This window comes from Ahaetulla prasina, chromosome 7 (assembly GCF_028640845.1).
Source record: "Ahaetulla prasina isolate Xishuangbanna chromosome 7, ASM2864084v1, whole genome shotgun sequence".
NCBI lineage: Eukaryota > Metazoa > Chordata > Lepidosauria > Squamata > Colubridae > Ahaetulla > Ahaetulla prasina.
Genome location: NC_080545.1, coordinates 56,619,769 through 56,690,314, shown reverse-complemented (window position 1 = coordinate 56,690,314; position 70,546 = coordinate 56,619,769). Strand labels below are relative to the sequence as shown.

Sequence of the window (70,546 nt, the reverse complement as noted above, 5' to 3'; positions counted from 1 at the left end):
TAAGTGATACATGAGAAACATTCATGATTTAAACTTTAGGAAAAAAGATGACCAGAAAATATGATTTATTAAGATTAAACAGAATGATACTTTGTAATAGAATTTCCCTACCTCCCCACCTCAAAGCATCTGGAGATAGAACAGTGATTAAAGGTTTTTGAACTCAGTGGACTTTATCTCTGAATGGATTTGTAAGGATGGATTGTGTTGTAAAGGTATTATAGAGAATCACATTATGTTAAAGATTATCTTCAAGAAGATCCGGCTAATCTTAAAGCAGGAAAAGAATCTGATTATCCTTTGAAGATAATATTATTTCTATGAAAGACATAAAGAAAAGGGAGGGAGTGATACAGGATATCAAAACCAGTGCAGCTAACATCCATTGGATTAGGGCTTGCAATTTATCTTCTGTGAGCTGCAAGAAGCTTTCAGGGATGCTATATTGCCAAAAGGGATGGGGCTGAACCTGGCAAATGTTCCTTTGATTTTGAGTCTGGGATTAAAGGTGGGAATGGCAGCATGGAAGCCTTGAGTACCCATTACCATTCTTAAATCAGCTCTGAACACAATGCCCTGTATAAAACATGGTATTTTGTAATGAATGAAGACAAACGTGTCCCAGGATAATGTTGCAGGATCCAATCTGGGTCGGTGACTCAGACCAGAAGTTAAGTCTTCCAACTTCTGGACTCATACTGGAGTCCAACCTGAGGGAACCTCTCTCTACCAGAATGGTATTTTGTCACCACGTTTTGTTGGCATACTCTTAGGAATGTTTCAGAGGTGCAGTTGTGGTGCTGGGAGAAGGCATCTCTTGAACCGCAGGTTGCCATTCTGTGGTCTGTTTAGTTTTTCCTCTAAAAGGGTAGGATGGCATCTTCATATTCACATGAAAACGATTACATGCTTAAAAAGTTGCATGCATGTGAGAAGGCCAATGAGGAAAAAAAAGATAAGATTGCATCCATAAGGGGAGGCTCATGGTGTCACCCATCAATGGTCTATAAACTTCCCATCCTTGTTCTTGTCAAATAAAATAGATAAGGTGATTGCTGCATAAAAGCCTCAAGGAGAAATTCTATTGCTCTCATGACTCATTAAAGAGATAATAAGGGCTAAAAGTGCCCTTATTTGGGAGAAGAATAGCTAACAATCAAATGTAATTACAACAAATGGTGTCACACTACCTTAGCAAATCTGTAACTACTTATTGCTGTAGCTTTCATGAGCAGCTCCAAGTAAAAGGCACTGAAATAGTGCTGAGTGATGACCAAGAATGAAGTAGCTATAAAAAGGCCTCCTGGCCCAGAAAAAGACTTTTTTCAAAAGTCAGAAGATGGAGCTGCATAAAAGTCCCATGTCTCTAACTACAGCTGCTTGAGATTATGCATTGGTTCAGCATGATGGTTATTCATGACTTATCCCAAACAAAAAATGGAGAATACCTATTTCACTTGGTTTCTGAACCCACAAACATATGCTGAGAGAAAGAATCCCATGTACAGGTGGTAAAACTAATATTACCAAGGAACTTGCTGTAATACTATACAAGAATGACCTCAGGAGATGGGTGAAAAGCCACAGAGTCAAGAGAAACAGTCAGAGATGAGACAGCTCAGCTTGCAAAAGGAATATGATCATGGTAAATATATCAGAAGGGACCCTCCCTATGTTTCTTGGGCTGTAAAGGTGACTGGGGCCTTACAATAAAGTATAATAAAGTAGCTCATCAGTCATGCTTCCTGTCTGGACTACCTCATAAGGCTGACAGCAGTCTAGTTCCTCAGGATCAACAAAGATGAAAGTCATTCCATATAATTTCAAAATGTGTAGTCTCTCTTACTTCTATCAAACTTGTACAGCTGGCATCCAATTCTGAGTAAATGAATGATTTGATCCTCCAAATGCCAAACAAACATTTTACAGAACAAATTCTCTTCTGGCCCATCCCTACCTAAAAGAGTACTTTGAAAAGATGCATCAAACAGCGATTCACAAATGTAACATAAACAGAAAAATGCTGCTGTTTTGATGCTCCTACTGTCACTGAGCTCCTGCTTAAGTTAAATTGGATTTACTTATTATTATTATTTTTTTACTAGGATATCTCTTTTTTCAGCTTGCATAGCTCTTCAGTAAACTAAGGATCTTCCCTGAATTGAGGCAATTTAAAGAGAGATTGTATTCCAGTGACAGACCAAAGCCTTGGTCGAAGTGCCCACCAGGGCCTTAGATATCATATTATTAGATTTCTTGGGCACATTGACTAAATAGGTGCTCCTCCCTGTAAAGACTGCTGTGACTGCCAAGATCCATAGCAACCAGAGAATAATCTGAACATTAGAAGGGTAGATATTAATTCCCACCACTCTGAGACAATATCTCATCATGTTCTGAGACAAAATCCAGATTCTATAATCTTTGTCAAGTAAAGCTTTGTTTTGTTTGCTTGGGCTTCCTGTAATATTCATTTGACCGGGTGTCATGCAGTGTTTCCAGAATTGACCGAATGAATCCTTTACTTTTCAAAGAATCAGGTGGCACTGTAATATATGTTATATGTTAGATATTTTTTAAATTAAAGGAAGGTGGGAGTTCTGAAGTGTGACATGTTTATTTAAGAATTAAACCAGAATGAATGACAGAATTTATTTCAATAAAATAAACCAACCAAGGAATATTGTGGCAATTTGGTTAGATGGCTATTTTGTGAATCATTTTGTTTCTTTTTTTACTCAAAACATAAGATCCTATTTATAGCACACTAGTGATATTATGGATGGAAGCACGTGTATCAAAAGATGTAACTTACTGTGACACTTCATATCATTTGATAGTATAACTTACGCAGTTATAATGATACCATTTTAAAATCTTTTTTCTCTCTGCTCTGATACATGTTAGGGTAGTCACAGTTGTAGTTTAGTCAAAATACAAATATGCAACTTTCTTCAGTCCAAATAATATTACATTATGTTCCATTCCATCCTGTATTCTGGCATAGAGACCAAGAAACTGAGATTTATTAGAGTTATAACCACTTTTCCTCCAGAACTTCACGACAACCTAAGAAAACATTCCCTTCCCATATTCTCCTATCGTAGGTTGGGTTGTGGGACAGTAATCCAAATCTACTTTCAATGGGACTCTTGAAAGATCAATGCAAATTAATAAATTTAACACAAAATCAAGGCAATCGGTATGCTGCCTTGCAGTGCAAGGCATTGCCATTTTTGCTGTATAAAGCAATCACAGAGAAAACGCTATACATTAATGTTGAAATGTGATTAGTTATTTTTTCTGTAATATAAAATGGAATAATTTGCAACATCTAAAGATGCTTTACCTGAAAGCTGACCCAACTATTTAAAAATGCCCAATGTAAATTTTTGGAGAATAGGGTTGTAGAGGAAAAAAATAAATGATTAACAGTACAAGTCCAAACAGCAAATAAGCACCTCTGAAACCAATGAATGTATTTCCAAGTAAACATGCTAAAGAATAAAAATGAATCATCATTGTGAAGTTGTATATGGAGGAAAGCCAAGTCTTGGAACTATTTCTACACCCATTACTGATTCAATGTTATTTGAATAAAAACAGAGCAACCTGTAAGAACAAATGTATGGCACAACTATTAAAAGTACGAGCAACAATCCTGGAATCAAGTATCTGTGCATCTCACAGTTATTTGGTAGAAAGCATGAAATATATGAAATTAAGATTGGCATCTCAACCAGGGTCCAAAATACCTCACAAAGGTGATGAAACTGGAGCACCCAAACTATCTTTGCCTCGGGATCCAAAATACCTGGCACTGCCTACAATGAGTAAGATTTGCTTTGGCAGGACAGTTTGAAGATCAGAGTATTAATTTCATGAATTAATTTTTCAAACTTCATGCAAATCCCAGGTGAATCATCCAGTAATTGATAATACTTGTTTATAAGTTGCTGAAAATCAAGGCTTGTTCGTTCAGTAATGTTTTTACAAAATTGTGATTTATTATTTCATTACTTGCAGTCAGGAAGAGTGATTAGTCATAGAATCCACATGTCATTTCTTGAACGTTTTTGATTAGATCTATTAACTGTAATTTTTAGAATGTATAATGTAATGCTATGTTTATTTAGAAGGATGGCCCACTAGGTTCATTGAGACTTAGGACTAGATAAGTATGTATAGAATATTTGCCTTAAAATAAAATAATTATAGATAACTAAAATGTATCAGTATTATGGAACTTCTTGCATTGTACCCTAATGAAATAACCTATCTCAACCAGACTAGGAAAAATTTATATCCTTCAAATGCTGATTATGAATCACATAATATCAGATAGAGCTGAGCATCATTCCAGCCTGTTTTTAAAACAAAGATTGGATGGATTATTCATTACCATCTGTGATCACAGCTCATTACTGTTGGCCTGCAAGGTGGCTTATGAAATACTTATTTTTCTACAGATTTCACAAAAGAAATGATGGATAGACATATCAAAAATGTATGTATGCTTTAATAGCAAATTATAGAAATTATAAACCGTAACCATCACAAAACTAAATCTTTCCCTTTTAATTCAGGATATACTTTTCATTAAAAAATGTATGCATATGTTAAAACATATTACATTTTTTGCTGGTTATAAAATAATTACTATGGAACTGTAGAGCACAGAGCCAAGACCTCAACAGAATCCTTGTTGCATCATCTGTGCAAAACCAACTAGTCTTCAGGCAAAGATTTCATTTTTATTCATTCAAACATTAGATCTTTCAGACAAACAAAGCACTCTAAATTGTACACTTGCTAAGATTCATTCCCAGTTAATTTTGTCTCTTCACAGAATGACTTTGATTGATTTAGTGAATATAAAATTAATTAAATCAAAGTTATAGATGGGACAAGAGAAAGAGGTAAATAAAAATTGTCTTAAAATGGATCTTTCATATCCCTTGCCCCATTGCATACTTCATTAAAACTAGTAATGGACTACATTGAGGAATATTCATGTTTTCATGACCTACAAGGACATGAAAATGAGGAGTAAATAATAGGAAAGGGTAGATAAAACCAAAACTCCACTTTTAGTAGACAACATGTACAAAATTTATTGGCCAGCCATGATAAATACGCATACATACATTCATTTCCAACATAGACTTTCCCTTTGAAATTTAACTGAAAAGTTTATGTTGAGTGGGTAATATATATTTTAACATCCAGACTGCAAATGCCATAGACCTATATATTTCTGACAAGGATTTAAAGATGCTATGATCACAACTATTGACATAGTGAGCAGGTGTTGTGAGATTAGATATATTCTGTTTTGTGACTACCATCTTATTTGTGAAAGTAAAATCCTAATGAACTCACCTTACAAAACTCAACTCACATAAACCTAATATGCAGGGTTAAATAATCTGGTTAGAAATTACAGCTCTCAGCTCTCTCTCATTGCCATTAGCCAGGATGGTGTAGGCTCTGTTCCCTTCTTGTTAGAGGTGAAATAAAAAGCATCTTCAACTATGAACCCATTCTAATAGAGTTTCCATGGTACCAATGTCTAATTTTAGGCACCAGGCACAATTTCTCCCATTCCTCCCATGATTTAAGCATCTGGGAATGTGCTCTGGTTATCATTGCTGGCTATTAAATGCATATGACTATATTTTTATTTTAATTGTATTGTGGTTTTAATTTTGTAAACCACCTGGAATAAAACTTCATGTCCAGAAAATATTACATCTTTCAAAGGAAGGTCAATCATAATTGTTAGTTAGGACTGTTAACACCTGGCCTTGAACATTGCTCTATACCTTTAAAATTTTAATGAAAGCAACATGTTCAGCTGGTTTTAGATATGCACCTGGTGGACATTTTCCTGAAATATGCCTATTAGAAATACATAAACACTATTTAAGTCAGGAAATGACATGTGTAGCCAGTTAATAAACAAGTGGAATGCTTCTGTTTCACCCCAACTCAGTGATGACTGAATTACATTTTGCTTTGAATCAAAAATTGTTGCTGTTGTTTCATGAAGTACCATTCTAAATATTCATTTAAAAAGCAACATGGCTTGTATTTTTTTAAAAAAATCCCATTCCCCACCCCCCTAATCTGTTTAGTTGAGGTTTCATTCTGAGGAAGACTTCGTGTTTGTAGTGGAATGAATAGAAAAGTTATTTCAAAAACGTTTTGCAGCTAAACTTTTTTGAAGGTGATAATGAATATGGTCACTATAAAAATAGAAATAAGAAAAAAATAATTCTATTCATGTTTGAAAATTGATAAGTACCACTGACAATATTCCATGTTTTAAAAGTTACTGATATCTCATAAATGAAACAGACAATAAGCACTTGCACTGATACTTAAATGATATCAGTGATACCCAATCAGGGTTATGCAGGTTTCCTGTAGAATGGGCAGCAATATGAACACAGTATGAGCTCTTGTCAGGCTCAAACAGAAACCAGAAAAAGATGCATCCTCTTTAAAGAGATGCTGCGCTCACCACCCGACACATCTTCTCTTTGCTACCCAGATTCCATTTTTACCTCCTACAGTCAGCATTCTCTGTCCATTAATTATGCTAACTCCTAATCTTCTGTACTTGGGGTTTCTCTACCATATAATTATATATTATTTTCAAAAGATCTCTCAAAAATCTTAGGCTTAACTATCATATGCAGTGGGATGATCTATTTCATGTACAGAGTCCATACTTGTTTCTGAACACTAGAAATGTGTTCCTGCCTCTATCTATCTATCGATCGATCGATCGATCGATTGATCAATCGATCTATATATCATCTATCTAGCTCTTTCCTGAATCAAATAGCCCATGACATTCTTTCAGCCACATTATTCTGTCGCCTTTTCAAGCAATTCAGGTTAGCTGTATGACTATATTTTTTTTTTCCTGGCCTTTTTTTCCCTTTGCAACCAACAACTGAATTCTCCTTGGCTCATGCTGAATTAGAATGGCTACTTATCTAGGCTGCCCTATTACGAGAATGTGCAGGACAGACAATTTCACCCTCTGCCATGTCCCACTCATCTTAGAAATGAGGGCAAATCTCTCTGATCCACTTTTGACGTATCAGTTTGAAGTACCGGTACACTTTTTCCAGTTATATCATTTGGAATGCTTCAATTTGTTGCAGACAATGCCATTATAGCAGAGGTCTTCAAACTTGGCAGCTTTAATACTTGTGGACTTCAACACCCAGAATTCTCCAGCCAGCTATGCTGGTTTGAAGACCTCTGCATTACAGAAAGGTATAGTATCTGTCAGAATGCATTAGGGAAAGAATGGAGTTCTTTATGTCTGCATGTATTTGGACTTTGATTCTATATGTCTGTGCATACCATCAATTGCAGGATCTCTTGTCTCATCCATGTATGCTTTGAAGTCCACAAATCTTAAAGTTGCCAAGGTTGGAGACCCCTTTCTTAAAAAGCAAAGAAAGCATGGAGAAGAGAAAGCCTAAACTGGGCACACAACAAACTTGCACAATTTGAACCAATGCTTATCTGTTGTTAGAAAAAAATGCAGTAACTTTACATGTTGGTGCTAAAAAGGACAAAGCTGCAAATTTACCATTCCCATTCCCGTATAGTGGATAGCATTAAATCTTTCCATCTCTGTGCAAATCTTGCTCCTCTGACCATATATTGAGATAATTCTGATTTAGTTTGCTGTATATCATGGATTTTTTTTTCATCAGGTAATTTGGAGATCCATTGACAACTATATTGTTGATTTCATGTTGAATTCCTCTTGATAATTTTCAATATGTCCCATTTATCTGTATTTGCTATTTCTCTTCTATTGGCTTCCAACTGCAGTACACCGACCTCAATTCAGCCTAAGTGAAACCCAGCCATTTTCCTCTTGTTGGTGAACAGATCACTCTCCCCTCCCTCAGCAAAGAAAAGGGAAAAGCTACCATACTTCCAGTTTTCTGTTTGGATGTGGTGAGTTGTTAGAAAAAGAAGAACATTTCATGGTAAGAAATGTATTTCTTAAATTGGGATATCAGGAGAATGATTTGAGCTTAGCTAATGATACTTTGAAGCTTTATATTATTATTTATCTTTGTAATAAGAGAAAGTGTCATATTGTAAAACTGCCTGATGAAACAATCTGACCATAATATTTAAAGCCAGACAAAGAAAAAGGAAGGTTGGGTGGAGAAGAGTGGAGTTAATGTGTATTGGAAAAATTCCCAGCTGTGGAATGAAGTTTCCCTGCCAAGAAACACTGGCAAACATTTCAGGTGGTTAGGAAATATTTGTCGCTATTGAATAGTGAGGAAATTCCCCATGATTGAACTCAACTCCAGTGTAGCTGTATGAATAGAAAACTTTCTGTGGGTATATAAATTTGAACTACCTGCTCAATTGCCAAGTTTATAGGATTTAGTAGTTGCTGCTGCTTTTTCTCCTTGCTCTTTTTTCTGTTTCATTACCCAGCTCTGCTCCTTCTTCATATAGCTACAGCTCAAGTACTTTAGTGACATGACATTAATTTGAAATATGTTAACTTGAAATATGCAGGATTTGTCTGGTACTAATAGTGACCCATGGAGTAGATGTTAACATCATCCCATGCAGATTAATGGGTTAAAAATAAACAAACGAAAACCTATGATCAAATGGCTTAGAGACAACAACATCTACGTTCAACTGCCAAGTCCCCATTTTCTTTTTGCTTTTAGTGATCTTTTTATTTCTATTAAATTAATTTCAGCGGAAAAAGTAAGATGATATTATTCTACATATTCAGAACCTCAGAAAATAAAGAGATTCTTCTGTTTCCTTCTATTTTTCTGCTGTACTTCACATTTCTTTGCCCTGATTTTTTTTAAAATCCCTTTTAAGATTTTCATTGTTGAAAAAAAATCCTGCCAAATTTCCCCAGGGAGGTTTTCTATGACTGTGCTACTACAATAAAGAAAATCCTAAACTGACCATTATAAGAACATCATAAGAAGAATTAGGATACCAAGCTCCTGATGATTCAGATAAGAATCACTTAGCATTCTTAGCAAACTGAACCATTTTCATAAGAAGCAAAATAGTTAACTGAAAAGGGGGAAAGTATAAACCTTTTTTATTCTCAGTTCTCTCAGTTCAGAGAAATCACTGCATCACTCAGACAACAACAAGAACAACAACTTTATTCTGGTCATCAATCAGCAATAGACATACAATAAATTAAAAATAATGAATGAATGAATGAATGAATATTTTAATTTGTATACCGCCCTTCTCCCGAAGGACTCAGGGCGGTGAACAGGCAGATAAAATACAGATACACACAATAGTTAAAAACATCCCTTAAAAAACTAATTTAAATTTGCCCAAATGTTAAAATAACATACTCCCGCATAAAATTATAAAACTTTAAAAACCCATAAATTCAATTAAAATTTAGAGATAAAAATCAGGCTAGTCCAGCCATACGAAATAAATAAGTTTTAAATTCACGGCGAAAGGTCCTAAAGTCAGGTAATTGTCGAAGTCCGAGGGGAAGTTCGTTCCACAGGGTCGGAGCCCCCACAGAGAAGGCCCTCCCCCTGGGGGCCGCCAGTCGACACTGTTTGGCTGACGGCACCCTGAGGAGTCCTCTCTGTGGGAGCGTGCGGACGATGGGAGATAGAGGCCGGCAGTAGACGGTCCCGTAGATAGCCCGGTCCTAAGCCATGGAGCGCTTTAAAGGTGGTAACCAATACCTTGAAGCGCACCCGGAAAACAACAGGTAGCCAGTGCAGTCTGTGCAGGATAGATGTTATGTGGGAGCTCCGAACCGCTCCCTCAATAACCCGCGCAGCCACGTTCTGAACTAGCTGAAGTCTCCGGGTGCTCTTCAAGGGGAGCCCCATGTAGAGAGCATTGCAGTAGTCCAGGCGAGAGGTAACGAGAGCATGAGTGACTGTGCATAAGGCATCCCGGTCCAGGAAGGGACGCAACTGGTGGATCAGGCGAACCTGATAAAAACTCTCCTGGAGACAGTTGCCAAATGGTCTTCAAAGGACAACCGACCATCCAGGAGCATGCCCAAGTTGCGTACCTTCTCCATCGGGGCCAATGACTCACCCCCGACAGACAGCCGCATCTGCAGCTGACTGTACCGAGGTGCCGGCATCCACAGCCACTCCGTCTTGGAGGGATTAAGTTTGAGCCTGTTCCTCCCCATCCAGACCCATACGGCTTCCAAACACCGGGACAGCACTTCGACAGCTTCACTGGGGTGGCCCGGGGTGGAAAAGTACAGCTGAGTATCATCAGCGTACAGTTGATATCTCACCCTGAAGCCACTGATGATCTCACCCAGCGGCTTCATATAGATGTTGAACAGGAGGGGTGATAGAATCGACCCCTGTGGTACCCCACACATGAGTCGATCTCTGCCCCCCTGTCAACACCGTCTGCATCCGGTCAGAGAGGTAGGAGGAAAACCACCGATAAACAGGGCCTCCCACTCCCAACCCCTCCAACCGGCGCAGCAGGATACCATGGTCGATGGTATCAAAAGCCGCTGAGAGGTCTAATAGGACCAGGGCAGAGGAGTAACCCCTATCCCTGGCCCTCCAGAGATCATCCACCAGTGCGACCAAAGCTGTCTCCGTACTGTATCCGGGCCGGAAGCCGGACTGGAACGGGTCTAGATAGACAGCTTCATCCAGGTACTGGGGTAGCTGACATGCCACCACACTCTCTACAACCTTCGCCGTGAAGCGAAGATTGGAGACTGGCCGGTAATTCCCTAAAACAGCTGGGTCCAGGGAAGGCTTCTTAAGGAGGGGTCTCACCACCGCCTCTTTCAAGGTTGCGGGAAAGACCCCCTCCCGCAAGGAAGCATTTGTAATCCCCTGGAGCCAGCCTCGTGTCACCTCCTGAGTAGCCAGTACTAACCAGGAGGGGCACGGATCCAGTAAACATGTGGTGGCGTTCAGCCTACCCAGCAACCTGTCCATGTCCTCGGGAGTCACAGGATCAAAGTCATCCCAAACCACCTCAACAAGATGGGTCTCAAAACCCTCGCCTGGATCTACCCAATTTTGATCCAATCCATCCCGAAGCTGAACGATTTTGTCGTATAGATAACCATTAAACTCCTCAGCACGCCCTTGTAGGGGGTCCTCCCGCCCCTCCTGTTGAAGGAGCGAGCAGGTCACCCGAAACAGGGCGGCCAGGCGGTTATCTGCCGACGCAATGAGGGAGGAAGCGTGGGCAACGCAGCCCTCATTGCCACTAGGTAGGTCCTAGTATAGGACCTAACCAGTGTCCGGTCAGCCTCAGAGCGGCTGGATCTCCAGGCACTCTCTAGGCGTCTTCTCCGGCGCTTCATCTCCCTCAGCTCCTCGGAGAACCAAGGAGCTGGTTGAGACCGACGCCGGGTCAGAGGCCGCAAAGGCACGACACGGTCCAAAGCTCCAGCCGCAGCCCGTTCCCAAACCGCAACTAGTTCTTCAGTCGAGTCATGGGCCAGGTGCTCGGGAAACGGCCCAAGCTCCGTCAGGAACCTCTCCGGGTCCATCAGGCGCCTGGGACGGAAACAGCGCATTGGTTCTGTCTCCCTGCGGTGGTGGGTAGCGGTCAGAAAGTCTAGACGAAGGAGAAAATGATCTGACCATGACAAAGTTTCAACAACTAAATCATTTAAAACCAGATCATTAGACCACTGGCCAGAGATAAAAATCAAGTCTAGGGTGCCTCCCCCAACGTGGGTAGGGCCGTCAATTATTTGAATCAGGTCCATGGCCGTCATGGAAGCCATGAACTCCTGAGCTGCCGAAGATGCAAAGACGCCGGCTGATGGCAAATTGAAATCCCCCATGACCAACAGTCTAGGGGTTTCAACTGCCAACCCGGCCAGCAACTCCAACAGCTCAGGCAGGGCTGTTGTCATGCAGCAAGGAGCCAGGTACGTGACCAACAAGCCCACCTGAGTCCTATGACCCCACTTCACGTAGAGGGATTCACACCCAGCTATCTGAAGCACAGTGGTTTCCCTCGGCTCGAGACTCTCCTTAATGATAACCGCCACCCCGCCACCCCTACCCTAATACTAACACTAATGTTTTTTTTATTGAATTTTTTTTAACAAACTAAAACATTTTTCCCCCTTTTCCCACCCGCAAAACCCCCTTCCCCCCTCCCTTCCCCCCCCCCACCTGGCTTCCCGGGTCAATCACAATGTATTGTTATACATAAACCAAACATAGAATAAAATTTTCCCTTCTAATCCAATTAACCTCATCCAAATCTTTTCATTTCCTAACCCCCCCATTATATAAAATAATACATCCTAATTATTCAAAGGCAATCTGATATCTCTTAATCTGATATCTGTTTTGTAAATAATCAATCCATTTTTTCCATTCAATTAAATATCTTTCCTGCGTATTGTCTTTCAAAAAGGCTGAGATTTAGCCATCTCAGCCAAGTTAGTAACTTTCAATATCCATTCTTCTATTGTAGGTAACTCTTTTTTCTTCCAATATTGTCCAATCAACAGCCTTGCTGCTGTTATTAAGTTCAAAATCAATTTAATCTCAGTCACTGTACAATCCGTTATAATCCTCAAAAGGAAAAATTGTGGCAGGAACTTTATCTTCTTCTTCAGGACATTTTGAATAATCCACCAAATTCTTATCCAAAAAGCCTTGATTTCACCAAATATGAAAATATGTAGCATCATCACAGTCACATCTCCAACATTTTGCTTGGATATCAGGATACATACATGATAATTTTTTGGGATCTAAGTGCCATCTATAAAACATCTTATAAAAATTTCCCCTTAGATTCTGTGCTTGTGTAAACTTAACATTTCTAACCCAGATTTTCTCCCATGTTGCCAACGTTATTGGTTCCTGAATATTCTGTGCCCATTTTATCATACAGTCCTTTACCAAATCCTTTTCCGAATCTATTTCAAGCAACACATTGTACAATCTAATACTAACACTAATTGTGAATAATAACATCCCTGTTATAAAAATACATGATCTCAAACCGTTAGGATAATTCCCTAATTTACATGAGTGGAGAGCCGATAAGTATGTGAGTAAATGTATTGTTCCAAAAATTGTTATAGATAGCTCCAGAAAATTGGCACAAGTTGACATCTATAATTCTGTAACCAATTTTTTTCTTGTGGACATTGCAGTGACACAGAATTTTGCCACTGCACGCATAGTAGCCAGGTTTGAGTCTTGGAGGAGAAAGCCTACATAAAAGTTGTCTGTCCTCCCTGGCAATCTCTCAAGTAAGGGGAAAATATATGTTGACCTACATACTCTGTATAACTTATGGTACAATAAAACATGTGAGATATCTTCGACTTTTCCTTTACCACATATACATACCTGTTCTGCTATTGGTGTTCTCTTATACCTACCCTGGAAAAGTGCTGGTGGAAAAATATTAAATCTGGCTCTGAAGAAAGCTATTTTGTTGTGGTCTGCCAGCAGCCTGCGGAGCTGGCAATGGAGTTGGACAGCGATGAGGCTGGGGAAGGCCCGGATGAGGGCTCTGCGTCGGAGGCTGAGGTGGAGCCAAGGCCATCGGGGAGTGAGGTGCAGAGTCCAGAGCCTCCAGAGACTGATAGTAGTGATGAAGAGGAAGAGGAGGAGCCTGTTCCTAATGCACGCATGAGAAGAGCTGCCAGAAGGCAAGAGCAGCTCAAGCACAGAGGATGACTTGTGAGTAGGGCCAAGAAATGATTGGCCCCTTCCATAAGGCTTAAAACAGACCAGCAATGGTGTTTGGGCTTTGCTGGAAAACAATTCTGGTAGCTTCTTCTTCTTGCATTTATATTTGTATCGGTGTCTTCTGAACGTTTGCCAAGAAAGGCCTTTGACAGTTTGCCTAATTGGACCAAGGTTTGTGATAGGACTGAGGAATTTGTGTTGGGAGGAATTTGGTTTAATTTAGTTGAACTATGCTGAGAATAGTATGAAGTAATTCTCAGCTGCTCGAATAAAGTTTGTTTGTTTTTTCACTGACTGAGTTTCCTACTATCTACTTGGGCCTGGGTCACAACATATTCCTTGTTTTGGGAAGATCAGATCATTTAGCATCACTCAGAAGAAAATGGAAAGAAGGCCCACACAACTCTTCTCTTCTCTCCAGTGGCACTGCAAATTTCCTATATATTCAGCTGGGGTTCTGAATTTCCCATCCTGCTACCAATTCACCTAGAAATTATGTGGTATAAGGAGAACTGAGAGGTCTGTCTGCATTCTTTTCTGTAACTGGTGTGCCAAAACAGTATATTCGGTGATGGGATTCCTGGAATGGGAAGCAGCAGCAACAGTGGCATCCTAGGATAGAAACTGTGGTGGCACAGTGGTTAAGAAGTGCCTAATTGCTGGAAGTAATTGAGGGTTAGGTAGTGGTAGCACAGTGGTTAGAATGCAGTAATGCAGGCTAACTCTGCCCACTGCCAAGAGTTTGATCCTAACCAGTTAAAGATTAACTCAGCCTTCCATCCTTCCAAGGTCAGTAAAATGGGGACCTACATTTGTTGAGGGCAAGATGTTGACTCTGTAAAGTACTTAGAGAGTGTTGTAAAGCAGTGGTATATAAGTCTAAATGCTATTGCTATCCTACATGCAGGAAGGCTTGGAAATTTTGCTTCAAAGCATTGGACATACTCAATGTACTCAAGTTATTTGACAAATAATATATTAAAAAGTTCATATTTCAAGCTTGGGGATAGCATAATAATTTATAATGAGGATTAAAAGTTGAAATCCATGTACCCAAACTGGAAAATATATCAACATTTTAAAAAGAAGAAAAAATTATCTCAAGTACTACAGGAAGATAATAGGAGCCTGGATATGCTCCCATTTTAAGTATACCCCATTGGTGAAACAGAATGGTAAGACTCCAACTGAATTATGCTCTCATGGCAGTCCAGCAATGGAATGGGCCCTAAAAGCAGCTTTGTACTCTAATCATATGGGTAAATAAACACAGGAAGGGTAAATAACTTGTGATTGCTTGAGTCATGTATATAATTAACTTTCAAAGTAAAGACTTCTTCTACACCTTTCCCAGAGGGTCTACATAATATGTAACTTCTTAAACAACATGCACATGTTCCCTTTCATACTTCCTGCATTAAGTGTCCATGATCCTACTATGTCCATTGAGTCTTAAAGTGTATCTCTTAATTAGTGAGTATGCAAAGCATCACAGATGTTTTCCAAAATGCAAGATTTATATTGCTCAGGATGTGCTCTTTCTATCTGTCTCACAAAGTGCTAAAATATTTTAGTCACCATCTTGGGAGTGAACATTTGGGTCCTTCATTCCATTGCTCTCCTGATTCCAGGAATCCAAATTGTCTGTCTAGCTTGTTGTGTGTGAGCATATCCAATGAAGCCACTAGCTGTCTGGGTAAATGTTTCTACTGTCAAGCTGCTCTTAACTGTTACAGAATTTAACATTCAGTTGGAATTGACTTTCCAGTAGTTTAAATTAATTATTTGGAATCAAATATTCAAAGCAAGAGAGTCAGGTCTTGAAATTACTCTTATAGTTTCCTTTCCCCTGAGTTGTTTGGAGGGTCCTATCCTATCATACTTCATCATGTGTCTTTTCTTATCATGAACGTTCCCAGATCCTTCAGTATCTCTTTATAAAATTCAGCTTCTAGGTCCCTAATTATCTTGTTGTTGTTTAGTACTTCAGGTGAGCAAAGCAGGCAAAAATGGAACAACTGCTACCAATGACTTAAGAACTGTATTTCAGTTGTTACTATCTAAAAATCCTGCCTGCCTGCCCATCTGTCTGTCTGTCTGTCTGTCTATCTATCTATCTATCTATCTATCTATCTATCTATCTATCTATCTATCTATCTATCTATCTATCATCCTTCAGCCAGCCAGCGAGCTAGCTAGCTAGCTATCATCCATAACCTGTCTGTCTGTCTGTCTGTCTGTCTGTCTGTCTGTCTATCTATCTATCTATCTATCTATCTATCTATCTATCTATCTATCTATCTATCATAATTCATAACCAATGTCTCTCTCTCTCTCTCTCTCTCTCTGTAGATATATATATAGAGAGAGACTAACATCTATTATTTAATCCCGTGAAAACAGGATTAAAAGTACCCAACCCAAGAAAATAAATTATGAATAATCATACAACAATAACATGCTGACAGTCTTTTAGATGTTGTTTGCAAAATTATGGTCCATGAAACTGTCAGGAAGGCCCATCTACTTTTTCCTGCTCCTACAGCCTAGTCCCTGGAAAAAAAAATCTGCTGACATTAGCAATGGAAAACCTGTGATCTCATATCCTCCAGTTGGTTAATGGGAAAAATATGGTATTACATAAAAGTGCAAATCACTAGAGCTGGGAAAGATATTTCTTTGGTCACTAGTCCAACTTCTCATAGTCCCCTCAGGCATTCTTCCAAGGAACGAAAAGAGGAAATGTGGTTTAATGGGAAAGTATAATCTGCAATTTTACCTGGTATTGGAATAAAATTCATTCATAATTCTGCTAATTTAAGGACAAGCACATTTTTCTTTTTCTCTATTAGGACCTATTTGATTGATCTAGCATGCTGTGCTATGCCATGTATTGTTTCCCCATAGTTCTTTTTTTAAAAAAATATATCACAATGACTGTGTTCACATGCATACTAAGACATAAACCAGAATTTATACATCAGTGACTTGCTTTACCCAAACAAACCACAGTGAAGCCAGCCACTGTGGTATGTAAACTTAAACTATATTGCACACTAGCAACAGACTATAAGTAGGGGTCCCCATACTTGGCAGCTTTAAGACTTGTGGACTTCAACTTCCAGCTGCCAAGTTTGAAGACCTCTGGACTATAGGAATCATATCTGAGTCTGCTGCAATTTCACCTGAGCTTCCTCTTTTTCCTTTCTCCGTCTATTTTCCCGCTTTCCCTCTTTTTCTGATGGAGAATTCAATGAAGCTCAAAAGTTTGCTAATCAGGTTGGATTTTCAATAAGTTCATCTGGACAAGAGGAAGACCACCTGAACTACGAGAGACAAGGTCATCCTTGGCTCAGAAAGGATAAACCGTAGGGTAGGTTTGCCATGACTTCCCTGTACATTTTCAGGGAAGGTCTTTCCTGGCCAGTGCAAGTCTTGAGTTTTCGCCAAGCTATGGGTGTTTCATTAGTGAAGTCAGAAAGAGCATCTAATTAGAGTCCCCCCCCCCCACTCACTTTTTCCCTCCCCCTCCCTTTGTTCTTGCTTTCATTCCCTTCTCCCTGTCCTAAATGCCTCCTTCCAGCTCGCAACTGGGCAGGGCTCCAAAAGAGCAGCAGCAACAAGAGGCAGGAGTTCAAAGTTAGCAACGGATTGCACAACTTCTACGCCGGGTGACTATTAACAAGCTGGATCGGCGGCTGCGGGAGCAGCAGCAGCAACAGAAAGCGCGCAAGGAGACAGCTCATCCACTGCTCCCACTAGCCTAGTCCCCGAGTTTGATGTTCTCCTGCTGCCTTTGGGACTCACCATGTCTCCCTTTGGAAGGAATCTCTTAAAGACCCGCCACAAAAATAGGTAAGGCGAGGACTGAAACACTCAACTCTGGATCGTAGTGCGCGGGGTTTGTTTTCGTCGGAGGATCTACTCGTCTCTTTTCCAGCAAAATGTCCAGCCTGTCCCAGTTTTATCCCAGATCTCCGCGTATTCCAAAGATTAACATATGTTTTTTGGAAACAAATGCCTCTGAAGTGGTGGTGATGGGAGGGGTCGTATACCTTCCGCTACCCACTTTACCTCTGCTCCGCCATTGCCTGGTAGAAGTGAGTTTCTCCCAAAGGAATTTCAAAACTTTCCAAAGTTTCTCTCCTCCTACGCCTGCTCTTTTCAAAAGGGAAATAGAGAGGGTGGGGGAGCAGAGTATAAAATCGGCCTGTGTACCTAGCAGCGCAATCGCCTTATTCACCTGGCCTGCGAACTGAGCCTTGGAAGAGATGATTATTTCTAAAATGTCGTCCTGGATGAATGGATGATTGCAGAATATCCCAGGTTGGAACGAAAGTTCATGACAAACGTCAAAGCGCTGTTATTTTAAAATGAGGCGGGGAGCGGAATGGGGTGACTGTTGGTCCTGCTGCAAACGGCGAAGATTCGCAACATTAGGATTAAAACAACAACAACACTTGCTGGCTACCTAAACTATTTCCAAAGTTTTCCTGAGCGCTCCCAGGAGGAGGAGTTGTTTTCCAAGGAACATAAAGTTTAAGATGTCTAGGGGTGTATGACACTGAGGGCTTCTGTTAGTTTCTCTCTGCCCACCTCCCCTGTCTTCCCATTGTGCTTCTTTTTACCCGTCTTCTCTCCCCCCCCCCCCCGAAAATTGCATGCTTTGAAATTTTGTAATTATTTTTAACTGTTGGTGTGCTATACATTTTGAAGTGTGTTGGAAGGAATACCATCCTGTGCAATTGGTGTGAGAGTGATTCAACCCTAACCTCGGCAAAAGGGGAGGGCGAGGTTAATGTGGGGATCTCTGTGTTGCCTTAGTTCCTCTTCTTCTGGTTTTTGTAATCCCGATTAGAGTTTTGTTTCTATTTTGACTCTGTTGAAAAATATATCCTTCATAATGAAAACTTTCCTGTTTTCCCAATTAATGTATTCTGGTCTTTTGCAGTACCTGCCTGTACCTTGGCTTTTCTTCAGCATTGTGCTGGCATTCATAAATGATAAAATGATATTGCTAGAAGATAGATATATTCCAATGATATTAAGAGCTGTAGACCAAGCAATATTTTGAGAGCTGTTTTCTACTTTATGTTGAATCTTATACCGGCAATAATAATTGATTTAGATTATAATTATGTATAAATTTACACAAGCATGAATCCACATAACTGTTGCACACACTGGAAATTACTTCTGAGTAGTAACTACAGCAGGGTCCAAAGTTTTATACTTGGCTAGAATTATTCTGGGTTATTTGAAATGAGATGGGGATAACCCTAACCCTGGTTTCCCTGGAAAAGAAATTGTTATTAAAGCCTGAAGAATCTGGTCTGCGTTTATCTTATTCTCCCTGATCACTTTTACTCCTTTAAATCATCATAGTAATGAAGAACATGAAGTAGACAGAAGCATCCTTCAGTGAGCTACTATACTGTAACAAATTTGGCAAGAGTCTGCTCCTGCTACAAATCTATGTCTGGTCATTCAAGAGATGCCAAGAGAGATGGAAAATTGATATTTTAAAGCTGGAATGGTAATGAGATCATCATTATCTTGCTTTTGCTGCATCATAACTTAATTTGGCTATGAGTAGGATTTACTTACTATTCAAAATAACATATGTGAAACTGTCTTAAAAATAAATTTGAAATGCTATATCAATTATTGATGTATCAATACGTCAAATTTTTTAAAAAACGTATCTAGCAAGAAATGCATTAACCAAATCATTATCTATGATTCTTATTTAGAAATCATCCCACTGTGACAGATTGGTGTAGATATCCCTTTTTTCCAGATGCCTCCAGTGAGGCCAAAACATCTATACATTCTAATCAATTTCAATAAATATTGTGGTGTTTACTCTTCAACACACATCTGAGATTATACCAACATAAGCAGAAGCCTTCTAGATCAGTTCAGAAAGTTGTCTGCATCCATTCTGGGGGTTTCTGTACTGAATAGCCAAATGTTCCTGTGCAACATAGAGTGGGGGGGGGGCGCCTTTTCGTTGTCGTATATCAAACAGTGGGATTTATTGAATTATCATGAATATTAAATTTAATTATCAAGGATTATATAAATAGTTGTAACATTAAAAATGCTCACCCCTAGAGTCATGACATGCTCAGTTACAGAATCCCTTTTAATTTTTAGTGACATGTTTTAGAATTTGCATTATATAAATATGGCTAGACTGTTATGATTCTTTTATGTTAATAACCAGCACCTGAGGACATATGAGGAATGAAAACTAAATACTGATCCAGCTATTTTTATTTTAAATAGAGTGATTTTAGCAGTGGTTGTCAGTCTGGTTCTAAAACAATTGTGGTTTTTCACATTTTGACTACACAATTTATGGGATACATTAGCATTCTTTAGATAGTTGTGAGGATATGAAGGCATGAATGGAGATGTTTTTGGAAAGTAATATTACCACTTACTTTTTTTCTGGTAAGTGATAATGTTGCTTTCCAAAAAATCCCCAATCATACCTTCATATCACAAACTATCTAAAGAACATTAAGAGCTTGTTTCAACTTTTTCTGCAGTCAAAAAGTTGAAACAAGCTATCATGATCATTATCCATTGCATCAAACAGAATATTATGTTTTCACAGTTCACTTTCTCCAGAAGCATGTGGCATAGAACCAGCATGATCAATCCATCATGTCTTTTTCAAAGAATGGGATGCTTACTGCGCTCTCTCTATGGGATATGCTATAATATAGAGTTATTCATAAATTACAGTCTTCTTTTTACTGGACTGATTTATTAAGAAGGTTAGATTTTTGAGAAGGACGTCTTACTTGAGAGACTTAAAGTTGAAAATTATGCATATCTGACTCTCAGTGCTACAACAATAAAGCTTGCTTCAGATAAGGGCAGCAAATCATGTAGGAGATGAAATGTAATAAGAGCAATCAACTATAGTTAGTTGTGTTTGTTTTCAACAGCACTTGAGGAAAAAGAGATAAGTTGAAAACAAACATGAAATGTATGACTTGTCTTAGCATGAATGCCATATCACTCCCTCTATTAGCATGCTCAGCCACTGAATTCTGACATACATGTAAGTTATAGAAGGCCGGGATAAAAAAAAAATAGTTAAGTTTGAACATGTACATCATGGAAACACATGAGGTACAGAAATAAATCAACTTATTGTTTCCTGCTGAAACCTAAAGGAACAATCCTTCTGATGCTGCCAAATGAAGGCCTGTGCTTGCTCGATAGCCATTGAGTACTAAATGCCTGTGGTGGAAAAGAATTTAAAAAATGCTGAAGTGGAGTGGGACCCAGAATGAAATAGGATCTCAGAATGGAACATGACTGACTGACTGACTAGAACCTGAACTGGAACACTCCACTGGGGAGCGGGGGAGGGGGGGATGAGTCTGCTTTTTGCTTATTAATATGCAAATCCAAGTGTTAGAGCTGGGCTGAGAGTTAACAAGGAAAACCATCTCCAAGTAGAGAGAATTTTGCTCTCTTCTCTTACACACTGTATTTAATATAAAAATGGCACTCAAAGAAATGAGCCATTTTTAAAGCGTTTTCCCCATTAGTTAAATCTTAGTATGACTGATTTCTGAGGATGAGACTGGCAAGCATTGTTTGTAATATCTGGAAGTGAACTAATTTCACCTTCAGGAAGATATTTTGCTGCATGCCTTTAATTATGTATTATTTGAAGAAGATAGGAAATGATTTCATTCCAGTAGAGAAAATTACATGGACTTGTGGATAAGCTTACATAATCCAGAGAAAGAGTAAGAATCAACTTAATGGTTCGTGAATAAAATACTTATAGATAAATGAATTGAACTGTGAAACATTTATTTTCTTATACCTGTGATACCAAAAATAGGCCCTGAATGAAAATGCTTCTTTACCTATAGAGAACAGATAGAAAAAGCAGGACATGAAAATGTTCACAGTTTTTACAGGCAATATAGTCAGAAATAAATACTTAATAATAAAAAAAGGCTGATTACAAATTGAAGATTCATTTGAAAGTTTTAAGTGAGGAAGCAGTACATATGTCTTCTAGAGAAACATGAATGCTTCTCTTAGAAGTATAAGATAAGTCAATTACGACTCTTATTTTAAAATGCCATACTCTCTAAAATTGGAGATCACTGAAACCGTAGGCAGAATTCATTGTGGTCTGATTGTTCATAAAACAAATTAAATCAAATTTAATTCATTTGTAAATAATGTAACCCAAATGAATGTATTTCCATAAAAAAGAGGTAATACTGCATTTTTGGGAATACTTACAGAGCAAAGATCCAAAAAGTATTTTAGTTTTTGTTAACTCTTTAAAAATTATGTATTGTGGAAACTACACAGATCAAGAAAGTTTTATTTTTAAAAGTTATGTGTTAGAAAGGCCTGTGAACAGTTAAACAACTGTAGATTTTTTTTCAAGAATGATAAACTGACTGGAACACTATGTTATGAATGCAATCAGTAAAACAAGATAAATTTTATCGAATCACACATTCTTTTCATCAAAGTCCTATGGTAATGTCTTTCTTTACAAATTATATGCAAAAGAGCTCAGGAACAGCTACTTCTGCCCTTCATATATTCCCATCTGATCATTATCAGTACAATATATATTAAATTGTAGAAATCAGTGTAGATGTCTTAAATTGTCACAATGACCTGGAAAAATATTGCTTGTATAATGGCCAAAATGTGGGTTCAATTCTTGACTAGATCACTGATGAATTTCTTAGAAGTTTCCATTTCTTTTATGAAATTATCAAGAATGTTTGCCCTTTAAGTATAATTAATAGGGATTGCAAGAACTTCTATGTGGTTTTTATGAAATGGATTGAAATTTAGTGTAGCTGCTAAATAACATAATACTATGTTAACTGGTATCACATCAGGAAATGAACAGTCTTTTTCATCCAACTTTTGTAATTTAATTATGGTTAATATGAACTCTACATCCAGTTTTGGGTGCACATCTAAATAAATTAGATTGTGGTGTAGCTGAAACTAAGGTAAAAGCAGAAATATCCACCAAATGTTTAGGTTCTTAAATGCTATTCATAACTATTCAAAGTTCATTATTCCCGTTTTCTTCTGTGTGGTATTAATGAACACATTGAGGTCTATTTCCTTTGTATTCTTTAGCATCTGATAAGTGGACTGTAAGCCCTATGATATTTCATTCTGAATTTAAACTATTAGTCTATAAGAGCTGCAAAATTTAAGATCTAGTACATTGAATCATAATAATAAGATTGTAAATGACATATAGTTGGATTGTAAATCCTTTGTTAAAACAAACTAGATCAATTCAGAATTGAAATCCTTCTAGATGGTATGCCAAAGAATGATAAACTCTACTTCAGTGGGTCATCCATATAATAAAAATAGCCTAAACTTTCACAGTGTTGTTGCTGTTAGTTGCGAAGTGATGTCCGACCCATTGCAACCCCAAGGACAATGTTCCTCCAGGCCTTTCTGTCCCTTACCATCCTCCAGAGTCCATTTAAGCTCATGCTGATTGCTTCAGTGAGTCCATCCAACCATCTCATTCTCTGTCGTCCCCTTCTTCTTTTGCCCTCAATCTTTCCCAGCATCAGGCTCTTCTTCAGCGAGTCCTCCTTTCTCATTAGGTGGCCAAAGTATTTGAGCTTCATCTTTATGATCTGGCCTTCTAAAGAGCAGTCAGGGTTGATCTTCTTTAAGACTGACTGGGTTGATCGCCTTGCAGTCCAAGAGATTTGCAGGAGTCTTCTCCAGCACCAGAGTTCAAAGGCTTCAATTCTTTGGTGCTCAGCCTTCGTTATGGTCCAACTTTTACAGCCATACATTGCAAGTGGGAAAACCATAGCCCTGATTATACACAATTTTGTTGGCAGGGTGATGTCTCTGTCTTTTAGTATGCTGTCTAGATTTGCCATAGCTTTCCTCCTCAGGAGCAATTGTCTTTTAATTTCTTGAATGTAGTCCCCATCTGCAGTGATCTTGGAGCCCAGGAAAATAAAATCTGTCACTACCTCCATTTCTTCCCCATTTATTTGCCAGGAATTGAGAGGACCGGATGCCATGATCTTAGTTTTCTTAATGTTGAGTTTCAAGCCAATTTTTGCACTCTCCTCCTTCACCTGCATCAAGAGACTCTTTAGTTCCTCTTCACTTTCTGCCAATAGAGTTTAATTAAATACTAAACTTTCACATTAGGAGGAGATAATAGGTACCCTTGGCTAATGGCTATAATTGATCCCAGAATTATGGCTGTAAGTCATTGCCGTAGTTAAGTGGGTCCCCATGTGACTGCACCCAATTGTACAACTTATTTTGTGGTGGTTGTTATGCAAACACAATGGTCATTCAGTGAGCATGGTGGTCATTAAGCAAATCTGTCTTGTCCAATTGATTTTGTTGTTGTTGCTGGAAACTATAAGTAAATGCTGAAAACTGGCAAAAATGTCAAAACTCATGGTCACATGACTGCAGGTGGCTGTAAATGATCATAAAGGTAAGCCAGTTGCTAAGTACCCAATATGCTATTGGGTGACCACCTAGGGAGGTGCGGCCATTGAAACTTTAAAATCAGGTTGTAAGTACCTTTGGAGGAGTGCGTCATAACTTTGAATGGTTGCTAAGAGGCCATTTGTGAGGTATGTGAAAAACACTCACCTGTATGTCAGTGTGTCTCTGTACTACAGGGTGAATATTGAAAAACTGAATCAGGAGCAAAGAAGACATCTGTGTGAATCTGTCCTAGTTTTTAAACATGGGATCACAGGTTAAAAGACAGCAGCTCCTTTAGGCATTAAGTAGCTAAATATATTCAGAAAATTATTATTTACTCACATCATAAGGGGACAAAAGTTCCATGAACACATAAGAATAAAAAATACTTAAAGGTATATTTTACAGACATTATCTTAGCCATCGTAATATGCAAACGCTGTAATTACAAACAACATGCAAACATCAATTCCCACTGCTTCCTTATGAATTAGAGAGGCAACCATCAATTAATCTCAGGTTACCTTTTAAGGCTGCTTCATGTAAATAGGACACCAAAGGATGGAATTCTATATTCATTGGCCATGAATTCATTCATTGGCCTACTTCACCAGGATTTATGAAAATGTTTAAGAAATAGCTGGAAGCCAAAGTGTTGAACAAAGTTATGTACCAGTGGACAGCCTTAGAAATGGGAATTATAAATAAGGAAACAAACAAGTCAGTGTATTCTATTTAGCTAGGACTCAAATTTAGATTCAGGGCTTTCTGGTTCACAGTGTTTTGTTGCTAGATAAACTATCTTAGATGCAGATTGCATTTCCAGTCTAAGAGTCTAATTATGGTGTCAGAATAAATATTTAAGACATTACTCTTCATTCTTGAAAAAATATTAACTAAATTTAATTGAATGTTTCCTTGAGAATAGCTGATGTGGTACAGAGATGGGGAGGAGATACATAAAATGCTGGGTTTTTTAATAATAAAACAGCCATTTACAGCATTTGATAAGTGCTGTACTGAAACTTCCAGAGTTTGCCATGTAGGACAATTGTTTCCAGCTCATATGTTATAAAGGTTGGATACAGGGAGACAGAAGAGCTGTGGTGATGCAATGGTTATAATGCAGTACTCCAGTACTGCTACTTCTGCTGACTCCCGGCTGCCTGTAATTTGGCAGTTCGAATCTCACCAGGCTCAAGGTTGACTCAGCCTTCCAACCTTCCGAGGTTGGTAAAATGAGGACCCAGATGGTTGAGGGCAATAGGCTGACTCTGTAAACTGCTCAGAGAGGGCTATAAAGCACTGTGAAGCAATATATAAGTCTAAGTGTTATTGCAATTCTATAAATATAGTTTGTTCTGGGAAAAGTTACATCTTTAATTCAAAGAGATTCTCAGTAGATAATGGAGAGATACAATCACCTGATCACTTTTATACCTTGAACAAAGAACTTTGATTTTTTAATGCTTATGACTTTGTTTTCATGACCTTATAGCAAAAAAACAGGAATGAACTCTTAATGGTTACAAGTTATGTAGGAGATGACCAAGCTGAGCCTGAGGAAAGGGTCAAGGTTATCATAAGTCTCAAGTCCCTTCACATCCACAAGAGATCTCAATCCAGCCTACCTTGAATTCCATTGACCACCTATGTGCTTTGACCTTTAATACTTCAAATTCTTGTACAGAGCATATGCTTCCTGATTTTCCATCCTTGACATTATTATCAATAATTATAATAATATCAAAGTATTATTTTGCTTGTACACTGAGAGCTTATGCATCGGAGGCAAATTCCTTTTGTGTCTAATCACACTTGGCCAATAATGTATTTTATATTGAACACATATTAAAATGAGAGTCTATATCTCTTCCTTTGGAATTTTCTATATTTCCTAAAAGAGTACACAGGCGACCAGGGCAAGAGAAAGCAACCGCTCCTGTATTCATTGTATGTACCAAGAGAACAACCAGGGGGAAATGATTCAGCTTTTCCCACATCAGACATACAGGATATTAGAGGGGAGAATCAGAAGATTCCCAAGAAAGGGCTGGCTGCAGGGATGGGTTTCTACCAGTTCACCCCGTTTCAGGCGCACCGGTAGTGGTGGTGGTGGGAGGCTTCGCCCACCTCTACCGGTTCGCCTGGACGTCATCATGGATGCTCTGCGCATGCGCAGAAGTGCCATGCATGAGCAAAGTGAGCACGCGCACATGTACTCTCACAGTTCTGAATCAGTTGCGAAGGTAAGTGGAACCCACTGCCACCCGATTTATAGACACTTTGTGGCAGGGGTGAAATCTAAAAATGTTCCCTACCAGTTCTGTGGGCGTGGCTTAATTGGTGGGTGTGGCTTGGTGGTCAGGTGACTGAATGGGCATGGTCAATAATAATAAATAATAAAAATAATAAGGTATAGAAAACTTGGGCGGCACCAGTCTACCTTCTTTAAATATAGAGGCCCCCGTCTACCAATTGCCTTTTACTGAGAGGCCCCGGTCTACCTTCTCTAAAAACAGACCCCGGTCTACCAATTGCCTTTTACTGACAGGCCCCAAGTGCCTTTTTTGGCAGGCCCCAGTCTACCTTCTTTAAAAATAGAGGCCCTGGTCTACTAGCTGCCTACAGCGCTGATCAGCTGTAGTGCGGCCCTTTGAAGTGCGGTGGCAGTCATTTAAGGCCGTTTGCAGCTATATCACCACCGAGCGCTTCAGGGACAGAGAAGAGGAGCAGCGAGGCTGGGCAGTGTTTGGGGGGGGGCAGGGATTTTTGCTACCGGTTCTCTGAACTACCTGCCCCCATCGCTACCGGATTGCGCGATCCGGTCTGAACCGGGAGCATTTCACCCCTGCTTTGTGGGCTTAAAAGGAGGGCTTGGAGAAGAGGAGAGAGATAGAACTACTTTTTGTTTTCATAGCCCATAACCATTTGAGGAAATAGGAGAAGAGATACTGACTAGGAAACAATCAGACAAGAGGGGCAGGAGCCTGCAGTCACTTAATGGTCAGAGAAAGAAACTAAGGAAGGACCCGTCCTTATGGAGCAAGCAGTTAAAGGTGAAGGGCAGGAAATTTGTATTTTCAGTAAACAAAGCAGTAGTGGCAGGGGTGAAATCTAAAAATTTTCCCTACCTGTTCTGTGGGCATGGCTTAATTGATGGGCGTGGGGGTGGCCAATAACAATAAATAATAAAAATAATAAACAAAGTATACAAAACAATAAGAGGTACCAAAAACCAACTTTCACACTTTATACACACACAACACAACACAACACAACACAACACAACACAACACAACTGACTCACACACAGTGTAAAACCAGCTGCACTTCACCCAAAATGGCCCCTCCAACAAGCAGGAACCTCACACGGCCACAAAAAGCTCAAAAACCATCTTTCACACTTTACACATCCACAACACAACTCAACTGACTCTCTCTCACATACACACACAAAATGCCACATACAGCTTTGTGAGATTTTGTGTGTTTGTGTAGTTAGAGTGAAACACTACAGAAACACACCAAATCTCAGAAAGCTGCACAAATATTTTATTTTATTTTATTATTTTATTTTATTTATATTTTTTAGATCTGGGGTCTCCAACCTTAGAAACTTTGTGGACTCCAACTTCTAGAGTTCCTCAGCCAGCTTTGCTGGCTGAGGGACTCTGGGAGTTGAAATCCACAAGCCTTAAAGTTACTAAGGTTGGAGACCCCTGTTTTAGATAAAAGCAGCTAAATTTAAAACTTCCTTAACTTTAAATTGCTATCTAAAAAAATTGCTGTCTAAAAAAACCAACTCCTTTAAAAAAAACCAAATTAACTATTTTTTAAAGCCCCCCCACCTCATTTACTTACCAATTGGAGGCAGGCAGACTGAGTTGCTCACTGAGGAAATGGATTGCAGGCAGGCAGATTCAGTTGCTAGCTGATGCAACTGATTACAAGGCTTAGTGAGCCTGAAAGGAGCAGTAATTAGGTAAGTGGGGAGGGGGTTGTTGTAAGAGGTTGTTAAAAAAGTGATTTTAGAAGCCTGTGATGATGAGGAAACTTATCTGGGATTGCCAGAAGAGCCTTTTAAAATCTTTTTTCTTAAAACCTCTTTGGCTGAAGAGGTTGTTACAAAAAAACTTTTAAAGGGTTCTGATGATCCCAGCTGAGCCACACAATCATCAAAGGCTTTTTTTTTAACTTTTAAAAGCCTTTTTTGGCTGAAGAAAAGATGCTTTTAAAAGTAAAAAAAACAAACCTCTGATGATGGTGCAGCTCAGGAGGGGCAAGGGGTGGGGCCAGGGATTTTTGCTACTGGTTCTCCGAACCACCAGCTGCCATCGCTACCGGATTGGGTGAGCCGGTCTGAACCCGGAGCATTTCACCCCTGAGTAGTGGGTTGCAGTAGTTCAGAACTGTGAGTGTGCATGTGTGCTCGCTTGCTTCTCTCACAGTGCTTCTGTGCATGTGCAGAGTGTCCATGATGATGTCCAGGCAGGTGGGCAGAGCCTCCCGCCGCCACTACTACCAGTTTGCGCGAACCGCGGCAAACCAGTAGAAACCCACCACTGTGATAAAGGGACAGCAACTGGGTAATCCAGGGTAAAAAAAGAGATGAATCTCAGCTGAAGTGGACATTGATCCAATTCTGTTTTGAACAAAAACTGGTCAGAACTCATCTCTTGCAGTGGAGTATCCCAGTTATTTTTTAGTCTTCTAGCTTTGAATTTTATATCTTTGTGATCTCAGGGACTTGATAGGTTCTTGTATCAGGCTTAATTGTTTGTAGTTCCTGGAAGAGCTAAGACACCTTTGGCACTATTGCCTTAGAGGGGCTTAGATTAAAGGGTGGAGGACTCATCCAGAGTATTATGATTAGGTTCAGGAACTATTTTTATACTGAGAAAAGTTTAAAAGTTGATAAACTTTAGTAAATGACATTTTCCTCTCAAGAAAATACTGAGACATTTTTGTTACTGTGACTTTGTAAGTATACCTGTATAACCCACAATTTTATGAACAATGTATAATTTCCTTAAAGCTTTTCACATATTCACTGTAATAGCTGCAACCAACAATAGCTATCAATGCTATTAGTTTTTTATTATTTTTACAACTTATTTGTACAATTTGCAGATTGTCCAACTCTCAGAGACTCCAAATAGTTTACAATTTAAAAAGTAAGAAAAAAATATGAAACATACAAACTGTAATATCAAAGGTAGGTCAAACACTCATATAATAAGCAAGATACCCATCTGACACAGGTTCAACCCCCACCCTGTTTCAAAGCCTTGGAATATATCCTGGCTTTTAATATATTCCTAAACATTATTAAGGTACGAGCCATAGATCTCTTTATGTTATGTTATGTTGTTTTCAGATATTTTTCTTCCTTGTACAAAGCTTAGAAGATGTATAAATGGGGTAGTTTACAAATAAATAACAAAAAGCATGAAGGAATAGGATCTTGTTATCAAGTTTATTAAGTGCATGACTATAAGCCATTTTATGAGATCTACATAAAGCAAGATGTAAAACAGACAAATTAAACTTCAAAGTATTAATACAGAAGATTCTCCATGTTAAATTAGGGAATTGATCAATTCATGACTGAACATCCGATATCAAGAGATAAGGTAACATGTAAATCTAATTAACAAATACAAATATGATCTGATAGCAAAAATATCACTTTCTCTGTATAAGAAAGGTAGGAGGATCTTTTTCCACACAGATGATTATAAGGAGTAAGGAAATATTCAGAAAGAACTTCAGTATGAGATTGTATCTGTGTAGACAGTTTTGCACTAATGGAATTTGTTGGCATCACTTGATATGCTAATATCATTCATAATTAGTGGAATATTAGAACTGTGCTTCACTTCTTGCTATCTTTGCTCCATTTTGCTGATGTTGCCAAAGCCAAGATCTTTTCCAATTATGTCAACCCTATGCAGTTATTCCATCATAGTTCAAGTGAGATAAATTCAGGTTTGCTTACCACAAATCAGACTAGAGTTATTTGTTGCTTTACTGGTATTTGTGTCTGCTTAATGAGATGCCAACTATATTAAGTTGAACAGCAATCCTTAACTGTCTATGAGCACTAAGAAGTGATTTCCTCCCCCTCGCCATAGCTGTAGAGAAGATACGTGGTGTATATGTTAAAAAGTACTTGGCTGCTGTCTGATTCACACTTACTTGCATTGTCAGTTGTTTCTTGTATACTTTAAAATTCATAGACAGGCTTTAAAGTTGTATATAAGAAAGGAGTTGTCAGCCTTGGACATTTTCCCACAAATCAGCATGGTAGAAAGTTTTTTAAAAAGACAATTCATATAGCATTTCAAACAAGCGACATAACTCTGAAAATAAATTTACTGTTAATTATTATTTATCATTATGTTTCTTGATGGCAAGCCACATCTCTTTTTCTCCTATGCTTATGATAATTACACATTAGGAATTTTCTACAAGGATGGAAAACAGGTTCCCCGCCAATCTTTTTTTTTTTTAAATAATCACTATAAGACTGTTGGAAGATAATACAATTCCCCTTTGAAATCGTTACTGAAATGTTAAAAGTGCATCTTCCAATTCAGTGGATTCCAAATAAACCTGAATGGAATACAGTAGCTACTCTGAGGTTACTTTGATGAAAAAACTAAAAGTAGATTACAGGATAGTTGCCAAAAAAAACCAAGAAAGAATGTAAGACTTGGGGGTGGGGGACTGAATCAAAGTAATAAGATGCCTTGAGGTATAAAAAAATATCATCCACAAAGAATTATATGTTATAGTGCCTAAAATAATTGAGTTTTTAGTAATCAGGCAAGATTTTGGAGACAGTCTTCATCTCAGCAGATCCCAGTCTGGTAGTCTAAACATAATAACTGGTTAGGCCTAATTGCCTAGTTCTGTAATAGTTCAAGAGATGTGAAATAGCCATTCCCTGATGTTTAATGATTCACTGGGTGTGAAAAGAAGTTACACATGTTTGCAGGTAATGATTTCAGCAGGACTGATAGTTTAGGACCCAATCTAAAAACCTGTAATGTAAGTAAGTCTTCATTACAATTGTTAGAAAGTGTATGTCAATGAATATCTAATTTATTTATTATATTTTATCCCACCTTTCTTGCTTTATAAGTAACTCAGGGTGGCAAACATAGCTAATACTCCTTCCTCCTCCTATTTTCTTCACAACAATCCTGCGAGGTGAGTTGGACTGAGAGAAAGTGACTAGTCCAAGGTCACCCAGCTGGCTTTTGTGCCTAAGCCAATAGTAGAACAGTCTTCTTGTTTCTAGGACAGGACCTTAATCATTACACCAAACTGGCTCTCCACCTTTTAAGGACACTTGCTCAAAAGGAGCTTCACAAGACAGGATTTTTGGGGATGTGAGTGGGGTAGAACAGTTTCTGATTCATTAAACAGTAAATCAATAAAAAGGAAAGATATCTCTAGCGCTACATCCCATTTGATGGGTAGAATTGGGAACTACATAAAAGGAGGTACTTGTTTTCAGAAGACTGCAAACAGTCCTCAAGACAACATTTCCTATGTTTCCAGCTGCTGTGTTTTTGTTAGATCTCCTTCAGCTGTTCTCTTCTATGATTATGTTAATATGCTGGTTTTTATTTCATTACTTATGCACACTGTATATGTTAATCAACTCTTCCACAGAAACAATAATTTTTGTGATTAGAATCTGAAGCTGCAATAGCATTTGTTGGAATCAAGAGTTTCTGGTGGTTAGGAATTTACCGTTTACTCCTGTTAGGGGAATTAAAACCAAAGAGTAGTCATATTAAGTACTTAACAAAGTCTGCATACCTAACCATTCTGCATTGTAGGTATGTAACTAAAGAACATAATGGGATAAAAAATGTAAGAGTGTAGGTGTAAAAGTTCCAGTAACAAGTAACCTTTCTTCTGCGCATGCGCGTTATGGCGGCTTCCTGAAAATCTTGTGGAGTCGGCGGCTGGAAATCCTTGGCCGCGATGCCGTTCAGCCGCTCGCCCAGCTGCTTGTCTTCGGGCTCCGGTCTTGCCATCTTCTCGGCCACCGGGAGCGAGGTCCTTGGGCCTCTTTGAACTCCCGGCTGCCGAGTACGGAGCCGGAGTTTGTTTTCCGGCAGCGAACGGCGAACGGCGGCGGCCATGTTGGGGGGGGCTGAACAGCGGCTGGAAGTCCTCGGCTACGATGCCGTTTAGCCGCTCGCCCAGCTGCTTGTCTTCGGGCCCCGGACTTGTCATTCTCTCGGCTACCGGGAGTGAGGTCTGCGGGCCTCATTGAACTCTCGGCTGCCGAGCACGGAGCCGGAGTTTGCCCTTAGGCAGCGAACGGCGGCGGCCATGTTGGGGGGGGCCTGCGGAGACGCCCGGCATGAATCAGCAGTTTTCGGGCCGTTGTGGCCACAGATACCAACTGGACACCAACAAAGGACACAAACAATGGCTGAGGCGCCCGAACACCGACGGAGGACGTTAATGGTGGTATGCTGGACACCGGGTGCTCGGGTTGCTATTAAGTTTTGGTGCTGGGACGGGACTCGTATGGGCATGAACAACGCCCCCTCCCCCCCCTCCCCCCTCCCCCCCTCATGGTCATGGACTGGAACATCGTTTTCTCCCCTACTCTGACTTTTGTTATGCCCTGCCAACATTCCGCAACCGTCATCAGCGGTTCACCTCTCTTTGAGCTATTTTATTCCATCAGTGACGGAGAGGTGGTCGGCTTGGACAATTTGTTACAGCAGCAGAGCGGCATGTGGGGCCATATTGGGTCCAGAGGATAATCTGCCGACGTAGGGGTGGAGACATGGACGGCGTACATCTTGACGGCTAAGGATGGACATTTTGCCACGACTTTTGGGCCTATTTCTCCATGAGATATTCATTTGCCGATCTACTACGACTGCGAGGTTCCCCCGCCTCGCAGGAATGGCCCTCCAAGCTATCGAGGGCTTACCTTAACGAAGGGTCTTGGGACCCAGAGAGGTGGCATGCGGCTAAGAAGAATTTGTGGGGTTTTTTAAATAGTTTTTTTAATAAGGGTTTTTAAGGGGAGGGATTGACGGGTGGGGGAGGACCCGTCGGGGAGGGATCCAGCCCCTGTGCTAGTTCGGGACATTACGCCATCTTGTCTGAAGGCAGGGGGGGAGGACGTTCCAGGTTTAGAGGGCTGTTCGATCTGTACGGTAAGTGGGAGAGGCAGATATGGCGGGGAGGGGCCGACGAGTTATGGGGGCACGTGCTCAAGTTTGAGAGCGATCACGTGCTCCGGCCCCTCAGTCCCTACCTGCCTCGGGTGCCCATGACCCTCAGAGCTTGGACCTTCGGCTGATGTTATGTAATGCCCGGTCCGTGGTTAATAAGGCTCCCCTGATTTGTGACCTTATTCAGGGGAGGTCCGCGGACCTCATGGGCATTACGGAGACCTGGCTGGGCCCTGAGGGGGGGGTCCCCCTTGTTGAGATGTGCCCTCCAGGCTTCCGAGCATTTCATCAGCCGAGAGTCCAAGGTAGGGGTGGGGTGGCGGTTGTTATTAAGGAAGATCTAGAGCCGAGGAGACCACTGTTCCTCAGATTGCTGGCTGCGAATCCTCTGTGTGCGCTGGGGCTATAGGAATCAGTTGGGCTTGGTGATCGCGTACCTGGCTCCTTGCTGCGTGACCACAGCCCTGCCCGAGCTGTTGGAGGTACTGGCTGCTGTGGCGGTTGAGACCCCCAAACTTATAGTTATGGGGGATTTCAACTTGCCATCGGCTGGCCTGTCATCAACGGCAGCTCGGGAGTTCCAGGCTTCCATGACGGCCTTGGACCTGATTCGAGTAAATGATGGCCCTACGCACACAGGGGGAGGCATGCTAGATATGATTTTTATCTCTGGACAGTGGTTAAATGATCTGGTATTAGATGATTTAGTAACAGAACCAATGTCATGGTCGGATCATTTTCTCCTTCGCCTAGACTTCCGAACCGCTATTCACCACCGCAGGGAGACGGAACCTATACGGTGGTTCCGCCCCAGGCGCCTGATGGACCCTGAGAGGTTCCAGACGGAGCTTGGGCCATTCCCTGAGGATCTGGCCCACGGCACGACTGAGGAACTGGTCGTGGCCTGGGAGCAGGCCGCGGCCGGGGCCCTGGATCGTGTCGCGCCTTTGCGGCCTCTGACCCGGCGTAGATCTCGTCCGGCCCTTTGGTTCTCCGAGGGGCTGAGGGAGATGAAACGCCGGAGAAGACGCCTAGAGAGCACCTGGAGGTCCAGTCGCCCGGTTGATCGGACACTAGTTAGGACCTATACTAGGACCTACCTAGTGGCAATGAGGGAAGCGAGGCGCCCCACGCCCACCCTCATTGCGCCGGCAGATAACCGCCCGGCCGCCCTGTTTGGTGACCCGCCTCTCCTACATCAGGAGGTGCGGGATGACCCTTGCAGGGACGAGCCGAGGAGTTTAGTGGTTATCTATACGATAAAATCGCTCAGCTGAGGGACGGTCTGGACCGAATTTGGGATGATCCAAGCGAGGGAGAGGAGGCACGTCTTGTTGAGCACATTTGGGATGAGTTTGACCCTGTGGCTCCCGAGGACGTGGACAGGTTGTTGGGGAGGCTTCACGGCACGACATGTTTACTGGACCCGTGCCCTTCCTGGCTGGTACTGGCCACTCAGGCGGTGACACGAGGCTGGCTCCAGAGGATTATCAACGCTTCTTTGTTGGATGGGGTTTTCCCTGCCGCCTTGAAAGAGGCGGTGGTGAGACCCCTCCTTAAGGAGCCTCTTTGGACCCAGCTATTTTGGCTAATTATCGTCAGTCTCCAACCTTCGCTTTGTTGCGAAGGTTGTAGAGAGTGCCGTGGCGCGACAGCTGCCCCAACACCTGGATGAAGATGTCTATCTAGACCCGTTCCAGTCCGGCTTCCGACCCGGATACAGCACGGAGACAGCTTTGGTCGCATTGGTGGATGATCTCTGGAGGGCCAGGGACAAGGGATATTCCTCTGCCCTGGTCCTATTAGACCTCTCAGCGGCGTTCGATACCATCGATCATGGTATCCTGCTGCGCTGGTTGGAGGATTGGGAGTGGGAGGCACCGTATATCGGTGGTTCTCCTCCTATCTCTCCGACCGGCCACAGACGGTGTTGACAGGGGGGCAGAGGTCGACCGCGAGGGGCCTCACTTGTGGGGTCCCTCAGGGGTCGATTCTCTCGCCCCTGCTGTTCAACATCTACATGAAGCCGCTGGGTGAGATCATCAGTGGTTTCGGGGTGAGATACCAGCAGTACGCTGATGACACTCAGCTGTACCTTTCCACCCCGGACCACCCCAATGAAGCTGTTGAAGTGCTGTCCCGGTGTTTGGAGGCTGTACGGGTCTGGATGGGGAGAAACAGGCTCAAGCTTAATCCCTCCAAGACGGAGTGGCTGTGGATGCCGGCACCCCGATTCAGTCAGCTGCAGCCGCGGCTGGCTGTTGGTGGCGAGTTACTGGCCCCAAAGGATAGGGTGCGCAACTTGGGTGTCCTTCTGGATGATCGGCTGTCGTTTGACGATCATTTGACGGCCGTCTCCAGGAGGGCCTTCCACCAGGTTCGCCTGGTCCGGCAGTTGCGCCCCTTCCTTGATCGGGATGCCTTATGCACGGTCACTCATGCGCTCGTTACCTCTCGCTTGGATTACTGTAATGCTCTCTACATGGGGCTCCCCCTGAAGTGCGCTCGGAGGCTTCAGTTAGTCCAGAATGCAGCTGCGCGGGTGATAGAGGGAGCTACACGTAGCTCCCATGTAACACCGCTCCTGCGCAGACTGCACTGGCTGCCTGTGGCCTTCCGGGTGCACTTTAAGGTGTTGGTTACGACCTTTAAAGCGCTCCATGGCTTAGGACCTGGGTACTTACGGGACCGCCTGCTGTTACCATACGCCTCCCACCGACCCGTACGCTCCCACAGAGAGGGACTTCTCAGGGTGCCGTCCGCCAAACAATGTCGGCTGGCGGCCCCCAGGGGAAGGGCCTTCTCTGTGGGGGCTCCCACACTCTGGAACGAGCTTCCCCCGGGCTTACGCCAAATTCCTGACCTTCGGACATTTCGTCGCGAACTCAAGACTCACCTTTTTATCCGCGCGGGGCTGGCTTAAATTGGGATTTTAAATTTTAAATTTATTAATTTTAAATGGGGTTTTAGTAGAGTAAATTTTAATCATTGGGCTAATTTAAATAAGTTTTTTAATATTGGATTTTAAATTTGTATATTGTATTGCTGGTTTTTATTATGCCTGTACACCGCCCTGAGTCCTTCGGGAGAAGGGCGGTATAAAAATTAAATAAAATAATAATAATAATAAATAATAATAAATAATAATGGACTCCTTATGCTTTATTACAGCATAAACTAAAACTGGAACTAAATCTGATTCATGAGATGCATGGAATATTATCTTAAGAGAACAACAGATATATCCATTTGTAGGAAAGTGGTTATAAAATGAAATGTAGGAGGTAGGTCACAATGAACATACAGACAATTATATTCACAAAATAGCTATGAGGTTTGATACCGACAGTTTTGTACTGATGAATTGATGAATGCATATAGTGAACAGACCTCTCAGCGGCTTTTGATACCATCGACCATGGTATCTTGCTGCACCGGTTGGAGGGTTTGGGAGTGGGAGGCACCGTCTATCGGTGGTTCTCCTCCTATCTCTCTGACCGGTCGCAGACGGTGTTGACAGGAGGGCGGAGATCGACTGCGAGGCGCCTCACTTGTGGGGTGCCGCAGGGGTCGATTCTCTCGCCTCTCCTGTTCAACATCTACATGAAGCCGCTGGGTGAGATCATCAGTGGTTTTGGGGTGAGGTACCAACTGTATGCTGACGACACGCAGCTGTACTTTTCCACCCCAGGCCACCCCAACGAAGCTATCGAAGTGCTGTCCCGGTGCCTGGAAGCCGTACGGGTCTGGATGGGGAAAAACAGGCTCAAGCTCAATCCCTCCAAGATGGAGTGGCTGTGGATGCCGGCACCCCGGTACAGGCAGCTGCAGCTGCGGCTAACTGTTGGGGGCGAAACATTGGTCCCTGCGGAAAGGGTGCGCAATTTGGGCGTTCTCCTGGATGAACGGCTGTCGTTTGAAGATCATTTGACGGCCGTCTCCAGGAGAGCTTTTCATCAGGTTCGCCTGATTCGCCAGTTGCGCCCCTTCCTTGACCGGGATGCCCTATGCACGGTCACTCACGCTCTTGTTACCTCCCGCCTGGATTATTGCAATGCTCTCTACATGGGGCTCCCCTTGAAGAGCACCCGGAGGCTGCAGTTAGTTCAGAATGCGGCTGCGCAGGTGATAGAGGGAGCCACACATGGCTCCCACGTAACACCACTCCTGCGCAGACTGCACTGGCTACCTGTGGTCTTCCGGGTGCACTTCAAGGTGTTGGTCACTACCTTTAAAGCGCTCCATGGCTTAGGGCCAGGGTACTTACGGGACTGCCTTCTGCTACCGAATACCTCCCACCGTCCCGTACGCTCACACAGAGAGGGGCTTCTCAGGGTGCCGTCTGCCAAGCAATGTCGGCTGGCGGCCCCCAGGGGAAGGTCCTTCTCTGTGGGGGCTCCTACCCTCTGGAACAAACTTCCCCCTGGATTACGCCAACTGCCTGATCTTCGGACCTTCCGCCGTGAGCTCAAGACCTATTTATTCATCCGTGCAGGACTGGCTTCGTGATTTTTAAATTTTATAATTTTATATTTTTAGAGAGTTTAATTTTTAATAGGATATTGTTTTATATTTCAGCCCATATATAATGTTTTTTAATTGTTGTTTTAACTGTATATTTTTCTATTTTTATTATGGCTGTGAACCGCCCTGAGTCCTTCGGGAGAAGGGCGGTATAAAAATCTAATAATAATAATAATAATAATAATAATAATAATAATAATAACAACAACAACAACAACAACAACAACAACAACAACAACAACAACAGCAACAACAACAACAACAACAACAACATATAACGTGAAATAAAATAAAGCTTTTCCTTTTAAGTACTGTATTGTCACTTTTTAACCTTATAGGTACTATCAGATTTAAACCTTTAATCCATAGCAATGGGATCAATGTAGGAAACTGCACAGAAATGAAGGAAAGCTGCTATTTTCAAGCAGATCAAATAGTCCTTCAGATATTCCTATTTCTGATGTTCTTTAGGCTCTTTTAAAATTTCATCATCAAATTCTTTTAAAGTGAACATTGGCCCAGCCATATTCGGTTTCATAAATATTAGTGTTTGCACCAATTGGTGCCATATAAACTTGGCTGTTCTCCCAGAAAGCTATGATAGTTGATGCCCCTTCTTGCATATAAGTTGTTGGTAGGATGTTTTGTGTTTTGCATGGGAGTCATCTTGTTCTTCTTTCTCTTTATCCAACTCTTGGTTTGTTCTTTGTGATATTGTTTTTATATTGTTTCCTGTATTGTAAGCTATGTAGAGCAATTGGACTGATATAACATCAATTCAATATTTTTTAAAATATCAGTTTGAATAAACATATTGAAGGAAAACTTCAATATTCGTATGTGTGCCAAAATGAAGATACGTCACATTAACCAAAAGATGTAATTATATCTTGGAAACAATACAGACTCTTGTAGCATTAAAAATGGGACAGTCGAAAATTAATATCAATTGAAGCCCTTTGAGTTGGTGTTAAACAATTTTAAAGATATTTTCAAATATTGTATTGTGCTGTGAAAATCAGTTCATAAAACTAAATCTAACTTCCAGCGAATGTTGTCTTCTTCACAACCTGGACTTTTAAGATTCCTTACTTAAGTCTTAGCTTATAACTCACTAACTCACTAAGGATGAATTACAACAAGTACATCTCAATAACCTGAAGTTGAATGTGTTAGCATGCAAATTTCTGTGTTGATCTTTCTTCCCAATTTAAAATTGATATGGAAAATCGACAAAAGTAATGAAGAAAATTAAAATTAAAATGTGAGATGTAGTAAAAGTGAAATGGCACTAATACTCACAAACAAATACTGATATTTTCCAGAAAAAAGTATTTGTTGGAATGGAATTATTTGGAATGGCTTATTCAGTTTCCTATCACTAGCTATAGAAAGGAAGAGTCATGATTGCAGAAGCCAAAAGAAATAGTTCTAGATAATTTGTTTTAAATTATCTGGCTTGACATCACTTGTCAGCATGTTTCAGAAATGTGAAGAAGGTGATATTTATTTTTGTAGACTGTTCCCAAGAGAAAGACTGGTTGGGTTACTTTCCCCCCCACCATGATCTCTACGTCCTTGCGATCTACAAACTTTAAAGAATGCTTAGGATCTTGACAGGCAGTTGTCAAGGTAGCCTCTTACGACCTGCCCAACACCAGAGTTCAGACTGAGGGGAATCTGATTAACTTTGTCTACAAAAAAACAATGTCAATTTCTCATGCTACCTTCTAATAGTTACTACTACCCTCTCACAACTTGATGGTGAAGATGCTTCATAATCCACAAAAACAGTGCCCACCCTAATCTACCCAGATACAAGATAAGCAGAAATGTAAACCTTTCACTGCACCTACTGCTATGGAGCCAGATTTCAAATAAACCCTCACTCCATTTTTGGTCCAACATTTTAAAGAATTCCTCCATTCCTTCTGGTCAAGGAGATGATTTAATATGCTTACCATATATTAAGTGTGTAGTTCTTCTTTGGCAAGATTCATTTATGGGGATTGCCTTGTAGGGGGCAATTTATAAGAGATTGTTTTTAATTCCAAATTGTATTGATTAGCAAGGAATTGTGTGTGTGTGTGTGTGTATGCATGTATTTTATATATATATATATATATATATATATATATATATATATATATATATATATATATATATATATATATATATAACATATATATGCATATACATGTATATATGTATAATATATTACACACACACACACACAAACATATATCCTTTTTTACTGACACTTTTAATCAATTGTTACTCAAATGTCCTTTTTAATATATTTTCCATTACTAAAATCTTTTAGATCTTTAATGTACAACATTTTGTGCCTGCCTATGTCCAGAAGGATGTTCCAGCATTAACATTACTATATAACATATTTTCATCCTGTGTTTCTAATGAAATTAACACTGTAATCTAATCATTATTTAATTTTACCAATTTCTGTTTTAGGAAAAAGGGTTTTTTTCAAAATTTCTCAGTGGGCTTCATAAATAAGCATAGACCTGTACTTAATCCAAAAACCAATAATACAATCTAACAATCTGATCATAAAACAATTATTTAGGTAAATTTTACAGCAGCTAATGGTAGAAAAACTTTTAATAACTTTTAGTTTAATTAATACAAAGCTCTAATAGTAGTGTATGAAATAATTTTAGAAATGCTGAGGTTACTTCTCTCATTGAAACACACAATTAATTTGATACTAGCAGGAATTAATACATTTAACTTTGATACATTTATTGGCCCTTTCAAAGTTTTTATTACATGGTTTCCTTCTTCCCATCTTATCCCTTTTAATCAGCACATTTTTTACATTTTTGCCAAAATGTCCATATGGAGTTTCCACTCTTTTATGGAAGTATTTATTGTTTTATTCCTGACATTAGAGAGCCTTTTGTCTACACATCCATTAATTATGTTGTGCCTGGGGATCTTTTCAGAATATAGAGTCTAATAGCATCTTTCAGATTAATCAAATTTACTAGGTCTTTTGCTTGAAGGAGCATGATTGACCTTTTAGGTGCTATCAGATTCAATCCCTCAAAGAAACTTCTTAACTAACAGGCTTAATTAGTACTGTTTTTCTTCTCATACGATAGAATGCATGAAGATCCTCTGTAGGTGCCATACACTAAATAATTTTTTTTGATCAATTAGTAAGAATATTACACCAATGTTCCTGTCTCAAATGGAACAAATCTGATGGGCATTTATGCTGTTCGCAGTGTATGGAGATTCATTCTGCATTTTAGTTTATTTTATTCAACATATTTTTATTTAAATGGTATCTTTTACCATGTTTTATTGTAAATTTCAGCTATTAAATGTTTTTTTTTTTAAAAAATTATCTTACACATTTGAATGACATCAGAGTGGGTAAGGTTGTTGTAAGAAACGAACAGAGGTAGGAAGATTGTGAAAGGCACTTTGAAAATGCCTGAGCAGAAAGCAGTTATAACTGCAGAGACCTTGGTATTCTCTGAGCTAGGTAGCATCCTAGTTGAGTAATGGAATATCTGCAAATAAACAACCAAGCTCCAAGAGCACCGAGGACATCACAGTTCAACCCTGAGCAACATATGTTCCCTTCTCTTGACAGTTATAATTACCATTCAAAAAAGTCTCAAATATATATATTTGTATATATTTGTGTATATTGTATATACATATATATATGTTTTCTGAGGTTTTCGCGGGTGTTTGTATGTAGGTTTTTGGTTATTCGGGTTTTCTCCCACGTAAAATTGGAAGTGTCTTGGCGACGTTACGATGAAGTCTCATAAGTCATCTTCAGGCTTCAGCTTCGTGCTCCCAGAATAACCAAAGACCTACATACATACATATATATATATGTAGGTCTTTGGTTGTTCGGGTTTTCTCCCGTGTAAAATTGGAAATGTCTTGGCAATGTTTCGACGAAGTCTCATTCGTCATCTTCAGGCTTCAGCTTCGTGCTTCTGGGAGCAATGTGTGATCGCAGCTGTTTCTTCCTTTTAACTGCTAGTGGGGGTTTGAACTGATTGGGTGGGAGCTTGGCTGTGCTCTGATTGGATGGAGGCTTTTTTGTGCTCTGATTGGCTGGGGGTGTGTCCTGTTTGGGTGGGGGCTTGGTTGTACTCAATTTAGTCTGTGTTGCAGGGGGATTTGAGCTGGTGAGCTGCATAGCTGTTGTTTGGCTTTGTGGTGGTGCTACATCTTCATAGTGGGTGTCAGTCTGCTGCATGTATGGATTGGAGGGGTTTGAAATGGCTAATGTTGCAGCTACGGTCTGGCTTCTGGTCCTTGGTCGTGCTTCATGATCAGTGTGGGTTTGGGTCTGCTTTCTGGGTGGATGTGCGGTGGTGACATCCTGTGTGGACCTCGTGAGTGTGGGTCTGGTGTCATTCCTCATGTTAGGGACTCGTTTGTCAATAACGGCGGGTTTCCAAATGGCTGGTAGGCGGAGGTATCATCTCGTTTGTTCATGCTGTGGGCGTTTTTCTATCTCAATGGCTTCTCTGATTATTCTGTTGTTAAAGTGTTCAGTTTTGGCGATAGTTCTGGTCTTTTTAAAGTCAATATCATGTCCTGTGACTTTAAAGTGTTGGACCAGGGAAGAAGTTGGTTCCTCTTTTTTGACTGAGTTCTTGTGTTCTTCAATGCGTGCACTTATTCTTCTGTTGGTTTGTCCAATGTATGTGGTGGGGCAGGCGGTGCATGGGATTTCATATACTCCTTGATTTTCTAACTCAATTTTGTCTTTGGGGTTTCTTAGGATGGTGGATATTTTTCGGTTTGTGCAGAATGCTGTCTTGATGTTGTGTTTGTGGAGGATCTTGCTGATTCTGTCTGTGGTGCCTTTTATATATGGGAGGAGGGCTGTGCCGTTTTCTTGTTCCCATGCACCGCCTGCCCCACCACATACATTGGACAAACCAACAGAAGAATAAGTGCACGCATCGAAGAACACAAGAACTCAGTCAAAAAAGAGGAACCAACTTCTTCCCTGGTCCAACACTTTAAAGTCACAGGACATGATATTGACTTTAAAAAGATCAGAACTATCGCCAAAACTGAACACTTTAACAACAGAATAATCAGAGAAGCCATTGAGATAGAAAAACGCCCACACAGCATGAACAAACGAAATGATACCTCCCACCTACCAGCCATTTGGAAACCCGCCGTTATTGACAAACGAGTCCCTAACATGAGGAATGACACCAGACCCACACTCACGAGGTCCACACAGGATGTCACCACCGCACATCCACCCAGAAAGCAGACCCAAACCCACACTGATCATGAAGCACGACCAAGGACCAGAAGCCAGACCGTAGCTGCAACATTAGCCATTTCAAACCCCTCCAATCCATACATGCAGCAGACTGACACCCACTATGAAGATGTAGCACCACCACAAAGCCAAACAACAGCTATGCAGCTCACCAGCTCAAATCCCCCTGCAACACAGACTAAATTGAGCACAACCAAGCCCCCACCCAAACAGGACACACCCCCAGCCAATCAGAGCACAAAAACCCCATCCAATCAGAGCACAGCCAAGCTCCCACCCAATCAGTTCAAACCCCCACTAGCAGTTAAAAGGAAGAAACAGCTGCGATCACACATTGCTCCCAGAAGCACGAAGCTGAAGCCTGAAGATGACGAATGAGACTTCGTCGAAACGTTGCCAAGATATATTTGTTTTCTGAGGTTTTCACGGGTGTTTGTATATAGGTCTTTGGTTGTTCGGGTTTTCTCCCGTGTAAAATTGGAAGTGTCTTGGCGACGTTTCGACGAAGTCTCATTCGTCATCTTCAGGCTTCAACCGTGCTTCTGGGAGCAAGAAGCTGCTTTGCTCCCAGAAGCACGAAGCTGAAGCCTGAAGATGACGAATGAGACTTCGTCGAAACGTCCCCAAGACACTTCCAATTTTACACGCGAGAAAACCCGAACAACCAAAGACCTATAAATATATATATATATACTTGTATTTCCATATACGTGACCACGTTCTACCCTTTACATTTCATACTTTTCATACATTTCATACATTTCATACTGTGGCCTTTCGGGTGTGCTTCAAGATCTTGGTTACCATCTTTAAAGCGCTCCATGGCATAGGGCCGGGTTATTTACGGGACCGCCTACTGCCACCGATTGCCTCTCACCGACCCGTACGCTCTCACAGAGAGGGACTCCTTAGAGTGCCGTCCGCCAGGCAGTGCCGACTGGTGACACCCAGAGGAAGGGCTTTCTCTGTGGGGGCTCCCACCCTCTGGAACGAGCTTCCCCCAGGGCTTCGCCAACTTCCTGACCTCCGAACCTTCCGCCGCGAGCTTAAGACACATCTATTTATTTGCGCAGGGCTAGCCTAGGGTTTTAGTTTTAAAGTTAGTTTTTAATGGGGTTTTTATAATATTTTAGTGATATTTTTAATTCGGCCTAATTAATAAGTTTTTTAACTGTTGTTTTTACTTGTATTATTCTCATGTTTTTATCTGGTTGTAAACCACCCTGAGTCCTTCGGGAGATAGGGCGGTATAAAAATTCGAATAAATAAATAAATAAATAAATAAATAAATAAATAAATACTTGCATCCCATCATGCAAGTATGAAAAAGCTAGCATTTGTGTTGTAGCGCATGCTGCCGAATTTGCTGCTTCTTTCTCCAGATGACCATTTTCTGGGTGCAATTCAAAATGCTGATTGTTATACATAAGGTCCTGAGGTGCTTGATACTTATAAGACTACCTGTTCTGTGTAAATCTGCTTCTCTATTAAAAACTAACAGAACAGGCAAACCCCAGGAGTCTCCCCCTTGAGATTTTTAACAAAGAGGGATCCAGTGATGATTCTTTTATGTTATAGCCCCCTTCCTCTGGAATAGTTTACTTCATGTCAGACTTTGGAGCTATGTGAATTGACAGTGATTTTCCCCATGCAAATTATGCAGTATTGCCATTGTTTAGTTACCCCAAATATGATTTAAACCTGGGATTTCTAGGGGAGAAACAATAAGTGCAAGATGTATGTAAGATAGTGTATAAAATGTACAAATTTAATATTATAAGTGATAGGAATTATAGAGTAATAAGGGATAATGGGACATGAAGGGTATAAATATTATAAAGGGAATTGGGAGAAAATGTAAATATTAGGAGATCACCGCTACAGTTATAAAAAGGGAATGTACATTATGTGTTTTGTGTTTGTTATGTTGTGTTGTGTTATAAATAAAAAACTTATTAAAAAAATAAACCTGGGATTCCTTAACATTATCTTGCTTGTTCACAGGTATCCACAATGCATTTCAGTCTAGGTAACAGATTCCCTTTCTCTTGCTTGCAACTCCCCTATCAATTTCTAAACTGCACTTTAGAATCCTATTCCATGATATCAGGTTGATTGAATACGTGAACCAACTCCACAGATACATGCTTCGTGTGTGTGTTCTTCTAAGTGAACCTGGTTCAAGATAAGACATACTGAAATTGTAAAATACAAACATGTCAAATTCTTAAATTGACTATCCAGATGATGAAACTAAAATGAAACATATTTCATTAAATGTCAGTGTTTTGTTCAAACTTGCTGAATAAAGGGCTATTTATTCAGGCTTTAGTCCAAGCTCATTGTAAAGCGACTGTAACTACATCTTGTGAGCTCAGGTGACAGAAACCTGATTCTGTTGTGCACTGTACTTCTTATTTGTTCATTACTTGGTTGTCATAGAGTTCCAATAGATAATGATAAGTAAGGCCACTTTATACCGCAGGTTACTTCAATTGCTTGTTTGTGCTGCCATTTGGTTATTTTGAAAATGTGATGACAATAGATGGTTCACTAGCAACAGTGAACAAAAGAGACTGATGAAATAAACCAAGTGTACTAAGAAATAACAGAGAAGCAGAGTAAAGCAACTTAAAGAAAAGCTAATTTGTAAAAAAAAATTTATTAATAATGAAATTAGAGTGTGCTGATGAAAAGCATCAGGGCTAAGTCGCTAAGAATGCTTTTATTTCTTGGCTTTTAGAAAACTCATTTCCATGAGTGTGGCATCGTGGATAAATGTATAATAAAGGTGGATTGGCTTCATATTTACCATTTATTTATTATTTTTGTTATTGTTGTGCCCCAATTCAGAATTGGTTCAATTACACCATGTTATTTCTGTGGATAGGCTGATACCTGGATAGAGCCAATTTGATCTAGGCCCAGGCTAGAAAGCCAGTAGACCCTGAGTTCTAGTCTTCCCCCTTAGCCATGAAAGCCACCTGGGTAATTTTGGGCCAGTCACTCTCTCTCAGTCCAACTCACCTCACAGGATTGTTTTTGTGGGCAAAATAAAAGAAGGAAGGAGTTCTAAGTAAGTTCGCTGTCTGGAGTTATTTGCAAAAATAATAAAGGCAGAATACAAACAAACAAATAATTTCATTTCCAAGTACAAGATTGCAGCACAATTGTAAAATTCCTATCTCATACCTTAGTTATGCTGGTGGGGTTTCTGACAGTCAATGTGAAGAATTCTGGACTAGATGGAGAAATGATTATATTAAGGCTATCAGTTTCCTGTGTTCTAGTTTAGTCAGGTGATCTTCCTTCTTAAATTTATCTCTGGGTTAAACATTCATCATGACTTAGTCAAATATAGAAAACTACAGGTTATATGCCTTGTGTCTGATCCAAATAGCTATAAAAGATGTACTGATTTATTTAGCCAACATTTCCACATAAGGAATCGTGTGTGTGTGTGTGTGTGTGTGTGTGTGAGAGAGAGAGAGAGAGAGAGAGAGAGAGAGAGAGAGACAGGCAGACAGACAGACAGACAGAGACAGAGACAGAGACAGAAATGTGTCATATCCTTTTAAGCAATATCTCGATGGAATATAATGATTGAAGTCTATACGCCAAAAAGAAGGTATATATACAATAAATATATACGTTTACAGTTTCATTGGATCTATCAGTTGTGCTATTTTACTTCTACCATGAAAGAGTCTTTGAAAAATTACAAAAGAAATAACCAGCATACCTAGGATTCAGTGTTCCATGAGCACAGAGCATGGAAAGCCTTGAATTTCAAATGAAATGCAGTTGTAACTTGAATACTCCTACCATGAAAGCTTTGACAAATACCTATTTGTTTACTGCTTAAAATATACTAAACATGGGGAAAAAATGAAAGGCGGGCATGAATACTCTTGATTTTTGCAGAAATGATAGAAATTGTTCTTGGAAATTTGGTTTTAAATTTTAGCAAGTGCAATGTCTGATTAAGGATTACTGCAGGAAAGCATTGAAACTGGACTCTGTGGATATTTGGCAAAGATGGCTTCTTCTCCTCCTCCTTCTCCTTCTCCTTCTCCTTCTCCTTCTCCTTCTCCCTTCTCCTTCTCCTTCTCCTTCTCCTTCTCCTTCTCCTTCTTCTTCTTCTCCTTCTTCTTCTCTCGCTCTCCCTCTCCCTCTCTCCCTCTCTCCCAAAATGAAAGATTTAACAGATTAACAGAGTTGGAAGGGACCTAGTAAGTCATCTAGTCCAACCCCCTGCCCAAGCAGGAGACCCTACACTACGGGTGTCAAACTCAAGGTCTGGGGAACACCACGGGGTGCTTAGATCTGGCCCACAGGGCTGCCCTGGAAACAGCAAAGGACCAACCTGTGGTACCTCTGCCAGCAAAAATGGCCACAGGTGTTTTCACTGGCAGAGGGTTGCAGGAGGCCATTGCAGCCAAAAATGGAGCTCAAGAGCCCGTTTTTGCTGGCAGAGCACTCGGACCACCACAGGCACCCCTGACACAAGTGATATCAAGCTGGCCATGCCCACCTGGCTATACCCATCCTGGCTCCCCAAGGTCAAACACAACCCTGATGTGGCCCTTAATGAAATCGAGTTTGACACCCCTGCCCTAGACCATTTCTGACAGATGGCAGTCCAGTCTCTTCTTGAAAGCTTCCAGTGATGAAGCCACATCCTCTGAAGCCAAGCTGTTCCATTGGTTCCTTGCTCTCACTGTCAGAAAATTTCTGCTTATTTCCTGGTTGAATCTCTCCTTGTTCAGTTTCCATCTATTATTCCTTGTCTGGCCTTCAGGTGCTTTGGAAAATAGGTTGACCACTCCTCTCTGTGGCAGCCCCTCAAATATTGGAACTATAATGTCTCCCTGGTCCTTCTCTTCACTAGACTAGCCATGTCGAGTCCCTACAACCATTCATCCTATGTTTTAGCCTACAGTCCCTTAATCATCTTCGTTGCTCTTTTCTGCAAATTTCCAAATTGAATTCCATACTTGTCATAAAAATAAAGCAAGCACATTTTCCCCCTTCTAGGTAAGAGGAAACAAGGGGAGAAGGAAAGATCGGAAAGAGAAAATACCAGAAAAGTAAACCATACTGGGAAGAGGGACCAGAAACTTGAGCATATAGAGCATTCTAAACAGGGGTGGGTTTCACTTACCTTTGCTACCGGTTCACTCACATGCAGATCTTATTTGATGACATCCAGGTGGGTGGGCGGAGTCTCCTGCCACTGCTGTCACCGATTTGTCCGAACCGGCGTGAACCAGTAGCAACCTACCACTGATTCTAGAGCATTCTAGAGTGGATTTCATGACCAGTATGTCCCAGACCTGAAGCTGATCAACTGAGTTCTACTTCCCATTTGGCCTCTCTTCCTAATAATGCATTTTTCTGGACAGAAATCATGGAGAGAAAAAAATATTTTCTTTGGTGATATACAGCAGCTTTCTTATAGCTTTCTAGCTATAAGAATATTATACAGACATGTACAATCCAGGAAAAATATACATGGACTGTACCTGATTTCAGAACACTATTTATTTATTTGTAGGATGATGGTAAAATAAATTGATAGAATAAATAAATAAATAAATTTTACAATATTGTTAGCCTGCCTTAATGTAGAAAACTCTTAGTCAGATACAACAAGTCCTCAAATGAAAATATGATATCTGGTACATAGTGCCAACAATAAATTAGTTAAACTAAAGCAATACAATTAATAAATCTAAGACCAAATGGACATTGGAACAACTTTCATCTCTGAAATACCAATAGGGCTGAGACAGAATTCTGCACATTGAAGACATTAATGAGAAGGGTTGTTTCTATGGTTAGGATTAGAGGGAGAGAGCTGTAATAAGCCCTTTCTTGATAAAAGAATCAGTAGAACAATGTCCGATCGTAATGGAAACAGTTTATTTCTTCATAAGAACACATGCCATGAAATATTTCCTTGACAATAAATACTAATGATATCAACTTCTGAGTGGTAGAGCAAAGATGTTTATGATGTGAAATTGTTACTGACAAGCAGAAGCAGGAGTCAAAGTATCTTTGCTGAGTATTACCAGGATTATCTATAATTAAAGAATTATGATATAATTTGCCAGAGAGGACCATATGATAGTAGATCTTATTGATTTAACCTTATGAAATATGAATTGACAAAGAACAGATGCTTAGATTTTGCAATTTTATGATGTGGCTTGATACATTTGGTATTAACAACTGTCTAGAGATGAAGGAAATAGTAAATTTAGCTAAAAGGTTTGAAGTACTTACTGATTAGTACCATAGTGGTTGAATAAAATAATTTCTAAATCCCCTTGTACTTTCTCTGAATTGTGACTGAATGCAGGACTCTCAGTTCTAATACATATTTGGGTCATATTAGGATAGGCAGGGGAGATCACTTGGTAATCTATATAATATAGATTCCCGTTATGAAGTTTTTATATGTTTGCTTCTAAGGCGGGTTAGTTATTCAACGGAGGCATCTACATTTTGTCAACCATGAGTTCAGTGTTGTCCTGCTTTTTAGCACGTCTCACCTATTTCTGCTGCTCCTCCAAGTATGAACAGCCTAGTGGACAGAACAGATGGATTTCTTCTAAGCTGCATGTTATTCAGGATTGCAGAGTTTCTCACTCAGCTATAAAGACTAAGGGGTTTTCAATAGTTATGAATATCTGCAGTTATATCATCTTCATGCCAAATAGCTATGCTATTGACTATTGCTGGTTAAGCATAGCAATTCCACTGCATTAATGTCCTGCTCACCCACTAAACTAGAGCAGAGAGATTGTGCTACAAAGTTTACAAGATAAAATGAGGGCAATTATCATGATTAGCCATTTAGAATTAATGTTTGAATTCAAGCCAAATGGATAAATCCCCATATTCTCTACCAATTAAAATTTGAAATTAATAAACAGAATAACAGAAGTGGAAAGGCCCTTGAAGGTCTTCTATGGTAGTCCAACCACTTCAGACAACTAGCTGTCCAATCTCTTCACAAAAACCTCTTGCGTTGGAGCAAGCTTCTAGAAGCAAGTTGTTTCACTGAATAATTGTTCTAACGGTCAGATAATTTCTCTTTAGTTGATTAGTAATTATTGTTATGAATCTTAAAACATTGATACATGTATTATCAATGCTGTAAAGCAGTTCAAAACATGTATAACTATCAACTAATGATAAAGGCCAAGTTTACCTCTAATTATCTTCCTTCTATCTCCTCAGAACCTGTTAATGGATATTGCCATTAGGCTTCTATTCAAATTAGTCAGTTCTATCTTCTTAGGTGAGAGATAACACAAATATAGACAGGCTGTATATGAAACATTATTTCTGGTCCATATCATTTCCCCAGTATTCATTTCTCAACCCATTATGGATTAATTAGTGGTTTTTTTAAAAAAAAGAAAAAAGAAAGAAAGAAATCCTGCCTAGATAGTCATTAAGGTGACGATCTAATTATTCCACATTAGAATTCTTAAAGACCGAATCTGAAATATCCATAAGGTTGTTTTCTCTTCTCCAGATAGTTAACTATTTCTTCCATCATGCTGGTGTAATTTTTTACTCTGACAAGCTCAGAGATTAAAACAACCAATGTCCTTCTTAGAATGTCAGCCTTTATTAACTAAATATCTTTATCCCTAGTTTCCTGTAGACTGCATAATTCAATTTGTAATTGAAAACCATAATCATTTTAATATTGCCTCACTATTATTTCAGACAGAGATAGCCTCAGATAGTGAGAAAATTAGAACTAGCCAGAACTCCTGCAAAGTGACACAAAGAGCTTACATTTGTATAACTTATATTTTAAAATTCTGTTTCAATGGAAGCACCAGCAACATATTATTCAGCTTTAGGAAATGGGTAATGTTGTTACTTCTTAAAATTCTAGAGAGCCTGAGGAATGTTGAAGAGAGTAAAAAAAAAAGTAATTGAAAATGAGCAAGTTAAAATATTGTGGGATTTCCAAATACAGACTGATAAAGTCAGATAACAGAATAACAGGGTTGAAAGAGACATTGGAGGTCTTCTAGTCCAACCCCTTGCTCAAGCAGGAAACCTTATACCATTTCAGATAAATTGTTTTCCAATTTCTTCTTAAAAACCTGCAGTGTTTGAGTACCCACAACTTCTGGAGGCAAGTAGTCCTACTAGTTTATTGTTCTAACTGTGAGGAGATTTCTTTTTAGTTCTAGGTTAGGATCTCTCCTTGATTAGTTTCCATCCTTTGCTTCTTGTCTTGCCTTCAGGTGCCTTGGAGCATAGGTTAATCCCCTCTTCTTTGTGGCAGCCCCTTAGATATTGGGACACTGCAGTGGTGGGTTCCTACTGGTTTGGCCCAGTTTGGGTGAACCGGAAGGCTCCGTCCACCCACCCAGATGTCATCATGGACTCTCTGCACATGTGCAGAAGGTTCTGTTCATGCACAGAAGCATTGTGCACGAGCAAAGCAAACATATACATGTGCATGCTCCCGATTCCGAACCGGTAGAAAAGGTTAGTGGAACCCATTACTGGGGCACTGCTATCAAGTCTTGCCTTACATACCTGATACAACTGTGATTAAAAACAAGAAAGTATGGATAACTGATATCTCAATACCAGGAGAGAGTAGAATAGAAGACAGAGAATTGGAGAAGATTTATAAATCAAAGTTGAGAGATAATGGCATAAACTGGTTATAGTGGTGCTAATGGTTATCAGCATGTTGGGTTCTATACCAAAAACTCTTGGACAGCACTTAGAAAATATGCCTTTGACAAACTTTGCATCTGTCAATTGCAAAAGACCTCACTGCTTGGATCCACATATATATTAATACTGATACATTTCAACATCTTAGGTTATTGGGGAGAACATGATGTGCATGAAAGTAACACCAGCTATAGAACTGACAGCTGTATCTTTACATTGTTGTGAACAGAGAATAATAATACTAATTTGTCTGCCACCTGCCTTCTAAAAACCTCTGGATGGCTCACAATAATGAAACAAAATACTACAATAAAGTTGATAAAAGATGGCAAGTGCAGCAGATCAAATGGAATGAAGTCTCATAGATGACATTGCTTAATCAAAGAACCTGGAACATGCCAATCTTGTAAGATTGATTTGTCCAGGCAAATGCAATGGGAAAAAGCAGTCCCTCAAGATGACTTATATTTTAATCTGATGTTGCTTTCCATGCTGGTGGAGAAAGGCCAAAAAGAAAGTAAAACCATACTCTGCATCACAAGCTTCATACAACCTTCCTTTCACACATATGCTTTGACTGAAAAGAGATCCCATGCCAGTGATTTTAATTAAGATTCAAACATTCATTGTAGGCTGGGAAGTTTCTGACCAAATTTGCAATCTGGAACATTCCTGTTGAACATTAGATGTGTTTCATCATGCTATTTTTCAAGAAACTATTTCCATTCCAATCCCCCTCAATGTTCTATTTTTTTTCCTCCAGCAGCCAGCATGCCAATATATACACTGAACATGTTCAGTTCTCACCGAGGTGCCTTTTTTATAGATCTGTGAGTGCTCACCTCTCACATATACTTTATTTATTCACTAAAAAATTGTTGTGATGGCAGAGTATATTTGGCAAATAGTTACTGGGTAAAACCTAGAAAGAAGCGCCTGTGCAAGAGCCAATTTTAACATGACATATGGCTGCAAATACTGCAACTAATTCAAGCAGACTGCTTGATCCCATATTCTTGTTTAATTAATATATAGAATAGAATTTTTTTTTATTGGCCAAGTGTGATTGGACACACAAGGAATTTGTCTTGGATATATCATGCAGAGGGGGAAGTAGGTAGCTGAAATAAGCCTTCCTAATGATCTTAGGTGGTTTCTATGCAATGTCACCTTAATGAGTTTGCTTTTTACTACATGATTACTCATTTCCTACAAATGCATTTCCTTGCTTTTCCTGACTTCCCTGTTTTGCTTTTCATCTCTAAGTAGACATCTGTCAAACAACCATGTCTCACTTCTGTCTATACATTCATGTCTTATGAATGTCCTTCATTTTCTGTACATTTCAGCATATTTTCTAAATAGTTCAGAGTTTCTATGAAGGAGTCCACATAGTATGTAAACAGAAAAAAAGAAGCCTATTTTAAAGCAAACAAACAAAAAGATACCGTGTGCATAGACAAAAACACACAATTTAGGGAAATCACAGTGCAAAACATAACAAATGAAATGTAACTCAAAAAGTATAAATTCATTGCATTTTCTCCTTCTGGTTAATTTATGTAAAGTATTTACACTTTACCTGATGGGAAACTGCACAGAATTGTTTGTTTGTTTGCTGGCTTCATTGATTTATTGATTCACCAATTCATTCATTGATTGGTTGATTTCATTTTATTTATATCTTGTATTTTTTCATTCAGCTCAAGGCAGTTTACATGTTGGTGCTCTTCCAGCATCTCATTTTCTTCCACAAAATACTGTGAAGTGGGTTGAGGGGGAGGGAGGGGAAAGTCACCCAGTGAATTCTGTAAAGACTTGAACCTGGGTTTATTCAGGCCAAATCCAATAATTATTATCAATTCCTTAAGATGCCTCTGTGTTATATTCTGTGTAATTAGTACAGGTACCATCCAGTCTTTGTAAGTTTTGTTGTTGTTAGTTGCGAAGTCATGTCCGACCCATCGCGACCCCATGGATAGCATTCCTCCAGGCCTTCCTGTCCTCTACCATCCTCTGGAGTCCATTTAAACTCATGCCTACTGCTTCAGTGACTCAATCCAGTGAGTTTTAGTGAAGCTAAATTAAACTTGCAATACAATCCTGTACAAGTATATGCAAAAACATATCCCATTAAGTTCCATGAAAATTACTGTAATGCATATAAGGCATATGATTAAAGATTGAGCATGCATAGCTTTTGTCATATATATATATATATATATATATATATATATATATATATATATATATATATATATATATATATGTAGATCTTTGGTTATTCAGGTTTTCTCCCGCGTAAGCTCCCCAGCTCTCCAGCCAAGCTCCCACCCAATCAGTTCAAACCCCCACTAGCAGTTAAAAAGGAAGAAACAGCTGCAGTCACACATTGCTCCCAGAAGCACGAAGCTGAAGCCTGAAGATGACGAATGAGACTTCGTCGAAACGTCGCCAAGACACTTCCAATTTTACGCGGGAGAAAACCCGAATAACCAAAGATCTACATACAAACACCCGCGAAAACCTCAGGAAACAAATATATATAGGATAAATTATTTCCTCCTGAGATTCTTGACCACCTTTTCTACATAATCTTCCAAGTTATCTTAAGATTCCAAAGTCTATCCATGGTTTGCGGGTTTTGCAGGGGGCATATTTTATAATTGAACAGAAGAGAACCAAAAACAATTTTTTTAAAAGGAAGAACAAAGGCAAAGGAGCAAGCACACAAACACTTCTTGTGTTTCTGAAACACTTCTCAAATGTGTGCATGTGTATATAAATATTTACATGATAGTTTCAGTGCACGATGACCATATTTTATTATAATCTAGAGTTTACTCAAAGCTACAATTTGGCTTATAAAATATTTTTGTTTCTTTAACTTCAGGTCGTCTGTGAAAGAAATGGGCTCCAGTGAACAAGAAATCATAGTCTGGGTTTGCCAGGAAGAGAAGATTGTCAGCGGACTGACTAAACACACAACTTGCCTGGAAGTAGTTGAAGCTTTGCTGGAAGAACATCAGACAACATTGGCAGAGAAGAGATTTCTCTTTGGGGAATGTAAAGATTACTGCATTATAGAAAAATGGAGAGGCTCTGAGCGGGTTCTTCCACCTCTCACAAAAATGCTCCGACTCTGGAAAGCCTGGGGGGAAGAGCAACCTAATTTGCACTTTGTCTTGGTCAAGGCAGATGCTTTCCTTCCCTTGCCTTTGTGGAGGACATCTGAAGCCAAGATAGTTCCAAACCTAGAAATGCACTTGGATCTAAGTCCAGCAAATTATATGAAGATGTTGACAGTGGACAAACAAAAGAGAATTCTTAGAAAAACATTTAAGAAACTGGCCAAACTTAAACAGGAAGGAGTTCTGCAGGAGAGGGACAATATAGAGACACTAATCCATCTCATCCTTTCTCAAGACCATACTATTCACCAACAGATTAATAGAATGAAGGAACTAGATATGGAAATTGAAGAGTGTGAAGCCAAATTCCAGCTTGAAAGTGATGGGGAAAATTATGTCCAAGAGTCTTATTTAATGTCTTCTTGTAGCAGTTCTGAACAGCTAATGGAAATGCCTCAGAACCATCAGCAGGAAAGTTCAAACAAATATGATGGGATTTTACAAGTGGAAGAAGGACTAAGGCACCACAAGTTAATGATTGAAAAGCTCTCTGCTGAAATTGAACAAGAGGTTAAGGAAAGTGAAAAAAATGGAGACGTACGGACAGAAGAAGCATCTGAAGGTGAAGTGAAAAACACTGATCTAGAAAGTATTAAGAATGAGCTGGAGAGAAGTATGAAAGATGCTCTAAAGATTCATTCTCAGTTGAATTCCATAGAGCAGGAACTAAAATATCGGGACTTGATGCTGCAAAGGAAGGAAAAAGAATATGAACTACTCGTAGAAGAGCTTAGTGGTTTGCATGCTAAAGATAAAAATGTATTCAGGTATCCAACAAGTGAAGAGGAAATGAAGGACAATGAAACTGGAACCTGTACAAAAAACTTTCCAGGAGCAGACCTTCTTCAAAAAATGACAAATTTAGACCTAAATGATACAGACTCCGACACGGGAATAAGTTCTACTCACAGCCAAGACTCAGAGACAGCTATAGGAGACACATTGCTTTGTCCACATAGTTGAAAACAATTATTTTAACTGAGGCAAATGTAATATTTGCACCCTTTAAAAATCACATAGGAAATGTGGCACTTTTTAAAATTGAATCTAGTTCTAATGGGATACGTTTCCCTGATTTTTTTTTCATAGAAATAAATCACGCAAGTCTTAGAGCCAAATCTTATAAAAAGAAAGGAATATACAGTAAAATTATATTCCCTTTTTTCAAATAATACAGCAAATTCAACTGTTAATCAACCGCATAGATACAGACTAATTAACCAGACTTGGAAAGATGGACAGAAGTGTAAGTCCATATACCAATACAAGTTCTTCTTTGTATGCATTATCAGTCCATAGAATTCTATGGGGAATATTATCTTTTATTTTTAATATACTGATTCACTGCCAATTCAATGCGATAACAATGTGGATATTTTGAAATGCAAAGTCTAATCTTTGAATGTCTGTGGTATTTGTGGAAAATGTATGGTATTAGAGCTAGTGGTACAGCAGATTTCTTGTGCTGCCTTTTATTAAATCATAAAGCAAAGTTTAACAAAGTTGCTATTTCTGTCAAAGTTCTAGAGTTGCATATAAGCTATGTTTTATCAAATTCTCAATAGCTCATTTACTATTGTTGCATATATCTAAATGAGATGCAGATTTTAAATATCAGCTGTTTTCCTAAATATAAATGTAAGAGAATGAAGTAAATCAATTTTACAGTGCCATAATATAAATAAGAATCTGATAACTCTTTAACCAGCATATGCTAGTTAAGCAAGAACAAGTGAGGACAGTGCTTGATGTATTAGAGATGAGGCCTACAAAACTAGTAATCCCAGATTACAGCATATGAATGCTATTTACCTTGGACTAATGTAGCGATACAGTGAGAAAGGCCATCAATAAAAGGCCACTGTCTAGAATGGACAATGAAAGCATTATTTCTATGTTTATTTTTTTTTCTTTTACATGCCGACTTGATGTTTCACTTTTTACAAACATCATCAAATAACCCTATTGTTATTTTTAATGACTGGGAAAATTCTCTTCTTTGGATTCCCACCCCCCATTAACCTCTGGACATTATGAAGAGATTTCCCCTAAAAAAAAAATTGTTATTTCTTTTTAAAAAAATTTGGTGTTGTGCTAAATGCCTTAATGGTAATATTTTTGAGTTTTGTTATCTATCTTGTTCATTCTGGAAACATAGACAATTAACCATTATGTTTTCATAGTTTTATAATAATTTATTAATATGATAAATATAGACAAATAGTTCTTGACTTGCAGCCATTCATTTAGTGATGAAAGTTAAAATGGCATAGAAAAAGGTGACTTATGACTGTTCCTCGCACTTATGAACCCTGCAGCATCCCCAGAGTCACGTGGTCAAAATTTAGATGTTTGGCAACCTGGAGCCATGTGATCCCTACTTGTAACCATCCCAGCTGGCTTCTAACAAGAAAATCAATAGGGGAAACCAGATTCACTTAATGACTGTATGATCCAGTTAACAATTGCAGTGATTTGTTTAACAATCATTGGAGAAAAATAGTAAAATTGGGCATGGTTCACTTAAAAACTGCCTTGCTTAGCAATAAAAATTCTGGTCCCAATTGTGATCATAAGTCGAGGATACCTGTAGATATACATATGTATACATACGCACAAACACTGTAATTTTCAAATCTCTGTTGTTGAAAATATGCTAACCTATATTATTTGAAAAATTTCTGCAGTTCATGTGATATAAAAAAGATAATTATTCATATCTTTGGCAATGTTACAAAACTTTTTGCTTGATTCTATGAAATGCCATTATGTTGTGAATCAGAATTAAATTTATGTTGAATGGACTTCAGTATTCGCTTCAGACTCAATTAAGTTCTACCTTTTGCCTTCCATTCATCACTTCAATGTGTATATTTAAGTGTCTGTGGATAAAAAGTGTCTGTTTATTGTATATTCAAGATTTACTAATTTATGGGATGCAAGCATTTAGGGCTTCTTCCAGTACACACCTGTTCTAAAGCTGTAGGATTGACTGAGGTGTACCTCCTATTCATGTATTAATTTATTTTTCTTGGATAGTCCCATAGTTGAGTTAAATCTAATGTGCAATATTTGTCAAATTTCCTTTTCTTATGAATTTTTTTTTACAAAATAAGTAGTTGCATTACATTCTATAGCCCATATGGATATCCATATGTTCTTTTTATATTAAGTTATAAATCTTGGGTGAAAAGTAATCCATAGAATCTATAGAAGACTAGACAGTACCTATCTTACAGTACTTATTTAAAAATCAGTAACCATTACATTTGTTTTGAAATTTTCCTGGAAATAGCAATAGTGGAGTTATAATGGCAGTATATGTGTGTTGTCCTTTGCCCAGTATTGCATCTAGGTTTTTCAAAGTGGGAGAAGCATAAGATTCAATGTATCTAACAGATATAAAAAATCTAAAGGTTGAGAAAGATATTGTGTAGGAAATGTGTGATTCAAATTTCTTCCCTTACTTCTACATGAAGTGGCTTTGGTTATAACCAGAGCCCACTAAGATAAGCAAAAGCCTAGCCCAACCCTATACATATTTATTTTAAATTAAGTACTGTGAAATATATCCAAGGTTTACTCCTGATGTAACTGTATGTTCATGTCAGTGGACCTTGTAACCATTGACTTCCCAGATAGATTCATGTTGCACTATATTATGATTTGTTTTAATCACTTGAAAGAATCTTTGTCCCAGCATCCCTTTCACAACGCTATAGTTTCAAAATGGTTGAACTTTGGTTTTGATATTTTAAAGGGAAAAATTGTGCCTTACAAGACTTAAGATACCCATTCCATTTGTAGCCTCTCAGGAATGTGCTGAAAAATTCGTTCCATCTTCTCATTTGATATTATATTATTGGCATCTATATGTAGCTATGGAGGCCGTGATTTTTAAATTCTTGGTCAGAAGAAAATTACACAACAGTGTTCCAAGCAAAGTATGACAAGAGGATATACATCAGAATTAGAGCTAATTAGGGTGGAAATCTAAACTGTATTGCACCCTTCTAAAACATGTGAAATATCAACTAAAATTTTAGATATACTACTATATTATTCTATTCCAGTTTCCTGAATACATTTAAATATTTTACATTATCATGGTTGAATGGAAATTCCAAACTTTTTAGGATTGAGTGTACAATTCATTTGAAAGTTTGCAAACTTTCAAGCTCTGAGGGGTAGAGTTAGAAACATGATTTAGTGTAGTATTTCACTAAATCTCAGCTTTAACCATCTAATTCTAATTGCTGTTATGTCCCACTGAACTCAATAGGGGTTTATTCATTAATAAATTTCCTATTAGTTTTAGTGATAATTACTAAGTAATTTTCATTGGGTTAAGGCCAATGGCTAGAACCTGGTCATAAATCATTTATTTGGTATTGTATTATAGTATGTGTGAAAACATTCCTTATTGAGTATCATATTTTTCCAGATTAAAAAGTAATGTTCAAATTAACTAACAACCACTGTTACTTCTATCAAGAATACTGTTGCAGAATTTAATTAATATTAATTTGTATAGAAATGATCATGGGCAATACTTAGAATTGTTCTCTGTGTGCTCCAAATAAAACAACTCTATCAAACTAAGGTTCTTTCTGTGTTATATTATTCTGACAAGTGAATTCTGCAAACCCATGCAAACTCATGCAGCTGTGTGACTACACCTCTTCACCTTCTAGCTATGCCTTCATTCAGATATTCCACTCCACTTCCCCTGCTCCTAGATTTTTTCGTGCCCATCAGAAAATGAAATCTTTGGGGCAACAAATATGTTCCATTCAAAATGAGGGATTTACTTTACTGTCTTTGCTATATTTGTCTGCTTCTTTACTTTGTTCCTTTCCTCAATTTACTTATGAAAGAATATCAGAAGCCAGAATGCTTCACAGCTTCCCCTGGCTGTATCATCTTGACCTAGAAATGTACTTGTAGAAATTTGATATGTTAGCCAGAAAAATATTTTCCTATCTGGTAATCTCCAGTATCTAAACTCAATGCAAATATACAAAAATAGAGGGTGTATGTGGTTATGGTCTAATATAAGAATTCAGCTAATTGGGATTTGTTTAACCAATCACAGTTTAACAAGGGAATTTATTTTAAGTGATAAATTGCATAAAATTGTGACAACTGCAATTCTTCGCTATTTTTTGCTTGAATCAAATGTTCAGAACCAGACCCAATGCTACCAGCATAGTAGCACTAGCAGAGGAATTATTACACCCACACATAGTACATCCCAATTATAACTACTTCCCTTTAAAAGGACACAAAAGGAACCTAGCTAATGTTTAATTGTGACATGGGACAATATTTGTTGGGTACTTGTCAGAAAAGTTCATTTCAGTGTACTTAGAACAAATGTCAAAAGCTCCAGTAAAGGATGCCATGGAGGTTAATATTGATACAGTGCTTCTTAGCTTGAAAGGTATTGATTGTTTTGCTGGTCCTGCTGCTAAAAAGAAATCAAATGTCAGCAGGGATGGAGATTCTTAATTCTATTCAAGAACGTATTTCCTTACTCAGCCCACAAACTCACCCATCTTGTATGCTGAAAGCACCAAATGTGTTCCCCACTCCTTCTTTGTTTAAAGTCTGGATTTAAACTCATGGCAGGGTGAAAAGTATCATGAATACAAATTGAGCTTTTATTGTTATTCTAAATATAAGCTGCAGTCGAGAAAGTTCCTTTTAGCAAGAAGTCTTATATCTCAAACATATCTCCCTGCATCAATGACACAAATGCATGAGATTTCATGAAGTTCTGTGAGATTTTGCTAGGTCTTAATTTTCAGAACTTTGGTTCTCTTTTTTTATGTATATATAACATTATTACATATGCTATATTATTAATCTCGAAACCTGGCATACCTAACATTCTTTTACTTTTCCTATTAATTAATTAATTAATTAATTAATTAATATGCACCAAGACAAATTCCTTGTGTGTCCAATCACACTTGGCCAATTAAAAAAAAATTCTATTCTATTCTATTCTATTCTATTCTATTCTATTCTATTCTATTCTATTCTATTCTATTCTATTAATATTTCTATTCCCTTTAATAAATCTTCCAAAACCAACACACATCATCAGCAAAAGCCCCAGACTTTAAACTTCCCTTTTGATCTCTACTCCTGCCTTTCTCTACTCCTGCCTTTTTATTCAATATTTCAAGAACTAAAATAAACAGGTAAGGAGATAGCAAACTTCCTTGTGTTCCTTTCAGTATCTCACAAAGTTCTGTTAGTTCTCCATTAACAATTATTTTTGCTTTCTATGAGGTATAATTGATCTCTCCCATTTAATAAAAATTATCTCCAAATTTCACAACTTCCGAAACTTTAAACAAGTTCAAATCATCAAAGGCCTTGACTGCATGTAAGAAAATTAGTGCAGCTTGTTTTTCATTATGCTGCTCCAAATATTTAAAAATGTCCAACAAATTTCTAATATGATCCCTTAACTATCTTTTAGATAAAATTCAAATTGACCTTCATGAATAAATTCCTGCAAAATTATTTTAACCCCTTTTAACAACTTATAGTAATTATTCAGTAATGACATTGGTTGGTATTTTCTAGCTAAAGTCAAATTCTATATTTCTTTAGTATTAATGCAACATTAGCCTCTTTCCAGCAGTCCAACAGCTTTCTCCATCTCTCTGTAAAACAGAATTCATTATATTTTGTAAAGGCTGTAAGAGCTCATTTTCAAAACATTTGCAATAAGACTGATCCCAGAGCTTCAGTTATCAAGCTCACATAGTTATCATCTATATCTTCTAGTTTCTTCTGTTAGTCAAATTAACAGCTAAACTTCCCACAAGAGAATATTATTCAAATGAGCAGAAATGTACTGCAACAAACCAGAACACTAAAAAAGGGAAAAGATCGCCTGTACAACATCTTCCAACAAATGGATACCCATACAACTTTATCAAAAAGTACCTGATCACTCAACCCTTACAGCACAACCAACAGATAGTGCTACCAAACATCCTAAACATCTCAGAAACAATCAACAGATATTATAACTACATCATTGTAGCACACAAACTAACAAAAGGCCTCCAAAATATCTTAAATAAACCAAAAGACCAAGTAGGCCAAGAAAAATAAATGTCACCTATAATACAGTGTAATGACTGTAACTAAGTAGGACAGATGCAGTTGTGGGTTTCAAAAATTTTTACTACCTGTTCTGTGGGTGTGACTTGGTGGGCATGGCGTGGGAAGGATACTATTAAATCTCCATTCCCATCCCACTGCAGCAGCAGGTTACTGCAAAATCCCTATTTCCTCCCGATCAGCTGGGATTTAGGAGGCAGAGAATAGATGGGGGCTGGGCCAGTCAGAATTTTTACTATCGGTTCTCCGAACTACTCAAAATTTCTGCTACCAGTTCTCCAGAACTGGTCAGAAACTGATGAAACCCACCTCTGGACAGATGGGCCTAAGAGTAGCAGAGTGCATCTATGAACACCAACTAGCAGTCAGAAGTTAATTTCATCACACTAAATCATAGGGAATTCCTGGAAAATAGAGATTCAGACAAATCAGTTATGCATAGAGACATAGAGAAAAATCATATTTACATATCATTCAAAAGAGACAATAAAAAGTTAAGGAAACAAAAACACCCAAGCACATCCTTTACAGCAGCCAACACCCACATAAGCAGGGATTAACAACAGACAAACAATCATGCGGACAATAATAATCAAGGAACTACCAAGGAGAAAACCACATCCCCATCAATACCGACAGGGCAAGCCACTGTATGTAAACAGGGAGCAAACCTGACACTCAACAGTACTGAGATGTTATCTAGTTAAATAATGATATATCTGCAAGCAATAACCAAGCTCAGAGAGCACTAGGAATGCCACAGGATCTTCTCTACCAGTATCTTGTAATAAGGGAATCTTTTGTTATCTGCTTGGAGCACAATTCAAATGATTGAAATAAAATTAGTCACTGTAATTTTGGTCTGTTTCTCAGTGAGTTTTGAAAGCCTTTCTGTCAGGTATACAAGTTGTTTAGGACTTTAAAGATTTAGCAATTATATTTTAATTGTGTCTGCAGGAATTGCAAATATTTCAGTTCAGACATCAAATGATCCCTGTTTTGGATCACTTGATGTCTGCACAACCTGTTTGCCTGAATTGCAATTTTGGGACAGTTCAGCTGTGTAGAGTGCACTATAATAATTAAGATGAATTGGACAAGACATGGATAACTGTTTTCAAGTCTGACCAGTTTGGGAAGGGTCACACATGCCTTAGCTGTTCCAATTACCGGTAGTTATCACTGTTCAAGTGTTCAAACAGTACCAGATGACAGATGCCATGATTAATGCCTCTGAAAGTTGTAAAGAGTCCGGAAGAATTGTCAGGGTGGCACTCCTGCATATATTTTTGTACATAGGCTGCACCAATATAATCCAAGCAGCTCTCAGTGGCTATTCTGGATGAAACTCTGGTTGAAATGGATCTAGATAATGGGTTTCTTCCAAATGCATCTAAGGTTTTGAGACTTTTTAAAAAAAAAAAAATTACCTGACCCAGCAATGAAATAGTTGAGATTGAACAGTAATTAGAAAAAGCATCTAGATAAAGAAAGGCTTTTTCAGTAAAGATCTTATATCTCCATCCTTTAGGTCTACTGGGACATATTCTATCCATAAAGAAGCAATGACCATCAGCCCTAGAAAAAGGCAATGGCAAATCATGTCTGAAAATGCTGCCAAGTGAACTGTGGGTAGTAGGCAATTACCAGAAGACTGACTGAAACACATACACATGGGCTCTCCTGCCTTTATCTGTCCATTTTTATGATAAATGTGATTCTCTTTCCCACTCATTTACTGAGTAGTGCAAACTAACTTTCTGTAAATATGTTTAAGCTAAGGTTCACTCAGTATGTGTATCCCTCTTTATTTCTAAATGCTCTGAATACTAAGTAGAATGAAGAAAAAACAAAGTTACTAGCTGGCAATTTCTGTCAGTTGTAGACATACATGGAGTTGCACCTGGGACTGAATTCTGCTTAACTGTACTATACTCAAGGTTAAGTACAGTTGCCAGGATGTTAAGTACAGGTGCCAGGATGTAGCTAACATGAGAGCCATGTTTTTGTCATGACTAGTGAAAGAGGAAAAATTGATTGAAAGCCAGTTACCAACTGTTGAACTGTAGATAGAAGATTTCCTGGTCTCTTGGCAGTAGGAACAAATGAAACTGACTAGATGCTTAAAATAATTAATGCAAATTATTTTCCTTTTGTTTTTGTATGTGATCCACCTATATAAGCCTGTTTGGACATGTGCTTTTCATCATGCCCACACAAACATGGGCAAAATGTTTTACTATCTTCCACTAGTAAAATTTCTTCTCTCACATATTGCTGGGTATCTGATGGATGAGATTTATCTCATTCTAACTCTTCCTCCTATTCTTCAGCAAATTTTTCTAGATCCTCTTCCAACAGTTTCCACCATTCCCCCTCCCCCCAAAAAAACAACCTCTCAAAGCTTCAGCAATATAAGATTATATTGACCATTTTAATCCTATCCTAACCTTTAAGACTACCTCTGGTGCCAGAACAATAGCCTTCCTTGTCTTATGAGAACTTTATCCTATGGTAAAGTAAACGACCCCATAATCTCAGCTTCTTTTATCAACTAAATAGCATGAAGAGTTTGCTGGAGTATCTGTGTAGAAACTCAAACAGCCAGCAGTATGCCACTGCTCAAGGCAGACTATCATGAACCGCTATAGAAGAAGGGGTGGCCATTCACAAAAAGGCCATGATAGTGAATGTAACATGTTATTCATTTCCCAGAGAGCAAACTGAAGAAACTAAAAGAAAAGTAATTTGCCAGTGAATCGATACCCATTATATGGCAAAAGTGGAATTTGTAATATTGAAATAGAAAACTACTACTTTAAACTTTTTTTTTTTGGCTCCAAAATCCATTTCAAAAAAATGGTAAATAAATATGGTTCTAAACTCTCACTGTTTGCAGAATTCCATTTAGGATGTGGAATCAAGAGAAATATTGATGGAAAAAAATAGAATATCTTGGAACAAGATATCAAATATCTTGGAACAATATAGAAAGTATTTTTATTCTCCTTTGCATTTGACACTACATGATAATATTGATCAAATACTCAGCAATATCTATTTGTGTATGCAATTTGCTTACATATTGTAAATATTCATCATCTGGAGATTCATTGCATGTCTAATAGCACCCGTATTATATGGCTTAGGGCCTGGGTACTTACGGGACCGCCTGCTGTTACCGCATGCCTCCCACCGACCCGTACGCTCTCACAGAGAAGGACTTCTCAGGGTGCCGTCCGCCAAGCAATGTCGGCTGGCGGCCCCCAGGGGAAGGTCCTTCTCTGTGGAGGCTCCCACACTCTGGAACGAGCTTCCCCCGGGTTTACGCCAAATACCTGACCTTCGGACCTTCCGCCGCGAACTGAAGACACATCTTTTCATTCGCGCGGGGCTGGCTTAAATTTTATCGATTTTAAATTTTCTATTACAAATTTTAATGGGGTTTTAGTTTTATATATTTTAAAGTTTTTTAGGCCAATTATAAAATAAGTTTTTTAATTTGTATTTTAAATTGTATATTGTATTGTTTGTTTTTTACTTTTTGGCTGTACACCGCCCTGAGTCCTTCAGGAGAAGGGCGGTATAAAAATCGAATTAAATAAATAAATAAATAAATAAATAATAGCAATAAAGATTTAAATAATATACAATACCTGTACAGATAAACAAGCTTTGGATTCAAAGCCACAATATAACTTATCTCAATACAGTACATGCTGATATTTATTTATTTATTTATTTATTCACATTTTTATACCGCCCTTCTCTGAAGACTCAGGGCGGTGTACAGCAAGTAAAACGACAATAATCCAAAACCATTTAAAATATCATAACAAAATTAAAAATCTAATTAGACTGCTGTATACTTAAAACTATTAGGTAAAAATACAAAAAATAAAAACCCCTGTTAAGAAACCCACTAAAATCCCCAAATATTAAAATCAATCAATCAGGCCAGCCCCGCTTGGTGAAAAAAGAAAGTCTTGAGCTCGCGTTTAAAGGTCCTGAGATCAGGGAGAAGATGGAGTCCCACCGGCAGCTCATTCCACAGAGCCGGGGCCCCCACAGAGAACGCTCTTCCCCTGGGGGTCGCCAGCCAACATTGGTTGGCTGACAGCACCCTAAGGAGGCCCTCCCTGTGAGAGCACACTGGACGCACCGGACAATGGGAGGTAACTGGCGGCAGCAGGCGGTCCCGTAAATATCCCAGTCCGATGCCATGGAGCACTTTAAAGGTGATAACCAACACCTTGAAGCGCACCCGGAAGACCACCGGCAACCAATGCAGCCCGCGGAGGACAGGTGTTACATGGGAGCTACAATATATTATATTCATTATACACATTCAGAAGCTTTGAATAAATGTTAAGTGGAATAACATAGATTAATATTCTGTATAATCTTAAATTATAATATTATATAGTATTTGAGAAGATGTGGGCATCTTATAGCCCAATGATCTGTTTTGTCTTTTTATTAAGAACGTTTTTTGTTACTGGTGTTTTCTCAATCCCCTTTTCCATGTTGTTGTTCTGCTTGCATGCTGGAGTCTTTGGACTGAATACCTAAACTACAGCTATAGCAGAGACATTTTAGCACAATGATGGCTAACCTTTTCTCAACTGATTGGCCAAAGTGTATACACATATGCGCAAATATCCATGCACATGCACAAACCCCCAAAATGCAATGCATGCATGGCTCTCATGCACATGCCCTGCCCATGCCCCCGTGTGCCCCCCATGTGCACCCTATCCCCCCATACATGCGTGTGCACCCCCTACATGTACCCCACCCCCATGCTCACCCCCCGCATGCGCCCTGCCCCCTGAGCATGCGCGGCAGTGACCCAAAGACAAGCTGGCCAGTGGGAGGTACACACGCATGCGCAGCAGAGCTGAACTGGGGTGATGGTTGATGTGACATCAGAGAGGGCTCTGTGTGCCACCTCTGGCACATGTGCCATAGGTTCGCCATCATGGTTTTAGCACATGGAATCTCCAGATGAAAAGAGAATAATGCCTAAACAATCTCAACTCCAAATAAGACATTTGAACTCATCTTCAAATAAGACATTTGAACTATGAGTTTTTTCCTTTGAATGTTCATCATAGCACTTTCTTTACCAAAGTGCAATATTACAATAAGTGCAGATATTCTTCACTTTTTCTCTAAGAAAATAAAAAAAATATCTTGCATCTTTTATGCTCATCATTTGGCTTGCTTTCCCAGTTTATTATGACAATCCTTTAGATTACTTTAATCTAAATTAGATTTCAAGAGATGATTCAGTAGCATTGTGTCAAAATAAAGAGATGATTAGGGAGGAAGCAGTGATAAATACAGCAGCATTAGTCTCTAGCCAGTGTAGTGAGCAGTATTACAGACAACATAGTTGTGCGACTGTGATATCTGGGCATAGAAGATAAGCCAGAAGCTTATAAGGCTGCATTCTTCACTGTGTAGCAGCAGGCCCAGCTCTTGCTGATACCAATGTTACACAAAGGGACAAAGCAACTATCATAGTTTCTACAGATTGAATCCAACAAGCTTTATCAAAGCATTACTTGGAGCTGTCAGAACCAAAATGCTTACATCTGCTCTGTAGTAATAAAGAGCTTTGGTAACTTGCAAAGACCATTTTTAGCTTTTGGAGATAGCTAATATCTGGCCTTTTTGATATTTCAGAATAGATGCAATGAAAGAGTGATCTTTTGTCATTTACTAGACAAAACATACTGTATTTGTACAACATACAAGTCTCCAGGCCTTCAACTTGGCCTTGGAGAAAGAAATGAAGCTTGAAGACCTAACAAGCCTAGCAACAGATGATACCATATCCCAAAACAGTATTTTCAAAAAGTAGAAATGGGATCAGTAATTATCACACACAAAGATAGCAGAAAATCAAGCAATATTCTCCATCATCAGGAAAAAAATGGAGTAAATAAATTATAGCAGCTAAATTTTCAGAACTATGGTCATATCATGTAGATTACACTTTGTGACATTGTTGGATTGACAGTTTCACTAGGAGATTGGCAAATAGGAATTGGATAACGATGTATACCTCTTTACATTAGGTGTAAGAGTTGACCCATTGAAATTTATATTGCCATGTGACGGTTAAGTATGTAATACCAAATTAAGCAATTGTTTTAAAGGTTTATAATCTGTTTTGTCCTGTCTTTGGTATGGAGCATCTGTCCAGAGCGGGGTTATCATTCTCATCTTCAGTACAAATCACCTGGTGTAAACAAAGACTGCTTACATTTGAGATCATTTCACCCTTGGCAGGAGCAGGCAAAGCTTTCCAAGGATAAAATACAATAAATTTATCCTCCCTAGTTTTGGGAAATTGTGTGAGAAGAGGCTATTGAAAACAGCTGTAATTAATTGTGGTTAGGAGTCTATATAAGCTTGTCAGAAACTCCCTTGTGATGGGATTTTGATGCAGAGCAAGCCTGGAAAAATGCTGCATAGTTGCCAGTTTTGAAGGGGTCTGCTCACTGTCTTCTTTTTGGAATTCCTAAGAGTTCCCATGAAGGCTGTAAAGTCTGTTTTTTCACTATTTAGTGTTATTATGTTACCTTCTAAATACTGCCAAGTTATTTCCTTATACTGCCTTGGAATAAAACCTTAAATACTCATGCTGTGTGGTTGTTGCTTCCAAATACAAAAAAATTGTGACCCTGTTGGTCTAGAGGAAAGAGCAATATACTGGTAAAGGTAATTATTTTATGTAAGTTTGGTTTGCACAACTTCAGTTCAGGGATATGTCTTTTGTATCTAATTCTCTGTAAGCACAGAGAAAGTATAAAGGGATTTCTTTCAGCAAACATCATTGTAATAAAATGCACACTTTATTTAAATGGAAGGATCCATTTGATCATCCATTAACTGGGCATTTAGGAAGCAAGAAATCCTCAGTATTATGTATTTATTAAAATTAGCAAATAATTCCACATTTTTCCTGAAAGGTTATAAAGTATTGAACAAAATTTATTCCATTGTCAAAGCTACGGTATATCAACATTTTATCTAAGCAATTTTATTCAGAGCTGCTCTGGTTGAGTTTTAAGCTTACTTTTGCCTTAAGGCAGGGGTGAAATGCTCCTAGTTCAGACCGGATCATGCGATCCAGTAGCGATGGGTGTAGGTAGTTTGGAGAACCGGTAGCAAAAATCCCTCCCCACCCCCGCCCATGCCTCACTGTTCCTCTTCTCTGTCCCTAAAGCTCTCAGTGGTGATATAGCTGCAAATGGCCTTAAATGACTGCCCCGGTGCTTCAAAGCCCCGGTGCAGGTTCGAGCCCGGCCCAAGGTTGACTCAGCCTTCCACCCTTTATAAGGTAGGTAAAATGAGGACCCAGATTGTTGGGGGGGCAATAAGTTGACTTTGTAAAAAAATATATATATATACAAATAGAATGAGACTATTGCCTTATACATTGTAAGCCGCCCTGAGTCTTCGGAGAAGGGCGGGGTATAAATGTAAACAAAACAAAAAAAGGGTCACACTACAGCTGATCAGCACTGCAGGCAGTTAGTAGACTGGTGCCTCTATTTTTAAAGAAGGTAGACTGGTGCGCTCCCAAAAAAAGACAATTAGTAGACCGGTGCCTCTCTTTTTAAAGAAGGTAAAATTTTGTATACTTTGTTTATTATTTTTATTATTTATTATTATTGGCCATGGCCATTCAGTCACCTGACCACCAAGCCACACCCATCAGGTCACCTGACCACCAAGCCATGTCCACCAATTAAGCCACGCTCACAGAACCAGCAGGGAAAATTTTTATATTTCACCCCTGCCTTAAGATAACTCTTAAAGGCAGTGGCATAGCTAATCATCAGTTCACATGCAGAGATTATATCCTGTAATTGAAGTATTACAGATTTCTTTGATATAACAGCAAAGGAAAAGATATTACTTAGCATATGGAAAATGAATTTTGATCAGCCCTACGTAAATTCTATACTAGAATCAATTTATTATTGGTGAATAAATAAATGTATGTATCTTGGTTGAATTCCTACTGATGGATGTGCAATAATGTGAATGAAGCAGTTAGCATTCACAGAAACTGAAAAAAGTGTTAACTTTTGAATATGGCAGAATCGACTTAAAAAATAATACATAGCCATTCATACCTTTCCTGCTTGGCTGCTAAATGCATGAATA

At 39.2% G+C, this 70,546-nt stretch overlaps 1 protein-coding gene across 1 annotated transcript; it reads left to right on the top strand.

Moving 5' to 3' along the window:
• The first annotated feature begins 17,340 nt into the window (after positions 1-17,340).
• On the top strand, positions 17,341-58,318 carry RASSF9 (Ras association domain family member 9). Its single transcript, XM_058190622.1, has 2 exons — positions 17,341-17,594; positions 54,916-58,318. The coding sequence occupies exons 1-2, from the start codon at positions 17,548-17,550 to the stop codon at positions 56,174-56,176; spliced, it is 1,308 nt and encodes a 435-aa protein (XP_058046605.1). The 5' UTR covers positions 17,341-17,547; the 3' UTR covers positions 56,177-58,318.
• The last annotated feature ends 12,228 nt before the right edge of the window (positions 58,319-70,546 follow it).

Coding starts and splice junctions, on each gene's coding strand:
- RASSF9 (XM_058190622.1), top strand. CDS start 17,548: ATGTCTCCCTTTGGAAGGAATCTCTTAAAGACCCGCCACAAAAATAG. Junction 17,595..54,915: donor AAGACCCGCCACAAAAATAG/GTAAGGCGAGGA, acceptor CTTTAACTTCAG/GTCGTCTGTGAAAGAAATGG.